The following is a 72,089-nucleotide window of genomic DNA, read 5'->3' as shown; positions in this document are numbered from 1 at the left end:
AAATTAAAAATCAGACACCTTATCCAAGGGGTGATTATACAATATCCAAGGCTCTGAAAGTAAACCCTTTATAGAATGACAGTGGTTTTAAGAGCTCTACGGTGGTCTTTGCTTTGCGAGTGCTCTTTCTTCGCAGGCTAAAACTAACTGCAATTATCAAAAAGTATGCTTCCTGGAGTCAGGTATGCTGCTTACGGGTTGTTTGGCACGTGCTTGTGTGCAGTGCTTGTATAAGGAAAAGGACTGCCCCACAACATAATGTTGCCCAGTGCACTGATAGTAAGTGAAACAAGTCTTAAACGTGATAGTTAATGATATAAAATGCCGAACGTTTATAACAAACAAAGGTTACACAAAAGACAGTGTGAATAATATATTAGTATCACAATAAACAATTTTCTGACATTTGTGACCCAAAAAGGTAAGAATCAACTTTAAAAGATAGCAGTTGTTATTTTCAAAAATATCTCCGGGAACAATTTCAATGACAGAAATAGAAATATCTTTCTAATGAGTCAAATATATAGGTATAGACGTGGCACATGTAAAATAAAGTGCATATCTTGATATATAATTGGAATATTTTACTTTTTAGATTTGTATTACTTATGAAAGTAAAATGTCCAACATATCCGAAAAAAAAAATGTACATAGTTGGAAAAATTCATCTCAGAGTCTATTAATATTGTCTCTATTGATATAATTATATATATTTCTATTAGGCAACAATGCCATTTTTATAGACGTAAAGAGTAGCGGATCAAACGCAAGCGTTCGTAGTCCAGACGATTAAAAGACCAAAGTCATGACACTGTACCTATAGAGACAATACAATGCCAGAGCCCGTTTTTGACCATAATGCTACAAAGTCTTTTGAACTTGTAAATTCACGTAAAATAATTAATAAAATATCATTTTCAAGATAAAATGAGAAACAGACTTAAGTAAAAATAAAGCAGTATTGTTGGATTTATTTACTTTCAGTATAGCTGACATTTGAATGGAAAGGCTTTATATTCATCAAATCAATTGATTGAGTAACACACCAAGTGTGTCATGATGTCTTTAATTAGCCCTCCCTTCAGACTGGCGTAGGTGTAACTTTCATGCATGTTTTATGAAATGGCTTTTTAACATCTTGCATTGGAACACGCAACGTCTGAATGAACAGTGTCTTCCATTTGTGTTTTATTATCATTTAGAGGATAAAATGTTTCCGTTATTTGAACTTGTTGCTGCCAGACTGCCCACGCAACGATGTTCATGTCTGTAATGTTGACTATCATCTTGTCATGAATCGCATTTCAGACATTCTAGTACTTTAGTTATTTCTTCGGAATATGGAAAAGAAATCAGTCTACCATACTAAATTTTCATTCAAGGGATAATATTACGTAATCAGCATTTTATTCGGTTGAATACACATTCTTGTGCAAAGACTTTATTATCTCAAAATGGCCGAGCTGTCTATATGTAACGTACTGTCGGTTCTATTAGCAGAAGCTATAGCTAACTACAAACTAATTAATTGGTGTTAGTTAAAACTTGATTTATTGTGTGCTTATTTAACTAAAACTAGCAAAAGAAAAGAATAAAACTCCTAAACAAATTGAACGAAGCCAACTTTTACAAACCAAAGCCAGACAATAGTATTGAACCCTGGATGTCATTATCTTGAAATTCATAATAATACACATATTACTAGAACAATCTAACCAAAACGCGTGTGTCATATTATGAAAAACAAACATCATTTAATGCAACATGAAAAGGCTTTGGAAAAGCAACATTTAATTAAATCATGTTAATACTATTGAATTAAGGGTAAGGCGAGGTAAGCATATCCGAAACCGGTTTGAACCCCAACCACCCGATAATCATCCATTTCATTCCTGCTCTAACTAATTCAATCCGATTCTAGCACCTACCATATTAACCATTGTATATGTTGCATGCATCTTGTGCTTATTATGTTTGCAATTATTCAACATTCTTAACATAGGTGATACAGGATGAAAATAACATGTGCAAATGAAAATGGTGACGACGTCTTGCTGGTTTATCCTAATTTATTTTTCGGTCGATTGTGGAGCAAGTTTTACAACTTAAATTAATCACTCTCGAATCCTCAGGTGGAACCCATGGCCATGGGAGTACAAGAGGAGAGAATCCAGTTTTCCTTTCATTGCTAGGCGCCTCACTAGGGAGCTGCTGGTATCATTCTTTACTTACTTCGTTTATTGTAAAGTTGAAGCAATAAAATGTACACTTTAAATAAATATGATGTATTACATGTAATAATGGCATGGTCCTTGCAACACCTGCTTGCTAACAGATTGCCCAATCTAAAAATTACTTTTCTACGTTAACGGTTCATATTAAATTTTTACTAAATTTACAAGTAATAATCGATTATTTAATTAAGTAAGCGCAAACAACTGTGTTGCAACATTTTTGTATTTATTTCAACAGAAATACAACACTTGTTTCGATCTATCCAGATCCAGTGGGTACGAAAACTCTTGACGTACAAAAATGCAATATTTACAACTTAATCTGTATGATATCAAATATATTAAGATAAACCTGCATAAGTTATCGAATGGAACGTACACTAATCAGAAATTAATTACAAGACAAAATTGATATGCAGACGAGGTGGCCGAGTGGTTAAGGCGATGGACTGCTAATCCATTGGGCTCTGCCCGCGTGGGTTCGAATCCCATCCTCGTCGAGATACTGTTATTTTCTTTATTTAACATATTAAATGGAATTCCATTTGAACACATTGAAAATAAATATATTGTTTCTCGTGCAAATGCATCGACATGCCCATCTCGTGATAAGTTATAACACAAGTCCCGTTACTTGTATATTAATGGGCAAGTAAATGTCATATATGTATTTGTTTAATTTAATTGCCTAAAATGTATATGGTAAAATAGTTCAGCGGAGAATATACGCTGATACTCACTGAGTGCTATCACGTGACATGGTTTACGGCGAGAAAAAGTAAAAATGGCGGACGATGATATTGAAGAAAGGTAGTGTACAGAAAGTCGACAGCCAAAAGTGTACTGTTAGAAGACAAAAATTCAAAGATTTTGCTACGAAATTGTGTACGGAAAGAAGAAAAAAATCCTGACACGATCACTTATTGTCTATATTTCGACATTAGTGCTGCCAATTTTCAATGTTTTTCAAAACAACAGTATTTTAAAGATTATTGAAAAATTATGTTTCTGTATTTAGCGTATTTGACTCAGAATCGTTTTGGATGATAAATATATTTGCATATAATCTGATAGATCTATTCTTTCATACGTTTTCTTTAGACGACCTTAATTTGTTGAGAAGGAAAGTACAGTGGGATTCTAACCTTGCATTGTTTTGTTTTACCTGAACATTTGAGCTCACTTATGTCATAATTATGTGAATCCTTCGTGCAAATACAAAGTATTTTTTAATATTTTACACGATTTTTAAGTATGGCATGCTGCTCTTTCAGGAGAAACTTTGGACTCGCCATTTGAAAAATTATTTATGATCGACATTTGAAATGTATTTTGACGTATCGGCTTAGACAAGATCAAGTATTGATTTTCAATAAGATCATTTACTTAAATATGCTTTAAAATACAGTTATACTGATGATAGTATGCTGAAGTTCAAATTTAGGCCTTTCCATAGGTATATTCAACACTTTGTAGGTACTATCATTAATGTTTAAGGATGTAGGAATGCATTGTTTCTAACGTTAAGAATTTTTCATACTCCGCGAGCTTTACGAGTATTATTTCTAAGACAAACAAGAGAAGAAAAAACACAGGTCACCGAACTCGTTTTATTTTAATAGGGCATTTTCTTCACCCACATTTAAGCATTTCTAAATTTTTTGTAAAACTGAAAAAAATGGTGGTACTTTATAAAACATGTAATATCCCATTTAATGCTATAGGGATTTCATGTCCTACATGTTGATATGAATAAAATGTGATGTCAGTATTATATAAGCATAAATGTCACTAACAAATCTCTTTCATGTTTACATGTTGACATAATTACCCACCCACTTTATTTTCAATGGAAAAATGTATTTAGATCTACAAAAAAAAAAAAAAAAATCTGACGGTAAGATTTTCAAAATATTTTGCAGCTTTAATGCTTCAAAACGGAAAGAAAAAAGGTTGGGGTCACGGTGCATCTAAGAGATTTGTAAAGAAAAAACTTAAAAACTGGTGAATTTTTATATTTTTGTTCTTTTTCTTTCAATCTATACTTTCTAGATAAAACAAGCAAATTCGATGAATTGATATCCCCCGCCGAAAGGTTCTGTGGTGAGGAACGGCAAAAAGATATATCTGGCAAAAAGTTAAGAATGTTACAAAGAAGCAAGTAAGTTCATTAGTCAAGATCAAATTAACAGAAAATGAATGCTTATTTTGGTGGGGGTGGGGTGAGGGTACAAAACTTTACATGTTGATTATAAATATTGATGGAAAATTAAAAATGAAAAAAAATCTGGGAGGGGGGGGGGGGTGGGGTGGGAGATGCATGATCGGGGTGGTGAGCATGACTGGGTGGAGGAGTGAGGTGAGAGAATGGTATAACTTTGTTGATAAATATTCATGGAAGGTGTGAAAAAAAAAGAAATAGAAAAGGAATGAAAAAAAATTTGGGGTGGGGGTGGGGGGAGTTGGGAGGGTGGGGGTTGGGAGGGGGAGCGGGTGTGACCAAGGCAAGGTGGCGACCAGGTGTGGGTACACAACTTCACATGTTTATAATAAATGTTCATGGAAAAGAATGAAAGAAGTTTAATGAAATTCTTTCAATTGGTTGGTTTGTTATGTACAAATCTGTGGATTTTTAAACAATTAAAGGGCAATAACTCTATTGAAAATTGACCAATAAAAAAAGAATGTAGTTACAGAGAAGTGGCTGCGGACGGACGGACGGACGGACTGACGGACGGACAACGCCATTTCAATACCCCACTCCCGATTTCATCGGCGAGGGATAATAAAGTATAAAGTGCTATCTTGAAAACTTTTATTTTAATTATAGATTATTTTTTATATGTATCCGAAAGGAAAATATCAAAACCAAACCTGATCTACTTTTGTAGATATTTGAATTTATCTACCTCTAACCCATTGTAAATCTTATGTCAATTTTAGGCAAATGCCAGCCAAAAATAAGGGTGATTTTTTCACAAAAAGTAGAATCTATTTTGTTAAATGGTATATTATTAGTCATTTTTTGATTATTTAGTGTTAATTTTAGGCAAAACTTTTGTTAGAATACAGTTTCGAAGAAACATTTTTCAAAATGGCGAATATCCTGAAAGAAAAACCCTCGTACATCCTTAAGAAAATCAACATAGACATGATAGAGATCAAAAATGGCATTTTTTTCGCCTTTTGATGCAAAATGAAACTCAGTATTTCGTAATTGAGAAAAAACACTTACAACAATAAAAATGATAAAAGTATTGATTTAGCAGGCATGTCACTAAAGAGCTCCAAACTCTTTTGGAAATCAAGTTTGGCTACTTAATATAAAAGTTGTAACGGAAAATATGAGTATATACCAGCGTTATGTATTTTTTATCTTCTTTTTCGAGGTTGTGTTTCATAAGTCATTTAATTTTCGACTAAAATGTTGCAAATCATGTTTTTTTTGGGGTTTAACGTCGCACCGACACAATTTTAGCTAATATGGAGACTTTCCAGCTTTGATGGTGGAGGAAGACCCCAGGTGCCCCTACGTGCATTATTTCATCACGTGCGGCCACCTGGATAGAACCACCGACCTTCCGTAAGCCAGCTGTATGGCTTCCTCAAATGAAGAATTCAACGCCCCGAGTGAGGCTTGAACTAACATCGATGAGGAGCAAGTGATTTGAAGTCAGCGACCTTAACCACTCGGCCACGGAGACCCCTAAAATCATGCTTTAATTACTATACTAATTATATACATGTGTTATTAATGAGAGTTTCAAAGTCGGCATATGAACTTAAGTGAGCATCAGTATGTTGAATACCTGCCGTGTTGAAACGTGGCATATTTTTGTAGTGTCCGAAGCCCATATTTAAAACTACAGCAGAAACACCCATCTTACATGGCATAATCACATGTTTACAGTCGACTGTTTTATCGACAGAGATTATGACATATCAATTTTTTGTACTTTATAAATTGTGGATCAATATTTGCTATCTGTAGCCCTTCAGTGTCCGTAGCACATTGAAATAATCCGTTTTAAACAGATTTTCTTCTGAATCAACAGATGTTTATAAATTGCATTCATTTCATTAGTTATTATGCTATATATGAATAATAGAACCACTGGATTAATTCATGTTTTGAACAAAATCGAGTAAAATATGTATATGACAGTGGACTAATGAGAATGCTTTGCTCATTCTTTCCCTACATATCTTTTATGCGGTCTATAATGTTATTAGGTGTAATGACTGCAAAAACAGAACCCTTATTCATGCAATACCTTTAACACTTTTGTGTTACGGTTTATGTTATCTGTGCCTTTAGCTGTGTCAGCAATTTTAGATCAATTAGTGATGTTTTCTGTGAATATTTTGACCAGTATTTATCCTAAATTCGGCCTTTTTTTTAAATTATGACAATGTTTCTGGAAGAAATATTCGCAAAATTGGCCAAAATATTCCCAGTCCGTGATTCGAACCATAACACAGCTTGTGTTAGGCTGATTTATTATGACTGGACTTACTTACTAAAAAATGACAGAATCACAATCAAAATGATAACAAATTGCTATATGCAGGCATCCGTTTTTGACATACAGTGATAAATCGAAAGAAAATTGTAGCTTGTATATTCATTTGTTCAGGTTAGCCCACATGATCAGGTAAAACACAATACTGTTATCTCTTCATACTTTGCTTCCCAACAAATTAAGGTCGTCAAAAGTGCACGAAAGAATATATCTATCACATTATATTTTTCAATAATCTTTTAAATTCTGCACGGTTAAGAGAGACTGGAGAATTCTTTGGGAACACATTGTAAATTGGCAGCACAAATGTCGAAATATAGACCATCTTATCCTTCTAAGTTCTAGGTTAAGGCAATTGGTGATGGTGTCAGGATATTGTCTTCTTTCCTTACATCTTACTTTCGTAGCAAAATCTTGAATTTTTGTCTGCTTATCGTACACTTTTGGCCGACGTCTTTCTGTACACCGACAGAATAACCCTGGCCTTCTGTCTGTACACTTTACAAATTTTAAAACGGATATTGTTTTAGGAAATATGCGGTTTTCAGTGAACTGGCTGATACACACGTTCTGTCTATGTACATAGTCATAATCGTGGAAGAAAGTGATGAAAATTTTGGAAAAACGAGTACGAGTCTCTCATCGCGTAGATTTATTTTCCGTTGTTTTTGTTGCATTCAGGAGCAAAGGCTAGAAATTCGCGCCGTTGTCGGAGGTAATGGTATACAACCAACCGATAAAAAACAAATGTCAGTGCCGTGTCATACGACAAAACATTCTCCCCTAAAGGAAATATTAAGAGAGAAATCAATGAACGAACAAGGAGCCTACCTTTCCCAAATATCCACGTCCGCCATCTTGCATTTTTCTTGCAGTACACCACGTCACGTGACAGCATACAGTGATACTATCGCTCGTAGAAATTGACTGAATAGTTCTAGCCATCTTCAGTTAAAATATTATTTGATTTTAATACGTTTCCTCGTGTGGTCATGTTTCCTCATTTTTTTTCATTATCTTTATACATTTTGAATTATAATATACTTTCTATTTATACGTTTATGCATTTATTTCATAATATTACCATATTTCGGTTATGTACTAATTTTCTACCGCTTGTCTTACAGTTTTCTGGAATTTCTCCATCGTTATGTCTAAGTGAAAATAATTTCTTTTTTTTTTGATAATCAATGTTTGGTTAGGTCCTTTGATTTTTCGCCAGCTTCACATGCTGATGATGGATTCAAATGTTGTACCTTTGAAACGTAGACCCGTACCATAGTAACAAGCATGACCTTACGATCTCTTGAAATGTAAAAACGAATTAGTTGAATTTCAAAAAGAAGACTAACAAAATCGACATAAAAATGCAAAGAGAGCCAGCAGCGATTTTTGTTTATACATATACTATCATTAGAAGAATAATACGACGAGAAAAGGATTCGAGCCCATGCGGACAGAGCCCAATTGGTAAGCAATCCGTCGGCACCTCGTCTTATTCTTGCTTTAGAAGTAAATACTCGACAATTTTGCAGTTTTGAAAATTGACTTTAATGTTTAGTACACCAGCGTACGTAATCTTGTTGTCAAGAGAATATATCTTATTTGTCTTGAAACGTTTGTAACGCAATGTTTTTTTCACGTTTCACAAGTGTTTTCAAACATTTCAATTATCACTCAGGCGAGTTACTTCAACAGGTTTTGGTAAAAATGTGATCTTGGAAAAATCTATAACTTCTTCTGACTTGTGATAAGACATGCTTTTTATGTCGAAGTGTACTGCAAAAATTTATTTACTGCCAGAATAAGCAGAAGTAATGCTAGATTTTATTATCTCTGACCTAATCTTTAAGATAAAATTTTATTGATGTAACAATATTAAAAGTTATACAGTCATGCAGCTGCTGCCAAAAGTGTGCTTAACAAGCATTAACTACATTTACTTGACTGTAAGGATTACATTTAAAACATTAAACTATGTATAATATCATGTATTTCATAGATCTTAAATTGAACGGGAATTAAATTGATTTAAAATACCATCATATAGAAACAAATACTAAATTTTAGTGATAGCATATTCCTTAACTGCTTTGAAAGCACCTCATATTTTCGTTTAAGGTTCTACAGCTATTGGAATACAACAATTCCCGTGATAAAGGACTTCCTTATTATATTAAGGGACTGATATAATGGGGACGAAAGAAGCTAAATCAGTTATTATGACAAGTTTAAGAAATAGTTTAAAACACAAATGGTAGGGAAAATGCATCTCGGCATCAAACCTGTCATTTCCCCATGTTTTATATGGTAATTTCAGAATGATTTTAGTAAGATACGATTTATTTTTCATCCATGCATTCATTACTTGCATTTGAACGGGCTTACCACCATAAAAATCAATAACAAGTACGATAGTTACAAACAGAAATGTTTCTACAACGTAGAATTTGATGAAACTTCTCACAGATGTAAATAAACATATGGCCTATGATGTAGTGAAATAAAATGTATAGGTGCGTGTTTTATTTTAGATATTTGATAATGATTTGCTAGTTTCCATGGATTCGGATAAATTTGTTCAGATAGTGATCGATTAAATAAGATTTTAACGGGCAACATACTGACTTTGACGTCTGCTTTGTCTTCGTCGGAGCTAGTATAATTATCATTATTGTCATTTAAAAGTGGCGGAATATAGTCAATATTGCTCGAGTTTTCTTTTACTAGCATTCTTACAAATTTCCAGTATTGCCGAAGATTAGAAGAACTGATTTCATTCATCGAGAATTCTAAATTGTTAAAGAATATTTCCTTTGAGTACTTTATCATATTATTAACTTTATTTCGTATTGTTTTGAAATTTAACCAGTCAGAATTTTTACCAGATCTTAATGCGGTTCTTTTAGACGGTCGCGTTGTCTCGAGGTACGGCGAATGTCAGAGTTGTACCATCGTTTATCATTCGGCCGTATTGTTGCAAATAAAATGATAAGATAACGCGAACGGTGTTGAACCTTTGATTTGCAGTCAATCGCAGTAAGCACTCGACCACGTCGTCCAGTTAAATAAAAAAACAATTTGCAGTTTTTGACAAAAGAAGATTATCTTTCTAAAAAAAATCTGGAATGCAGCAGATAATGCATTCTAACATACAAGAAAACGTATTTGAACTGTAAATATACGTATTTTTAGTGGAAATGTAAAAGTTAATGTGCCTAAATTCCATGAAGAGGGCTGATTTTAAATGATCTATCAGACACTATTCATCGCCTTGGCATGCAGACACCATTACAGCATAACATTTGTATAAATAAAAGTAAATTCAATTTGGCATGCTCATCGACATGCGTCGATGTGTTCTTTGAATTCGGCTATCTTGTTAGACATTTGCCTTTGCCTTTGGACATGAATTATTGTCGTGCTAAAAAAGAATCAACCAATAAATCTACAAATATAATGTTTAAATAACAAACAAATCAATCATTTAAAGTATCAAGAATCAGTCGTCAATCAGTCCTCGATAAAACGTTTGGTATATACTCCCATAGTTGAACAGAAACCTTAAAATATTCTGTATACAGTCATGACTCACCTCTTGAATTGTAAGGTTGAAAAGTGTACAGTCATGGGCTACACACTCCTTAGATCCAAAGGCTGTGGTATCTTTAACTGATCAGCAAGAGGTTAGCACTAACTGTGATACATGAAAAGAGAAGGTGGAACTGGTAAGCCGAATGTGTAAGCCAGGTTATACTGCAACTGACACTCGCCAAATAACAAGAGCTCATGTTTTGTTCTCATGTGAGATAACTATTCTTTTAAACATTAGAACATTTCCTTCTGGTATAAAAAACAAAGACAAATATCAAACAGGGAATGCCACGTACCAAAATCGCAGCCTCCCCAAAACGAAACCTACAGCACGCAGACGTGCACACCACAAACACACATACACGTGCACACACACAAAGCCAACACACGAGGACAAAACGAACAAACAAAGGAACACACACACATACACAAAGCCTACACAAGAGGACAAAACGAACAAACAAAAGAACATAGTGGGGCACCGTCTTGGAACGGTCAGTGGCAAAAACACCACTAGGGAGCTTAAACCGGTTTATGGTGCGCACCCAACGTCACTCTTACCCCCACCATGTTCCAAAGACACGGGACAGTGTAAATAAAAGTAATCCCCTCCAGGTGAATAGTTGGAATACTTTGGCTGTATTTACAAAGATGTTGGTATTGTTCCCAAACTAATATAATTTATGACTGAATGCAAAAAAATATCAGATGAAAATATCTTAAACGTTACGGGATGGGAAATCTTTTGCAATTAACCGATTTTTAAAAACAAATCTCAGATTTTCAATATGGGAATAGCTGTCAACCAAAATCTGACAATGACGAGAGAAGCTGGACGTATGGTCAAAGTGTTGTGGTATGCTCACCATAAAAACATTAGGTGGTCTATTTATTGAAATAAAAACAGACTTTTGACTGATTTCAGCAATTTCAGTTGCCTGTCTTGAACAAAATAATAAATCTGTTTCAAAAAAGCTAAATTCACTTTAGACAGAAGTCATTCTGGTAGCAGACAATGTTTGTTTTTCAATTATCATCCATTTGAAAAGTTTTCAAAAATAATGTAGTTTATATAAGGCTCAAGTCAAGTGAACCTTATCCTTTCTGGCAGGTCTAGGTTTTGATTATAATGATTTTGACGTTCATCGCTATAATCTTTGCTGGTTGCTTACTACATGGCCTTATCTACGCAATGCTTGCTAATGTTGTGGCAACGTCAGTAAGTTTTTCTTTTTTACCTAAAAATACATTTACATGAAAAGATAAATTAAAGTTCAAGATCAACTTAGACTACTTTTGTGTAAATGACAGAATAAGTTTTAGCTAGTTGAAGAAAAAAACATGTCGGGAATCGAAACCGGCCAGCCACGGCAATGAAACAATCGACGCTTTCTTGACCAATGCACCACGGAGGTATACATACTTAACAATGGCTAAATTAAAACTTATTAATTAAGGAAGTTTACCTCCGGCACCCCGTTTCAAACGCTTTTCAATTTTGAATGGGAAAAATAGGAAAAACATCTAATTATCATGTGTTTCCTTTTTGCTTTATTATTAGAAAAAATACACGAAGGCGCAGCCATAAGAATTAAAAGTGCGTTATATCACATATGGAAAACTGGGATCCCAGGTTAAGTACAGATTTTTGAAACTACTACTTCACTTTCAAGAAAGCAAGGCTCCGATTTGTTACCGGGAAAGATCGTTTGAATGTGACCCTCTATCGATGTAATGTGAAGCTTCCATAGGAGATGATTTATCAGATGGAGCACCGGCTTAAGCGTAAGTAAAATTGCATGCTCTTCAGATTTAAAACTTCATAGCCAGTTGATATCTTCCCCAGCCATTATTATCAGAAGGATATTTTTACATGATGTGACATGTTTATACTTTAAATTCCTTCCCACGCCTTAACACTGTGTGACACGTAGTTACATTTACTGGTTTAATTGTTCTGGTTAATGGTACAATACTAGCAGGCATTAGAAAACCTAGATAGATTTATTCAACTGACCTGAAAAAAGATGCAAATTCTACATTTCCATATTATAACAGTATAACAGTTTTGGTACGTCTATACGCATATTCAAAAATAGAACAGAAAAACAATTACTCAACAAAGAAATATCGACGAGGATGGGATTCGAACCCACGCGGGCAGAGCCCAATGGATTAGCAGTCCATCGCCTTAACCACTCGGCCACCTCGTCTACTGTGCTCCGAGCTTTCCCAATATCACTCGAACTGTATGTCACAGTTTCTGTCACTGGATACTAGTGGGTTAAGGGGACGCATATTGCTACTTTCAGACTTCATTCAAAGATGAGGAAGGATGGAAATTGATGGGCAAAAATGAGGAAGGGGTGGAAATTGATGGTGGAGAGATAAAATCTGTTCCTAAATTGATAAAATACTCAAGGACACCTGTAATACTCAGTACTTCAGTGGAAAAGGATGTTGTACTATGAATGTAACAAGAAAACAGTGGTCTATCTATAGCTGTTGTATAAAGAATAAAAGGTTTTGTACAATACCAGTTTAATAAAAATGTTGTACTTTTGAGTTTTTCTTTCTAAAGCATATGGTTTGCTTAAACAAGTTAAAATTATTAAACGCCCTGTCATCTCAACTTGGAATTGACGCCATCTTTCTCTATGAAAAAAAAATGTAAACTAAAAACAATCAGGCATAGCATGACATGCTACGAAATTAATGCTTTTATGACCTCTAAATCCATATCTACATATCTGTCAGGTATAAGTTACATCCACAAACTTGCTGGTATGAATGACCCTTCTGGTCACTTTCTGGTCACAAGCCTCGTTAAAGGGGCACAACGTCTAGCTCCTTCTTATGACCTACGGTTACCAATCACTGTTACCGTATTAAACAAACTAACGGACGCGCTGCAACATACATGCGAAACCTATTATCACCAAAAGCTATTCATAGCCATGTTCTTGTTTGCATTCAACGCTTTTGCCCGATGTAGCGAGATTACTCTATCAAAACCAGGCACGAAGTCTTTTATCTTAAATTTAGCTGATGTAGAGTTAACATATAAAGAAAAGAAGCCGACAACAGTCACAGTTACGTTTAGATATTTCAAGCACAATTACGGTAAACCTCATGTACTTTCATTCTCACATAAGCATACGAATATTTCACCACCTGTTGCAATGCATGATTACCTTTCTCTACGAGGTAGACATGACGGTCCTTTGTTTGCTTTGACATCAGGCCTACCAGTCCCACGCAAAATGTTTGAAAAGAAACTTGCGTCCACATTAAATTTCTGTGGACTTGACGGAAAAAAATACAAATCACACAGCTTAAGGATAGGAAAAGCTACCGACTGTGCCCAAAGAGGCTATTCTGATGCAAAAATTAGGTCCTTGGGTCGGTGGAACAGCAATGCCTTCTAAAAATATATACGAAACTCTGAATAGGGCTCATGAAAATAGCATGCGGCATGCTGGTGCTTGCGGTATGTCTTTTTTTTCACAATAAATAATGTTCTTGAGCATAGACCCATTTTCATATATGCGCCAAGGTTATATGCTGGGGCTTATAGCCTATTATTACATGCATAAGGTACTCTACACCCAGAGTTATCAGGTACTATTACCAATTGCTTGCATTATGTATAGTTGTTTCATATTTCAGTTGTATGTAATTGTTTATAACACACTATATTGTCAGTTTAACATGTATGGTTATGTGCTTGGGCTCATAGCCGTTTTTAACACTTGGTTCTATTTTTTACTTACTTTGTATATAATTTTGTGACTTTTAACGATTACACTATTTCTTCATTCAAGTTGAAAACATGAAGGTTTAAAGGTTATGTGCTGGGGCTTATAACCTTTAAAACACATTTTTAAATTTCAGTCTGATCAGTTAGAGTCTGTAGTTTTAGCATGATGCAGTCGGTTCTGTACGAAATATGTTATTGTCGCTATTTGGTTGAAAACGATACACACTTCGTATGATTAGATGTACCGATGTAAGAATTTGTAATAGATATATATTTCTTTATTTTTCTGGAGAAATCATGCTGGGGCCTGATACCTTCAGATGTTTATTAACTTTATTCTTACAGTTTCATCAGTAGTTGTATCTTGTACATAGCATACATGTATTACATTGATATCAAATATATTTGTGTTTAAGCCTTGTTAAAGACATATTTCATAATCGCGTATTACATTCTGCTTATGCAGGATGATATCAGTAACAAAGGGAAAAGTAGTTCAAGACAACATATGATACTGATAACTTGATTATATATCAGTTCACAGATACATGAGTGATGAATGTTTCACTGTTTTTAACATTTCGAATTCGAATACGAAATCCATAAACATAGGTTATGTATAGATATAGATGTACATATTAATTTTCCCTTTCGGTACCAGTATTAAGGGTTTCAACCCTAAAGTTAGACTTTCATGTTTAAGGTCAGTTAACGCAATATGTACTAGTATTGGTCCCCTTTTTCTGCATTGATGTGCAAAATAGGTGTAATGTCTATTTTCGCTTGTGTATTTCATTGTAAAGTTTGAACTAAAAACATCATGAATGTCTATTTGATAATTATATTTTTGTTGTAAATGTTTATTTCCGAATGCTCATAATGCCAGTATAATCTGTTCTAGTCAGTCATATATATTGTTACTACATGAATATTTTACATCATGTCTTTAACTGGGTGCCTCCTTGCCATACAGCACCCCCCTGGACGAAATGTGGGGCAGATAGAAATTTAGCAAATATCTATCTTTTTGGCCATTTCGAACGAACCCTTCACATTTCGTTACCATTCGTTAATCTTATACATCTGTTTTCACTGACTGTTTTATAGAAAAATGATTTCCAATGCAACGCTTATACATTTGTATTACAATTCAATGATTATCTCTTATATGTTGTACAAATAAATAAGGTCATCCCATGACCATTTAACAACAGATATGTGTTAAGTTTTCTCTCCCAGTAAGGGTCATAAAGGGAAGCTACACTTCACGGTGTAGCGTATTTTATGACATGAACTGGGAGGGAGTAACTGTCAGGAATATGACGGCAAATGGTCAGGAATTTAGTTCTATCAAAACTGGTCAGAACCGGATTAATCAGTCTACTTTAGCGTGGGTTAGATAAACACAAAGAAAAATACGCGTTTTGGCCTACCGCCATCCCCTGCACCACTGTAGTTATTGAAAATACAAGGAGGTACTCATGTCAAAAACTTTTTAATGTTATTGTTTTGTCTGCTATTACAAACAAACCCCCTACATTTTGTGTCCATTCAAGAATTTTATACATTGGTTTACAGTTTTGCCATTTCGAACGAACCCTTCACATTTCGTTACCATTCGTTAATCTTATACATCTGTTTTCACTGACTGTTTTATAGAAAAATGATTTCCAATGCAACGCTTATACATTTGTATTACAATTCAATGATTATCTCTTATATGTTGTACAAATAAATAAGGTCATCCCATGACCATTAAACAACAGATATGTGTTAAGTTTTCTCTCCCAGTAAGGGTCATAAAGTCATTTATAAACTGAATGCTACTCAGATCAGAGTAAATGTAGTTGTTAATACAAATTCCACTTTTTTACATTGTGAGATAAAATTTTCATCAATTAATTACATTTCGATGGTATTGCATTTGTAACTTGTCTGACCCCAACGTGAATGACAGCAGTATCGTGCAACAAGTGGAAACTGACTTTGGAATAGTGCTATTGTTTTCACACAACAAGTATTAGTTGTTGACTATGGATGCTCACAATGAGTCATATGTAATTCAACAATAACTTTCTTATATATATTTTGCGTATTTTTTAAATTTATTTTTGTGAGCATTCCTTTATTTACATAATGCACTAATAACAACTGAGACAGTATCCATGTCATGTACCGAAACGTTATACATTTTTTGTAGATAAATTTGATCATACCCCACCCATTCTCTTCAAAGTCAGCTTCCTCTTAATAAAGTTGTTTTTATTTGAAATAAATAGTGATATCAAATACAGATAAACTGAATGAATTATTGAACATGTATTAATATTAACAAAATTCATATTTCAGTTTAACAGGATTAAAGCAATACATGAAACTGCTGACAATTGACTAGTTATAGTTTTATAAGAGATCATCATCACCTTCTTCAAAAAATGTGGAAGAGTATTCAAAGAAGACAGAATAAGAATCGATTGTATATTGTATATGAGTTCCGTGCAATGGGACCTAGTGGGTAAGCTAACTGCATCCAGTACAGGTGGTCGAACAGTCAAGTACTATTCCAGTGTGACTGGTTGGTAAGTCGTTAACATTTCCGATATATACTAAAATTGTTTTCTTTTTTTATTGCAGTAAGGTATAGTAGTCGCAACTTGACCGCGATGGTTGACCTTAGGCTGATTATTCATATCGATTATTTCATTAGTATGAATAAGGGGTGCTAAGGGTATCCATGTATATTTACAGTAAGTTTGTATACAGTGCACTCCTTTTCAATAATAGGTTGTGCCTCATTATGTATTATAATACAAAGGTCAACCATCGGGGTCAAGTTGCGTCCACTATAACATCAGTTATAAAATATTGTATGCCATTCGAAAATACATTTTATATTTTTTAACCTAAGTTAAATTTGCAACCCTTTACATTTGTCTAACCATGGTCACAAACTGATGATAAAGTTGTGCTGACATGTAGGCGGCGCAAAAAACAACAACATGTAGTGACGTCATAACAATGTGATGTCGTACACAATGACAGACCAAAACACCAAGAAAATAATTAACTGCTGCAAATGTTTGTTTTCTCATGTAACCTTTTAGTTGTTTTATTTAATCATCAGATATCAATCTTTCCCATTTAAGGCTCGGCTGATGTCGATAACTCCTCATTTTGACCTCAATAAATAACAATCGCTGGATAATACCAATTAGTCATTTAAAGATATGTAAAAAGGGGTTTTATTTTATGATGTTCTAAATTCGATTTATGGACATCAATTATTTGTTGGCAATAATATATTTGTTAAATCTTACTCATTTGATCATAAATCAGATTTAAAGATATCCAAAAATTGTCCTTGCTTAAAAAATCAATAGTTTATTTTAGATATCTTGGAAATCAAATTGAAGATATCTAAAATCGATTTAATGATATAAAAATGACTTTTTATAAAATATTTTATTCCATATAAAGTAGTTTCGCACGTTCTGGTAATGAAATATTCTACATTGTAGAATTTTATTGTAACTTCAGAACATATGAACAAAATCGCAAAATAAAACTAAAAGGGTCCTGTGCTGATTTGAAAAACAAAATACTGAAAATTGAAGTGTTCATAATGGGAGTTAATGGGGAAAAATGACAATTTTGATGATATTTTCGCGAATACAAATTTTGAATGTCTCACAGTTAACAGATTATATAGTAAAACAAAATATATATGTTCTTATTCTTGAGATATTTATGCAGACTTTTTAGAGAAATTTGGAATTATTTCACATATGAACATTGCATTTCACCTGTAGAATGACATTGATATTGAATGCCAAGTTTTTTAAAAATTCATTCCCAATTATTTGATTCTGCATATTCAGTTTAATTTCTTTAATTACATCCTAGATTCGTTTTGTGATATAAAAATATCTTATTTATGGATAACATAAGACAGAATTAAAGATATCACATATTTGAATCTGAAATATCTTAAAATAACACTTATTGTAAGATATGAAAAGATCGAATCATTTGGTGAAATAATCATATGTATCTGTGGTATGAAAATCAATTAGTGATATCATGAAACGATTTTACGATATCACAACGTTACACCATATATCTAAAAGAAATTATTACACTTTGAACTGAATAATATTAAGAATTGTCATCTCCTCCAACAAACATTCCGTGAAATAATAAATAGCAAGGTTTGTCATGCACTGATAAAACCCATTTAATTCATTTGCAAAGAAATGTACATCGAACGTTTTTGCTCTGTCTATTTATTTTGTCTATTTACTTAACCGCATAATATAATTTAAACTTCAACGGAAAGATAGAGCATTAGGTAAGAAAGAAATACACTGCAAACTAAACAAGGTATATTCATGATTATTTTCCAGCAGTAGTTAATACCTCCTGCTGGACCTTTTATTTTGTTTCTTTCCCTTATTCTTCTTTTTTCCTTTCCTATTTTTTCCTCCCTTCTTCTTTTTATCAACAATCTTCTTTTCTTTTTTATTCTTCTTTTTGTTTCTTCTACTTTTCCCTTTCTTATTGTTTTTCCTCTTTCCTCTTCCATTACCTATTGACTTTTTACTACAAAGTGTAAATTCTGACAAACAATCTCCGTTGAAACAAACCTAAAAGTAAGATAAATAAAACATATTTAAAAACAAATATTTCCCGGTTTTCACCCTTAACTGAATACATGCTTGTCGCTTTTTCTTTGGATACACTTCTATCAGAATGTAATTTTTAGAGCAACATGATAGCTAATCTGAGACCGAGTTCTCTAAAACTTGAACCAGCTGATAAGATGATTTTTTTGATAACTGAATCTATTATCTGGGCCATATATATCGATATAAATGTAAGATTAAATATTCAAAAGTATCTTATTCATAACCTTCATACATTTAACCAAGACTCTGTCATACTAATTTTCTTCCGAAGTACATTCGTTCTATAACATTTACTTTCATTTTAATACAGGGTGTCCAAAAAGAAAGGTAACACTTTACAATTTTTATAACTTTGCTTAATACAGGGCTATTTTATCAAATTTATATCAATTTAAAGGTCTTAAATGGAAGTTTTTACTGCTAGTTAAACTGACGCGCCAAAATTAATGACGTTTCGTCGCCATGACGTCATCCAAAATATACATTATTTTCAAGATGGAGCGATTGACGTCAAATCAACGCATTTTTATCGTAAAGCATTATTATGAAACAAAACGTGTAATGGACGTTCAGCAAAGGTTAAAATATCATTTTAAGAATACAAATGTAAGCAGGAAACATGTCTACAAGATCGTACATAAATTTGAGCGACGTGGGTCAGTAGCGGCTACTCCAAAAGTAGGTCTGCCGAGGTCCAGTAGGAGCGACGAAAACGTGAGTTTGCTTCAGGAAATGTTCTTGAATAGTCCAGAAAAATCGTTGAGACGTTCTTCCTCAGAGACCGGATTTCCTAAAACTTGTGTTCATGACATAATAAGAAAGGACCTTAAACTTTTTCCTTATAAAATTCAGAGTTTAAATATAACAGATCAGGTTCAAAGACTTGATTTTTGTCGCTGGGCAGTTGACGTCGTCGACAATTACGCTGACGCATTCCATGATGTCTGGTTTACAGACGAGTCGCATTTTCTGCTGTCTGGCCAATCAAGTATACAAACAAAACATGAGAACAGCCTCATTGTTTTACAGAGATACCATTGCATTATGAGAAATTAACGGTTTGGTGTGCTATGTTGTCGCACGGAGTGATCAGTCCATATGTGTTTAAGGACACTGTGAATTCACAACGGCACCTGTCGCTTTTAAAAATCAGGTTTGTTCCAGAGCTTTGAAAGCGAATGGAAAATATGCAAAATGTCTGGTTCATGCAGGATAGTGCGACGGCACATACATCTACATTAATATTGTATTATCTTTATGAAACCTTCGGCGATAAGGCGATTTCCCGACGATACCCTGAAGTAAAGGATTGTGGATAATCTTGGCCCGCACACAGTCCTGATTTGAACCCGTGGGACTAGTTTCTCTTGGGCTACCTGAAGTCGGCTGTATATAGACCAAAGCCAGTGGACACGGAAATGCTGTTGTTAAAAAAACATCAAATGGGAACTGAAGAAGATCAGTGAAGAAATGTGTGGAAATGTTATTAACACTTTCATAGTGCAAGTTAAACAGGGAAAGCTGATGAAGGGTCGTCATCTTGAGAACGTCATTAATCATTGAAATGATGCATTTGACACAAAAGGTACTTTGTACTTAAAAATGTTAAAATGATATTGTTTGACATATTTACTCCACTGTTTTACCGAAAGACCTTACATCTTTGTTTTATATGTATGCGTATTTTGATGCAAAGTCTACGACATCAATTCAAAGTTCTGAAAGTATGAAAGTGTTACCTTTCTTTTCGGACACCCTTTATATAGATTACAGCTAAGGAAAACAGATCAAATTTCTTTAACAGCAAACCACACAGATGAATATTTTCAGAATTAAGTACATCATGTATAAATCTATAACTATATGGCAATCACGGGAACCCTAAAAAATACATTTCACCCAAGGTAGTTAAACACGATGGCAGATGCTTGTATTGGCGTGTAACAAATACAACACCGATTTTATCATTTATGAAAATTCGTTTCGTATAAAGATGTTACAAAGATACCAAACCTGGTCTCATTGAGTGCCATCCTCATTCAAACATTTTGAACCATCAAAAAGATGGTCTATCATGTTTGTAGTGTTTTCACACGTGTTATTTTTGGCGCACTTGAAAAGTGGAGGGAAATTAAAAACGGCATCAAGTACTGGTTGACATTTGTCGTTCGCTACAAAGCCTTTCTCTAAATCTCTATTTCCCTAAAGAATAAATTAAGAGTGACTGAAACTTCACAGGTTTCTTTGCAGTTGAATGGGTCTTTCAAACCACATTAATGTGACCTACAAATTTCAAACGCTCGACTTTAACACTAGCAGAATTTCATCTAACATTATCAAATGAGGACATTATTCAGCACATACGTATATATAAATTACTGTTGTGTTTATTGTGTAATCATCTATCCAAAATGACAATTGTGCCACAGAAGTGTTTATACTTGTACAACCATGAAACTTTCATTAACATCATGCATTCGCACTGTTATAGTAGCAACATTTAATTTAATAGCAGTCAGGTTTCAATAAATTGCAAAACTGCCTTTGAATATAATGATGACCATCATACACTAAACTTGGTTATGGAATTTAAATCGAAATCGAAAGTGTAAATACAGAATGACGAAAAACAATATTCTTTTTATGTTTACCTCGGTACACACGTAGCTATCGTTACCAAAAAACAGCTTGCAATGAGCGTTGAAGTCATAGTGCCTGCCCGCCAGTCCCTTGCAGTAGTTGTCTAGGAAATCGTCAGCGGTTGGTTTTTCAGTGTATAAACATGTTGCTATTCTTTCACTGGTGAAACTGAGATTACAAATATTCAATTTGTTTATGATAATCCATTTCTGCATGCACAGATTTTTCACTATATGTTAGATCGCATACAGAAACAAGAATGTTCATGTGATCGTGTTCACCTATGTGAATAAATTTCTTCCGAGTGTAGCACCTAGTACTGAATGTAAATTAATATTGTGTAAATGGGCATAACTGCAATTTTGCTATAGAGAATCGTTAGTAGTTCTTTATGTGAGAAAAACTAATGATATTAGTACGTAAAAAAGTCATTTGCATTCTGTTTCATAAAGAGTGTATAAACAATTCTATTGAAAGAGAAAATTAAATCTAAACGCTTATAGATACTTCAATCTGTTACTATGTCATTAAAAGGAAGCAAAGACATTAACTTTAATATCCTTAAAGTAAATAATTATTATTTTTGGTTAGTATTATATAGCGACTGATAAATCGTCTGCACCCACCGCAACAACTGTCATTCCGAACATACAAATCATTACAATTCAACTTTACAATATTACACACTGTATTAGATCAATTGCAAACATCATATGAAACAGACAGAGCTAATACAAAACTTAACTGAGCCAATATGAGAAAAACAGGGCCAATACGAGAGAAACAGGGCCAAAACGGAATTCAAGCATTTGATTTGTTCAAAAGAGAGGGCCAGTACGGAGAAGTCACCTCCGTTGGATTTTTAAATGACGCCATTTTGTTTTACATCAGAGTTAAAGATTGCATTTTTTTCACATTTTGACAAAAATCATCTAACATGTTCATGTACTAACCAAATACGACTGAGTGGGATGTACGTCTTCATAGATTACAACGATACTTGCACTTTAGAGGTCCCTATAATGATAATAGTTTAATAATGTCTTAAATATTTAATGTAAAAAGGGGTCACTTTATTTTGAGATGAAGATGTTTGAGGGCTGTCGCCCCCACAAACCCGCTCTACCCCACATTCCCAATTTGCTGCGCATGCGCATTGTTAACTTCCGGGGACCGCTAAAGTGCATTTTACCCCAATTTCGAATAAGAATTAAACGAGGCATGGGAGTGTATAACATGTGCTTGGTTGGTCGTATTATCTTGATCAACACATGTGTATAATGTTGTGTCTCGTTGCCTGCAGCCTGAATGGAAATGACTTTTAAAGCAGTTTTATCACAGTTCAAATGATGAGAAAACTCACTAAAGAAAATAAATAGGAATTCAAAAAATAAAGTAAGTTATAGTTACTCTTGATTATGTCACATCAAAAATATCTCTCAAAATTATTCTCAAGTGCCTACATACAACTCGTTCTGTTTTACTCGCTAAAATGATTATGATTTCTAAAATAAGTCTGAACAACACGTCAAGATTTTTCACCTGAACGCGCATAGCTGCCATAAGGTAACCCACAGAGTTCTTATATTGTTACCGTCAACAGTCGAAAGTTGAATGATATTATTATCATTAATCAAGCGATTTCAAATTGGCCTAGTTATTTGTCCTCGGGCCAATACGATAACCCTTGGACAAACAACAAGGCCAATATGAAATTGCTTGATTAATAAAACTATATTATATTAAAACAATTCACAAAACAGTCATATAAGTTAAAATGATCAACTTATTACCTCGAAAAATGGTTTGCAATCTCTTCTGCAGAACAAATAGAGAAATTATAATACTCTGCAGACATGTTCTTCACTTTTGGCAATGCAAAGGGTGTCATTAGTGTAAGATCACTTCTTGCACAGCGTTCATTTCCGTCATGTCCAGCCCCAAGGCTGAAATCAAAATTCATTACATGTACCTTAGAATGCTGACTTGGATATTCAGAACGAAAACGTTTCATATATTTTAAAGAAAATATATTTTCATGAGTAAAGACATACTTGAACAAAAAATAAAAAAATAAACAAGATTTTTTTCTTCTTTTTAAATACACAGGGAGCTGTTTTCAGTATCGCGGTCATTGTGATCTTGACAGTTTCCCTACTGTCCCTAAACATTAATGGTCATTAGAGATTGGTGACTCTCAACCTAAGCGTACTTAGGAAAGTAATTTCAGTCTAGAATTGTCTGTGACTCATCTACTGACCAAAAAGACCGACAGTTCTTTTTTGTCCTGAACAGCTTTTAATCAACTCATGTAGTCTGAAGGCAGTAGGCCCGTATGTTTTATAGTTAGTAGGTAACTGGTTACAATCTGAAAGTATGTTTACTGTTTACAATCTCGCGGTCACCTTGTACTTGACAGTTGACCTACTATCCCCGAAAACTTAGTGTGGTCTTTGATGATGGTTATGCAGGGCGTTCTCCAGTTTTCGATTGGATCCTAAATGGTATACCTCTCGTGGACTAAGCAAAGTAATATATTTCCACTTCCTCAAAGTGTTGCATTACAATCTGACAATTCTTGATTCCAACGAATTTCAAAACTACTCGTGGGTTAATGTTGGAAATGAAATATCATTATGGTTTATCAAAAAAAAGGAGAATATTTGTTCAGAATATTTGTTCAACTTAATCCTTCTCGTAAAGATCATGCAATTATATCATATTATTCAACTGTGATACCTTGGTTTACTAGATACGTTGCGTTTACTTATTAAATAAATTTTAGCCTTTCACTGCCTCAGACAATTCTCGTCTCTATCTTTCTTCAACAAATGCATTAGACAGTATTTTTGCAAGTTAACTATTAAGATCATCATTTGTTCAAATTACCTGTGACCAAGCTCATGCGCAATAACACGGTCGAAATACGGTACTAAAAATTCGACAAATCCAAACCGACCGTCAAATGGAAAAGGTTGAAAATCACTACAGAACGCCCCTGCGTAAGCAACTCCTGAAATTAAGTGAAATAATCAATCTATATTATGGAGTTGTCACTCTTGACCTTACTTCCTGCTCTGTAAATATGTATGAAGTAGTACGCTCGCGTCGCGTAATTGAGAGCTTACCTCTGTTCGAAGTAGTCCGCGTCCCTAACAGTCGAACGCAAGAAAGTTATTGCTACTTACGTTAAAACTTGGGAAGAGACTATTATAAGTTCTATCATGGCAGATTATTGAAAGATAAAGACGTCTGAGGTTCATAGACAGAAGAAGAGTTGTAGTATCGTTACTGTACTGGAGCTGAGAAAAAAAGACTAGTGCACACTCGTTATACCTTTATGGTTATCCAATGCTAAAGAAGATAATTATAGGCTGAACATTAGAAAGATACACAAAAGTTTTCTTTAGCTCTATGAACTACCGAGGCAGTCAGAAGGTTCCAGCTTACAGGTGAGGTTCAGCGCTATTGGCGAAATAAATCTTTGGTTATGCATTAATTGCACTGTGGTAATAGCTTGATTTGAATTGAGTGCTATATGTAATAGCATATACATTCTTTGTGCTTTTATCATGTATATTGGGTTAAAGCTTTAAGGCTGAAAATCAAAATAATAGGACGCGTAAGTCATTGGTTCGAAGAGATGGATTTCATCTAAAAGACATGTAAAAGGCCAGTCTATCATGTCTATAGAAGGTTGAGCTTAACGTTACTAGCTGTATGCTGATAGTTTTAAAACAAACATGCCTGACTCCTGATATAGGCCTTAAAATTTCTAGTCATTTAAAATATTGGTACACGAATCATTTAGACTATAGGAAGGCTTAATATATGAGATATATTTGTTATACAGCATTACGTATAAAGAAAGATTTTTCAACAAAGTTAGAGATAAGAACATTCCATTGCTAAATATATAGAAGGTAGAGGCAGACCTCTCTCTGTAATTTCTGCACTGTTATTAGTAGAAGGAAGTATTGAAAGAATCGTCTGCTATCAATTATCCATAGCGAATATTATCTCGCCAAAAGTTCAAACTTGCGGCTTCTGTACATAAAACCTCATGCACTACCTCCTTAGCAAAGATTTCTACAGGTACCGGCTCTCTTTAACTCAGTGACAACGAAAAGGGTTTACAGTGTACATACCAGTGACTCCTGGGTCTGTAAGTAGAAGACTAGGTCCAGTGTCTAGTAATACGTATTGATCTTTGACCAGATCATCCCTATAATTGATGAAGTATCTAGCATTAAAATCCAACATTTTGTCTTGTCTATGTTAACTATTTCAAGGACGCGCAAATATTTCTGCTGTTATGAAGCTGATATAAAATATCAACTTTCGAGTAAAAACTTGCTAACCATTTCGGGGGCTGTCAATAGTTTTTAGAGTTAACTAAATTCAAACACATCTAAAAGCTTCTTTTTACTTTTACATTTTACGAATATCCTTTTTTTCTAGCCTTTTTTAAGCAGAAGAGACAAACTAACTTTCATCAAATGTATTTAGGTGCTTCCCTCCTGCTTGAAAGTCTGTCAAGTTATGGACAGCATTTTTTAATAAAAACTTTCTCTTTTGACATATTTAGGTTGTCGTTACCAGCTGACATTGACAACATTTTCTTTCAGTTAATCGTGCTATAAATTAATAAATCTTTTCAACTACATGTATCACGTTATCAAGAATTCCAGATTTTAATCGCAATTTGTATCATAGCTCGGTGTTTTTTCTTAACAAATTTGGTGCAGGTAATTAAAACCCGCACGCTAGTTACCTCACTGTTGGATAGGAAAGTATGCCAGCATGTCTGTAACAGTAGACAGCGATGTGTATTTTATTGATTTTCTGCTCTAGCATTGGTTTATTTTACCTGTGCTTTACACATTTGTAAAGCAAGGATTTTAAGTACTCACTGAACTGCTGTATATGGCAATGTGGAACGCCTACAACTACCATATATGGATGGCTATGATACAAAACAGAAAGAACATTAAAATTCTCGGGTAAACGATTTATACTCGGGGGCTATGCCCCCTCGTACAAATCGTTTATCCTCGAGTTTCAATGCACTTTCTATTACTTGTTTCAATCTAAATATGCAGTTGTGGAATATTTGCAAAAGTACCCTATTATGACACAGTGGTAGATAAACGTGCCTTATAATACATGTATGATGAAATGAAAACATACCCTGTGATGATTTGCAAGATATCAAAACTGATCGGGTCTTCAAAAAGTCCACGCATATACACAGAAAAGTCTGCGAATAGCCCAGTAGAACCTATCAGCGTTCCGTTCGGGTAGGAAAGATAGTTTATAACCAAACTGGTGTTATCTCCTTCCCCTCGTCTGTTTAATGCTATCGGTGGCACGTCATAAAAGCTTTTAGTCGTTTCCTAAATATCAAAGCAAACAATTTTGATTTCAAATGAAATATGCTTGTACGTTCCTGTTACACATAACATTCTTGAGTTACAGAACGGTTATTTAGATTATAAGAAATGTGACGCAACCAAAGTATTTACGTTTATAAATCCAATTTGTTAAAGGCCTAGATTTTGGCAGTGGGCCAAGGGATTTCTGTCTTCACCAGCACAGTTGGGGGCTAATGACCATCACAGTATGGTTCCAATAAACAAGGGTCATTATTTATTGGAGAGTCAGTCTACCTTTCAAGTGAGAAGGGGAAACAAAGTAATTTATTTTAAACTAATGAATAATTAATAACATTTAATGTTATACTAGGTTTTTTTGGGGCATTTCTATGTAAAGAAAAATATTGTTGATCAAACACAGTAATAAAATAATCAGAAACTTATTTTCACAATTATAAAATAATGAGAAACTTTCTTAAAGAAATATGCAAGTTTTTATTTTTTTAAAATTCTGTCTGGAGAATTGTGATTTTTCAGAAAAATGTGACTTTCACTCATCTAAAGCTGGCAGAATACTGTAGATATCATTTGTCTAAAATTGAAAACAGTATGTGCATTTCAAAGTTACAAAGCAAAGCATGAAAAAAGTCACTTTTGGCAACAAACTGAAAATGAAAATTGAGTATAGATGGAACACAATAATTTTATATTAATTTTTTTGTCAGCACAAAGAACTCATGAAGTTTTCACTATACTTGTGTTTTATTATCATTATTATTTTCAATATTATTACTGTAATGAAATAATAATAATAATAATAATAATAATAATAATAATTATTATTATTATTATTATCATTATTATTATTATGATTGTTATAACATTAAAGTAATAGTTATTATAATCTCTATGATATCAAAATAATAATAATTATTATTATCATTCCACATTCACTGAAGAAAAATTAATGTCTTTCAACTCCACTGCACACATCTTCATGGTCTAGTTGGGGTCCCTGCTGTGCTAATTGCCCTCTAATCAGTTACTGTTACATAATCGCTGATAAGCAGCAGATAAGATGGAAGTTGTATATTGGATTTGGGGGGGGGGGGGGGGGGGGACACTTATATAGTAGTGAATCTAGGCCTTTAACGGAAGCACACATCTTTAAGTGAAAAATGCAAAATGTGCCAGTTTTCATAGAGTCATTTCGCAACTGTAGCAAACTTTTAAGAATTAATGATCCAGTTAATGATCCATTTTTCAGTCGTAGAACTTATCAGAAATTTCTGAGAAACAGAAATCACAACTACGTTTGGTTGAAGCAAAACGAAGAATTTTAGATAAACTATACGTTTTTATTATAGACCTATATAAATCATGTCAGAAATACAGCTTGCATTTCACAATATAAACAGGCAGAAAAAAAATCCGTATTGTATCTTTTGTATTGTATGTTTCCGGACTACTTTCATTTACACAGTTCTTTAAATAGATACAATAGCGCAAACAAAAACTTCGATCATTTCTATTTTATCATCGACGAACATTTGTGAATTCGTTGGATAGCAAAACAACAAACAAAAATGTGGAAGTACATGTATGTAATAAAAAGGTCATTACAACAGTAGCTACATCTGGGATTTTGTATTCTGTTCTCGTGGATTTTGCAGGGACGAATAATACTCAGAGCCTGCGTGCCTCGTGAGATCCGAACTGGCAAAACCCACTCTAGTCAAATACACCATCCCAGATCGAACTACTATTACAATAACCATATTACACTTCCAGTCAGGTTAAGAAAATATTTAAAGGTACGTTTAAAAACGGACAGATGACATCAACTAAAGGACATTAAAAAGCATAGAAGACAAATGAAGGGCGTCATCTGTAAAGCAGAAATTTATACATCATAGGCCTAAATAAGAGTCATATGAGATACATACATTATAAGGTGGGAATGTAATATTCTCAATGGCAACAGTCAAATCCAGCGGAAACGTCACATTATTTGTTGTGTTGAAAGTAACTGCAAGTCTCTTTAGTGAAGAATAGTACAAGGCTACCTGAAAACAAAATTCATATTAAGCTTAAGGAGAAGTCTTGAAGAAGACTAGAAAATGCCAAAAACCGCAAACCGAGAACATTTACTGTACTGATGATACTTACAGATCCATTACCTTAATTTGTTTTATATGCAATTATCCTACTCTTTGTCAGCAAGAAAAGAGATATACTGGTATGAAGGTAAGAAAATCTTGATTACGTAAGAGGGATAAAAATACATACAAATGTTCGGTCTGAAATACAGTCTTTATTTCACTTATGAATACAAAACCCTGTAGTCAACTCCCATTTGATACGGAAAATTATTCTATGGCCGAACTACTCGTTTTAGCTGCTAACTTCTACGCTTCAAAAAGTTCAACGTTTCATACGAGTTTTCAGCTTAATTTGTCTGAAGTTATAGTCAATAATGGTTGATATTACAATACAAATATGTGTATGTGTATATGATAAAAGGATCATAAAAACGGTACCTTGATCTGCAATAATAAATTGAGCTGTGCCATGAGAAAACCAACATAATGGGTTTGCGACCAGCATGGATCCAGACCAGCCTGCGCATCCGCGCATTCTGGTCAGGATCCATGCTTTCGCTAACAGTTTCTCCAATTCCAGTAGGCTTTAAAAGCGAACGGCATGGATCCTGACCAGACTGCGCGGATGCGCAGGCTGGTCTGGATCCATGTTGGTCGCAAACCCACTATGTTGGTTTTCTCATGGCACGGCTTAATTCAGCTCTCGTGGATTTTGCGAGACCGGATCACACTTGGCGCAAGCGCCGTATAGAATCTGGGTCTGGCAAAATCCACCGGAACCAAATTCAACATTGCATATAAATGTACGTTATAATAATCCTATATTATATATGTATAAAACAGTATTTGGAGGAATGAATGAGAAAGAAGTTTGAGTCCTTCTTTATTTCTATGAACTTAGACCTCTTTTTCCATTCACACCACAATTTTAATCTATTACTAACAAATGTTTAGTGATGCCTAACAACAAATACATGCCAAAACTTTACAAACGTGTATTTTGTAGAAGTGTTTTAGATATAAATTCTGTGTTGTTTTTTTTTTTCAATTCATAAGGAACCCCTTTTATACCTTAGTTTGATGTCACTAAATGAATGCATGATTTCAGGGTTGTTATATTTCTGGTCCTTTGGGATCATAGAGTCAATTCAACATATGTATAATAGAGTTCCATTTAAACCGGGGCTAGGGGGCGTGAGAGGTGTTGCACATTTCATTCCTCTAATGAACAGACTCAATTGAACCGGGTGTGCTATTATTCTTCTTGGTCACATTATTTGCTTCCAAATGATGTTTTTGCAGATTTTATTATCATATTATGTCGGCGTTGTAAAAGTAAACACATGTTGTTGTTTTTTTACTGTAATAAGACCTATCTTTACGGCAATTTCATCTGGTTGGATAAGTTTATCCTATGTCTTGCTTAAAAAGGGTATTCAGGAAGTTGTTTAGTTTATTTGGAGATCCTCGCATTTTAAAGAAATACAGAACTTGCATTAACGTATAGGTTAAGGACGTATGCTAGAATTTGGTGCGGAAATTTTCCTAATAACAGAATTTCTTCAAACTTTGGATATTGAAGGACAATCATCTAAGAAACAAAAAAATGCAAAAAAAAAAAAAAAATCATAGGTCACCGGATTCGAAAAAGAGTTATCTGCCCTTGAAAACGGCATTTCCCCCAAAAATGACGTTTTCAAGGGCAGATTACTCTTTTTCGATACCGGTGACCTATGATTTTAATTGCATATTTTTGTTTCTTAGATGATTGTCCTTCAATATCCAAAGTTTAAAGAAATTCTGTTATTGGGAAAATTTTCGCCCATCTCATATACAGGGAATTCTAGCATACGCCTTTAATATGTGTCTGCCCTATCTTATACAAACTAAGTTTTTTATCGCTATATATTTATCAACTGCATTTTCCAATAATAGTTTGTATGTTTTCGTAGTGAAATCTAAAATAATAAAAAGCTTATACGTATCCATGCCCGAACCAGTATATAATATTATTAAATCAATTTAGGCTAGGTTTTCGACGAATTTAGGTCCTAAATCTAAACATGCATTTTGCTATTAAAGTAGGTTTAACAACTGAATACGATTTAAGTCTAAGCAAATCACTGGCCGAGAAACCTTCAAAATGACGTCTTTCTAAACAAAAAAAGACGTTATAGTGCTGTTCATCTGCTGTAAATAAAAATATATAAGTTTTACACATTTTTAAAACTAATTTAACCAGATTTAAATGTCCTTACTCGATTCATTGCGAGTGCGAAGAAAAATTCTACTTCGTCTTTCGCAGCCTGCACGTCAGCATCAGAAAAGTTTACAAATCTATAAAAATATACAATAAAATACAGTCCAAATGCCAATGTCAAAGGTCTAGTTTATGTATAATTCAAAATCATCATTCTAACGAGAAAGGCATATTAAATATTGGACATAAAAAGTGCCTCTTGCTTCTAGAGATATATTTCTTTCATTGTGCAGAGCTAGGGATTTTCCAGAATGACAACTACATGTAGCTTTGACAATGTCCATAATTTTGCATAATTGATCAACCACTGTCTGACATGTAGTTTGGTTATTGGACCAGCTCCTAGAATATGTTATATATCTTTTTCTTAATTGTTATTTTTAAAGTTATAAATATATTAACCAGTCTATATGAGTTCCAGTATCATATAAGACAATATTACAATCAGTTCTGTAGAATAAACTAGTGTTTGTCACTCTTTCATAAAGTTTAAATAGAAACAAATATCACAAATAACATTCTGAAACATATTTTCATTATCAGTCTAATAGCTAGTCTAAAGCATTGAAGTGTATTTCTCAGTACTAATGTTTTGTTGGCGTTTAAACGTTTCATTTCTTTGTAGTGATACAAGCTGTATGCCGAAAAAAATGTTTTAACCCACAAAAAATCTAATGACTATTGTTTGGAAACCAAACTATAGACCGCTCACAGAGTTCACATTTACCATTGTTTGTTGATGTTTCAACAAGCCATACTGTTGCAAAATGTACTATAAATGCATGTGGCGGTGATATGGTGTTTTCCAACGTCAGTGAACCGCAATACACTTATGCATATTGAGAGCTTGTGTAAAAGTATAATCTATTTGTACATGAACTCTTATATATAAAGTGCCGGTCAAAAGCGTATGCTATATGACCGGTCTATATACAACAAATGTCAATGTCAAGACCTGAAAAAAGTCACTACAAAAACGCATGTCTAGTATCATGTAATAAAACATTATGTACATATAGTATAATTGTATCCTTCGGACCTATAAAATAGTATATAATTTTTGAAAAACTTACCGGCTAATAGTAAGAACTATTGTCCGACTATCGACTATTGACCAACAGGCTATTTAGTTATTGTTTTATTACATCAAAATTCTGACAGGAATTAGTGCTTTTTTCTAATTAGCTCAGAATACACGTGCCAAATTAGACCGGTAATATAGCACAAGCTACATAGCGGCGATTTATAAAGGAGTTTTGTAAAAAATTTGACTATTGATCGTCCAGTCATGTAGATAATACCAAACATATACTACTTACATTTTCATAAAGCTAGAATCTACCATGAACCTGAGTTTTATAACTCCAGTACTATTCTGTATATCGACAATGTTGGGAACCAGTATCGTCCGTTTGCGAGGTTTTCTGCCTCTGCCTTTTTTAGTCCCTTTTTTCATTCGTTGGAGAGCTTAAAATATTCATTCTCATGATAATTTAAAGTACACGAACGACAATAGCATTTAAGTCAATTATTGTCAATACTTGATTTTGTACTATTTTTCTCTGTTTATTTACTTTCTTACTTTATAGTTACATATATATGTAGATATTAACGCCGACGTTTTGCCCATGCTAGTTTTGGAATACCGATTAGGTGTGGTAATATACATTTTTTTCTGACTAGAAGAAAAAAAAATCCTTGTTTTACGCTTTTTTCATCTATTTTTGCACGGGTTTGTTTGACTCAGTAATGTCTGAAAGTACACAAAACATACATAGTATATGTTTGTCCATAAACATCATTTTATCCTCATCATTTTCTACTGTGATGGCCTTATTATGTTTTATATAACTGTATCCGTTTTCCATTTGCTCCAAACAACGCTGAAAATTAAAAAAAAGATTGAAATCTACAAAATAAAACACAGAGTCCGATTAGCTTATATTACAATACATCGTTGAACGCTATAGAGAACGCTCGACGAATTTTTGCCTAATTTTCTTTTTAGTGGCTAATTTTTGAAATATGTACAAGGAATTTAAAGCACAAAATTTAATATGATCAAGCTCTTTTTTTCTAGAAGCTCGTCCAAGAAACATTTCTGCTAGTTGAATTGTTAGCGTTATAGAGGACGCTCGAATTGTTTCCCAATTTTCTATTTCATGGCAAAGTTTTAAAATGTGTACAAAGACTTAAAGCAAAAATGATCATGGTGGCCTTTATCGCTCATTTCATTTCCAGAGCTCTTTTTCCTACCAGTTTGTCCCAGAAATATTTTGCTAGTTAACACTCCATGCTTCCTTTGATAAACATTTCAGGCTGTGGCTTGCATCTTAGCAGACTCACCAGCCTTACTCAAACCCAAAAGGCAGAAGCATCTTCATAAAATTATGTTTGGTTTCTGCTTTCCTTGACCACGGAAACCCATGTTTCATTAGATCATATATTTCAAGTTGTATAGGTTTTAAGCAGTAATTGGTCAAAAAAGTGCTTCCTGGTTTTAGAAAAAAGTCCTAATAATAGATCCCAATTTTCCCTTTTTCGGATTTTGGGGTTTAAATCAGGGGGCCAAAAAGGGGTTTTTTATGTGGAAGTTTTTTTTACATAAAATGGACATTTTTTTGCTAATACGCTGTTTTTGATTTTTTTTTCTTGAAAAAAGAAAGTAGGGTTTTTATTTTTGCGGACCGCTTTTGAAAATGCAGAAATGGGGTTCCCGATTAGTTTACCGATTTCACGTACTTTCAAACCCCTTTTTTTTCGTTTTCTTTAAAACAAAGTATGGATACTTGTGGGGAAAAAGGGGCTACCCCGAAGTGAAATGTAAACTTTACAAAATTAGTTTGGTTCTGCTCCTTGACCACGGAAAACCCCAAGTACATTTGATCATTTATTTCAAGTTGTATAGCTTTTGTTTGGAATTACATTGGTTCCTGTCCCTGCTTAAAGTTTATTAAATGAAAATATTTACACTTGTGAACTTTTCATTGCATTATGAGTTAAAAATACTTACACTTGTGCAATCCTGGTTTGTCAGTTCATTAATGCATTCTTCTAAGCAACCCACAGTTTCATCAGATGAGGAGAAGTATCCCACATCCTGGTAAGATAATTATGATACAACTTTTTGATAATTTTAAAGGGGCATTATCCAAATGTTATCATATTACTACAAAATGCCATGTCTTTAGCCTATAAAATGAAAAAGAAAATGAAAAGGAAAGAAGATTGGAATACAGACGATTCAGTTTAAATACTGGCAGATGACGGTATAACAAAGTCGGCGGAAAAATAATTTATGACCCACAATGGCGTTATTTACATTATTTCTTTATATCTGGAAGTTGTTTCGATAAATAGTTCCACAACTATCAACGGCCATTTTTTATATCCTAATACTAACTTTTTTCATGTTGTGTAATTTTTTTATAGTCTTCATAAAGAAAGACTCAAAATTCTTTTTGCCTAAAGCATTTCTCTAATTTCTATACAATGAGAGATCTCTTTATATTTCAAATTTAACACTATATATTACCAAAACTAACAAAAACAAATGTTTGTTACTGTCTCATAAGAGACATCGATAAAAGGATTCTAACCTATTATAAAAAAAGGGTGAGGCCCAAGTAAGGAGCCCTAGGGTACGCTTTCATTAAGGTATCCGATCCATATATAGATAACATCTCGATGCCTGGTGACCCCATGCATAAGAGTTGTGTATGAACAAGAAGTAATAGATAAGATGACGATTGTGATATGCACAAATAACTACTGTTATGCTTTTTGACTGCGAAATCTGACACTGAAATAACTGAATTTCTGTTTAAGTATCATTGAATGCTATAAAGTAAATAAATAAAAATTCTGTAAGATCTTTTTGTCATGTAGTATATATTTTCTTTTCTTAGTAGACAATACAGTTTCAAATGATATTAAAATTATATGAGTATACAAGGCATCAATATTTGAAATATTTTAATAGTGCAAATATATACTTGCGTATTTGTGGACTGGATACCTTAATTATTTTCTTATCAAAAATATCAAACCCGTCTTAGACATTTTACTTCCTACAGTCGAGATATAGCTAGAAATTCATTTCATGTTATTACAAGTAATTCATATTATTTCTCATCTTATTGTATGAAGCAATTTGCTTTGTATTGATACGGACTTCGCGTAAAGGATAAAATGTACCCAAACAAAACCATAGAGCCATGCATCGCAAAAAAAAAACACAACAAAAAGAAGCTGTAACGGAAAAAAAATGTAGACGGGTTGCTTCAAAAATCCAACACTAGGTACATTATAAATATATGCAAAATACAGAAAACTTGGGGTGGGGTAGTAAGAGGTAAATAAAAGGGTCGGATGTAGGGGGAAGGTGGAGCAAGGATGACTATTCAACAGGGAAAGCCACGTTCCTTAAACGCAGTATTCCTACAAGAATTCCGTTTGTAAAGAAATCAAGTAAACTATTTTAAATATGTCTGAAAACGATTTTTACCCAAGTTACTCGAAATTTCAGCACTCGTACATTAATTAATTGTTGCAATTATATCAAAAAGAAATTTGCACATCTCTTTGAAAATGGTGAGATTTCAAAGGCGCTACATTGTCCAGAAGGGTGATCCCTAAATTCAAGAATCAAACAGTAAATTGACAATTTTTTTTTAGAATATTGTACTTATTTTTAATGCTGTGCAATTTTCATATAAAACAACTCTTTCTTTCTGTGATTTTGTGATGTTCAAATTTCAAAACGTCAAATATCCATCAAACCCTTAAAGTTCATGCTGTGCCATTTCGAATTTTATCTCTTAAGTTTTATCTTACAACTGACCCAGGCTATCGATACATATTCAGTAAAAATATATATTTGTTTCAAACTTCATACTTTAAAATATTCGTTTTACCTAGAACTATGTTCAATTTGGTGGATAAATTTGTATTTGATATAATATTATGATGTTGCCATCAGTGCTGAAATGAATGAAAATTATACTTTTGCGTAATTTTATTCTATTGAAATTTTGATATGTTAATATTGATAGATCAAGCTAACTTTCCCTTTAATTTAGGAAATGTACTTTCAGTAATGCTCAAACCATTTGCGAAATAGCAAATGGTGGGTTAGCTTTTAGATTTGGTATAGTTGTATATAGTTAAATGAGTTTCCGTTAACATTCGATGACTTCCTGGTAACAAGGTTCGAAAAAAAGTACGTTTGTTTTTCATCAACTGTTACATTAAATCATTTAGTAAACTAGTGATTTTTTACTTTTTAATTACTTGTTCAGACTGTTAATGTAGCCTCTGAATCGTCAAAAAAAAAAAAAACGACTTATTCATTGACAAGCGAATCGTTTTGTTTTCGAGAGCAAGAGCATTTGCATTTTGAAGAGCATTTGTTGACTAGTATTTTTGTAAGGATAATACACGATTTATTGTGTATAATTAACATCTGCAGAAGCCAGCGGGATTGTTTGTGACCGAGACCACATAGAAATCATAACACGAGGATTAAATGTATTGTTTTCATATGTGATGCCTTTTCAATTCCGGTACATTCTTTAATTACCATTCTGTTGTTCATTGAAACAGTAACGTGTTTTAAATATCCATAACCATGGCCAAGAAATCAACAACATTACCAAAAGCACATACTGAAGATTTTTAAACGATTTTTAGGCTGGCGATTTATTCGCCAGACTATTATAACCATAAATCGAGATTCCACTAAGACCAACATGTGCTGAGACTGACAACAGAAAATATAACTTCATGCGCAATTCAAATAGTTTGCCACTTTTATCAATTTTACTATAGTGTAGTATCAAGATTTTTAGACTTACCTGTTTCAATAAATCTATTTGCTCAAACATGTTATAATAATGTTTTAGTTTTCTAACGGTAAAACTTGAAAGATAACATTAGAATATATTACATAATGATGGTAGATTAATTCGCCCCCTATGAATGAAATGTCAGTATGAATGGAACTTTATTTATAACTCAACACTGCTTTGTTACAGATTATGACCCCGGTCTATAAACAGCTTATCAAACAAACGCTGGATTCCGAGAAACGAATGTCGATGTGAGTTATAATGCGCATAAATCGACGACCTGGCATAACATGGAAAATAATAGATATAAAATATCAATTAAAATGAACTTATAAAGTGATTTGAGTTATGTCAGGTCTTATATTTAGGACTTAAGTTTTAAGAATCAATTCTTCCAAATCAGTTGCTATAGGTTCTATGGGACGAAATCGCTGCGTGGAATAGCCACAGTAACGTGAGAAGAAACAAATAACTACGACTTGTATACCGAAACAGCGTACATATGATATTTTGCTACAGAAATAATGTTTACATTTACAATAGAAAGTATCATATTATTTGATTTAACGGTAGTTTGTTTGTTTGATTGTTTGGGCTATTTTTATACTAAGTTCGTTTTAGAAACATTCTGACGAATGCTGAAAGATATATTGTTAAAAGTGTATTATTTCAAATTTGTTTAAGGGTTGGGGCGTAGATGTAAGCGATTTTTGTTTAAACACACGTTTTCAACTGTATCTCAGATTATATTAAGATAATTGACCGTAATGGTAATGTTTAACAGTTTAACAATTGCATCAACTTGATACAGTCTTGAAGTTAACATTGTTTCGCTCTGTGTTGCATTTTTAAACAACTTTTACCGTGTCGTTTTGTTTTTTCGTTGTTTTTTTTTTAACTTTGTATGTTTTTTTTTCCAGCTCAAACAGAGACAAATTCCAAAGTGATAACCATTGCACAAAACGATGGAAGAGAATTCATTTTACCAACTATTTTGCTGAAAGAAACCACAAAGTATTGCGTTACAATTATAAAACACAAAACAAAACTGTTGATAACAATTTTTCTGGGGAGCCTCAAGTGAAAGGATGTAATCGGACAGAAATTAAGCTCCACCACTTAATCAAAGCCTTAAAATGTCTGATGGTTGCGGGTTTTTGGTAGATTTATTTTTTCTGTTTAAATGCCAGTCTATGAATATACATGAATGAGAAACAAATACAAATTTAATGTGCCTCATATCTAAGATGAACTCTGCCTGACCTAACTTGTGATTTAACCATGGGCTGGAATACCTTATCATTGATATATCTTATAATTATAATCTTAATGGTCAGTGTGAGTGGATACAGGTTGAATAAGAACTGCTTGTTCATTGATAATTCATCCGCATTGTTCATGAATGGGACTATTTGTGAAGCACATGAACATCCTTTGGATGTGATTCGGAATAAAAAAAGATGCTATATAATTGTCAGATATACACTTGTAACTTTGGTAGCGGGATAAATCCGCAACCAAAAACTATGAATTTGCTCTCTGCATTTAGAAAGAACCATACGGAAAAAGTAAAACCTACCTATATTTCTTCCAAACTTTGTAAACTAAAGAATAAATGCAAGATGACGAACTTTTACAAAATGTAACTAAGTATATTCAAAAATGTCTTAACCTTCAGAGGTTCAATTCATTTTAAACAGCAAGAGATGGCTAATCAAATGAAAACTTTCCGCTTTTGTCAACAAATCAATGATAATAAGTCTTGACAAAAACAGTTTATCTTACGAGATAGAAGAAACATAATGAAAAAAGTTCGGTCCTGGTGGGGCTTGAGTCGACGACCTCCTGAAAAATTAGTTAAAGTAGTCTTATGATAGGAACTGGATTCTCTTCAAAAAAGGAGGTACACTATTACGGGTCCGTCAGTTTTCCTAACTATTGTATTTGGGAAGGAACAGGACTAGACCATAATCAGTAAGAGCCCGATTTGTAGCGGGGTTCGGGCCAAACATTTCCCTCATACCGACAAGAAAATCTCGAAAATCGCCCCATCTGATCAGTGTTCATACATGATGGAGAGAGGTAGGGGGTGGGATTTGCATATCAGCATTTCACGGTCGAAAAACTAGGATTAACAATAGATAAACTTGGTTTTTCAAATGTAAAACCAGGTTTTGTCGAATACTTACCTATATTTTCAAGCGAAAACATAAGATAACGGGCGTTAACCATAGTTTACGCTCATTTACCCAGGTTTACGCTCGATAAACTAGGTTTTTCCATTGAACATATTCTAAGTTAACCAGGGTTCACAAGCGTAAACAATATATTACGAACGTCAAGATATTTTAACGATCGTGAATATAGGTTTACGACCGTAAACATAGGTTCACGCTCTTAAACATAGGATAACGACCGAAAATCATAGTTTAGTTCGAGAAACCATGTTTATCGGACGTAAACCTACATTCACGTTTATATACTATGGTTTACGCTCGTAAACCCAAGTTCACGGTCGTAAACATAGGTTTACGTCTGTAAACAATGGTTCTCGGCAATCCAATTATCCAGTTATTACGTTCTTGGTCGAAAAACTAGGATTATCGAATACTAACATATAGTTTCGAGCGTAAACATAGAATAACTGCGGTAAACCATAGTTTACGCTCTTGAACCCATGTTTACGTTCGATAAACTATAGAACTTTAACTTGGGTTTACGAATGTGAACCTACGTTTACGAGCGTGAACTATGATTTACGAATGTGAACCTACGTTTACGAGCGTGAACTATGATTTACGACGTTATCCTATGTTTTCGCTCGAAAGAATATGTTAACATGTCTTTACGTTCGAAAAACCTAGTTTATCCATCGTTAATCCTAGTATTTCGACCGCGAACTTGGGTTCACGTAATTACTGGACAATTTCCATACATGTTACGTCCGTAAACTATGGTTCACGATCATAAACTAAGGGTCACGGTCGAAAACAGGGGTTCGCGTTCGTAAACTATGGTTCATGTTCGTAAATATAGGTTCACGGCCGTAAACACATGTTCACGCCCGAAATTCATAGTTGATTTTTTAATCCTAATATATCGACCGTAAACCATGGTTAACGATTGATAAACTACGTTTCTTAAATGTACTACGATTTTCGGTCGTTATCCTATGTTTGCGGTCGTTATCTTATGTTTACGCTCGTGAACACCGGTTCACACTTGTAAACCATAGTTTACGAACGTGAACCTATGTTTACGACCGTGAACTTGTGTTTACAAGCATGAACCTATGTTTACGAGTGTGAACTAGGGTTTACGGCATTATCCTATGTTTTCGCTCAAAAAGATAGGTTAGTATTCAAAAACCTGGTTTTACGTTCGAAAAACTTGGTTTATCGATCGTTAATCCTGTTTTTCGACCGTGAACCTGGGTTCACGTAATTACTGGACAATTGGTGTGCCATAAACGTTGACTGTCAAAATATGGAAAATCGTTATCAAAAGTTCAAAGTGTAAAATGAGAATTATGTGCCGTTTGTCTCACTAATAATGTTATCCCCAATGAAGCAAACACAATGTATTTTTTGTCCATCTAGAGTTTGTAATATCCTTATGTTATCCTAGAAATCCATAATATCTAAAATTTTGCAAACATCTTTCCCGCACAGTTTTCATCCAGTGTTTTGTGGTAGCCAGCCTTTCTGTACTTTCAGTAATTTGATTTATATCTCGTTATTACAAACATGAAATTACCAATGTTTGTTCATGTAACTTCAAAATTTGATAAACAGGAGCACAAATTCAAGAATAATAACTTTACATTCGAGTTATTGTAAGTACGGATACATCTGGAATACGAATGAGTACGAACGTAGTGTTAAGCTTTCACTCTGTTTATATAAATTCTTCCAGAAATTAGATAAGTTACACGCGATTCTTAAACATTCACGGTTAACTACAAAAACTGAAACGTAAAAGCGGAGTAAACAAGGGAAAAAGCGAGTACGAAAATTGTTTGGGGCAGTGCATTTGGCGTTGGTAACTGATACATCAAAACATTCTATGGTTTAGATTGCATGTTTTATGTTACAAAAAGAGGTTATTTTGAAAGAAACAAGACGCAGATACCAGATGTCAATCTGCGGAGAAATACATGTACGTCCCTGGGAAAGCGTTTTAAAAATTAAAATCATGTATAAACAGCACGTGAACTGCCTTGTTTACACACGATTTTTCTCCCGTTAATACATGGGCGGATCCAGTAAAAAAAGCAGTTTTTCTGCAAGAATATCAGTTTTTGATATTCACGTGGGTTCGGCAAATCACTAAAAATTTGCAAGCTTTTCGTATTTCTGAGTACATGGAGTAGTACCAAGGCCGCCTCTTTCTCTTGGCCGAATAGTTACAACAAGGGTTAATAAATATGGTTTTGCAAAATCTAAAGGGGTATCCGTGAATGTCTTGGTGACTCATTAATAACTGTTAAATGTCAGTTTTAAGAAATTGTCACTGATTAATTCAAAGATGTCTTTTATAAATCCATATTTGTCGTTTAAAAGGGGCTGTAAGGCTGATAACTAAGTTTAATTAAATATATGGAAGTATGTTGAAATGATCACTTATTGTCTAACCGCTATATTATATATCTGAATTTAATTACTGCAAACAAGATGAAAATTCAATAGGATACAATAACGTCCGCGAATGAGGAAATATTCTTGTAGCTTCAGTTATTGCAGTTCTCGTTTTTTTCAACAATAGAATATTTTAAGTATTCGATGTGTCATTTAACTGGTCTACGACAATGTCTCGTAGCAAGATTAAATTATTAGATATTTCTATCATCTTATCGAAACAAATTAATACTGATGCGATCCCATATCTCAACGGATTAATGTTGAGGTCGATACAGATCAATTTAAGTCTTTTTTTTTATTTTATCCTTTTCAATTATCAGTGAGCTATAATCAGCGAGCGACATAGTTGTGCGTAAAACAGGATAAAATTTGTATTTGCGCTTTGTTCTTTATAATACATATTTATATAAATAACGTTACTTGACTAGAATTTCATAATATTATGCTGCAAATCATGAAAAGAATGGAACCTAATAATATGTCATGTATGCCTTTATTTAAGATTAAAATTTGTTTTCTTATAGAAGCATAAAATAGAAAAATATTTGTTTTTAGTAAATATGAAATATATCTCATCTGAAAACAAGGTAATTGTCGCATTTCTAGTCGTGTTACGCGTTCGATAATTTATAAGAATTTACGTCACTTTTCGTTTGCATATATTTCTTATTCGCTCAAAGCAAATAAATGTACCTTTTGTTTAAAGCTAAATCGATTCTGGTATTTATTTCAATCTGATACTCATTCGGAGTGAATCGTTGACGTTACATAGATCATAAGACATCCCGTATGTTAGAACAGGACGATAAGGATGTTGATGATGACGACTCTGACAACGATGATGATAAACATGATGTTGATGATGATGGTGATAATGATGATTATAGAAATTACGATAATGTTGATTTTCCTTGCTAATTACGATATGTTGAGTATAATCTACGTAGTCAATAAGCTTTTGGTTAAATGTTCGCCGATTAGCACAAAGTAAAATTTACAAGTCCTCTGCTACCAGGAAGCTTTAAGCGGAAGAAGTGTTTGTTCTTTTTAGCTTAATATGGGTTAAAGTTAGGCTGGATAACTTTCCCTTTTGAAACCTTATATGGTTTTATATCTTATGTTTCTTCTATTTCTGTTTTTATGCTTTCTGCCGCACAATACCAAACTGACAAACGATTTTCCAGTTTAAGAGTCTATAAATATTTCCACTTTAAAATGACTTTAAAAAATATGTTGAACTACTCATCAGAGCAATCTTTATCCAGTAATTAAACATATTACCAATGGGTTGTGTGACGGCCTTTACCTGACTCTAAAAGAGCCTATAAATATTGATCAATAAAACTTTGTAAACAGTAATTGTAGAACAAATCAACTGGGCAAATCTTTTGCCAGTAATAACATATATTACCAGTTTTTTGCGTGATAGCCTTTTATTAATTCTCCGTAAATGGCGTTTCTTTAGTTTGAGCCACCGTTTCTTGTTTCCAATTTGAAGATCGACCATTCTTTCATTTCTCGAACGACGTGACAATTTAGCATGCCCAGGTCGCTCTGAAAGAAAAACAGATGATTATTACATTAAGAAAACTTCAGCCTGGGTTTCGCAGCAGTCATGAGCCTGAGACATATTCGCTAAAATCCAACACCGCACTTAATGTGAGATGATATTGACAAAGTGCTATTTAATGACATTGTGAATTGTCTCGTTCAAGGACGACAAAAACAATATGGTCTCAATTTGCAGTTGAGTTCACAAATGACTTTATTGTAGTTCTTAACATTTATTAAAGCAAACAGCCATTTGAATGTTATTTTTACAGACAACCTGGGATAAAAGATGAATCTAGGCATACCAAAACTAGAACATCTCGTATTTATGCAGATAATCAATTTTTCTATCTTTAAATCAATAAGAATTGATTTATTAGCTACACATTTAAAAAAGAATTGATTTATAAACAAAATTGTCGGAATGTTAATGCCATGGAATAGGATCTCTTTTTATGACAAACTTAGCACAATATCATATTCATATAATTATCTTATCATTTCGTAGACAACAGGTAATTTAACAGCCGTAAGACATTCCATTAAAATCTAATTAAAACAGTATCACAGATCACAGCTGAATGTTAAATCAAATGCACCAACAATAGAAAATATTCAGTATATTCCTTTGATATTTCTGCCCTCCATATTCAATAAGAGTTACATTTCCTTGATCACTAAATTTTCTTTTAATACGAAAATATTCAATGCTCATAACTCTACGCTTCTAATAAAATATTGTCAATAGATCGGTTGTTTTTAGAAATATATGGACATTTGCCTTCATTTCAAGGCATTTTAACTTCATACCTATGATTGATTTTTTTTTATATATAGGTACTTTCTCTACCGTTATGGCGTCAAACATGACATCAGTTATTCACATGTCTCACAAGTTAATTATTTCTCGAACAAATTAAGTCCAGCATTAGTTTTATGAACATTTTAGAATGAATAAATCGTGGTTTATCTTCTGTTTAACACTGTTCATCGTAATTCTACTGATCTACATCTGAACTTTGAACTGTTGTTACTTTGAAGATATAAAATACGCAAAAATACGCAAAGGCATTGACTGTTTCATAAGTCTAACCTGTACAATGATAAACGAACGATAGCAATGTAACAATATCATGATGAAGATTATATTTTTTTGAAGTTTCATCTCTCTTCAAGGCAAGCTGAATTGAGGAACTAAAATGATCAAAAGTGATTACACACAAATGTAACATGGATACCATTTATTGAAATAGAGCATATCGCATGAGTACCTTTTTTTCAATGAGTTTAATAAAATACCTATATGTAATATTCTTTTTATCGCAAGTTATTTTATTTCTGCTTTAAAGACCAAGTCCATCTTCAATACTTCAATCAACGTCAAGGATATAATATAATTGCACAGTCAAGTGTAATACCAAAGTGATAAAGTTGCTATTGTGTTTACGGCATAAAAGTAGATAAACCCAGCCGATCTTTCAAAACAACATTCTGTTTAAATGTCATTTCCCATTTTACATGGGATTTGTTCTCAATTCTCTTAACACATATGACATCGCAAATACATGCACTAAACTAAGATTAATAGTTTATTTTTAATTTTACGACAGAAATATAGTGGTTATTTACTGCCTACCGTCGGAGCGGTATTGTTAAAAAGTACTTTATTTCTCAAACGATTAACTCATTACCATTCTGTAAAAGCGATATTTTTTCATATTTGACAGCGCGATTTTCATCCTAAAAAGTTTCCTTTAAGAATGCATGTTGCAATAACACCAACAGCAGTTATAACATAATGATAAATTATGTGCTGTTAAAGTAATGTCTATTGCTTTCGCTAAATACGCAATTAATCCAACTTTATCATTATGTTTTTACAAACAAAATTTCAAGCTGATTATTATATAATTAAAAACAAGCTGTAGTAAACAAAATCAAATTTATTTAGTAAATGCATTAAATACATTGTGTTTTATGCGGTTCATGAAAACCTGGAATTAACATTGACATTCGTTTATATTGTAAACATGAACTACTAAAAGATTGTTATTACATGATTCCTTATCTTATATAAATCGTGAGGTACTGGACCCGTTTATAAAGAGTATTCAATTCCTACCATAAACCTAATTTGAATGCAATTTTCAGTTTGGGCGTAGGTTTAAGCCCCACTGGGACCAAACATTTTTTCAATATTTTCCTTTTTTTCTAGTAAGTGTTTACTTCTTTCAAAACTTATTATTGATTTATTGTACAAAAGTGAATTTAACTCTGAATCAGGAGGGGTAGAGTTAGACATCTTTAAAATACTGAGTTACATGCGGTAAAAGTTCTCTATTTTGCCTTCATTCTTTAGATTACATATTGTGAAAGAAATGCAAGTAGGTTTTACTTCTGCCCCAAGGTTACTTTTGAATGAAGTGAGCAAAATTTAAAACAGATCCACATGTGTTTTATAATTGTTTAACAATAGTTTGATGTTTCTTTTATCAAACTTAATGCTGTAATGAATTCTCTGCAAATGTTTTAGATAGTAGCCATCACATTGAAATTTGTCTCTACTTAAGCTAGAGGAAATTCCGTAAATTATACAAAATTTACAAAAGAAAGGCACGGTGAAAATTGTTTAAAAATTGCATTACAGTGTGAAACATGGTCAACTTTAAGAATATACCAAGCAAATGCCATTTTTAAACATTACTATTAGTGGTCCAATACCTTAAATATCATTGTGGATAGATCTCAAAACATTTCTATCCGGTTATTATGCAAAATATGGCACGTGCTTAATGATTTGCAAAAAAAAAATGTGAAGAAGATATTAAGGATAAATGCCACAGTTGCTTTTATGTATGTAGTGCAAAAATTTTCCTACGAGCAGAATTTCTTTAAACTTTGTGTGTTGTCTGAGAATCAAGTTTGAAACGGAAATATATATGAAAATTCATAGGTACCCACGCTTGATCTTGAATTATCTGTCCTTGAAAATAGATTTTTTTTGAGTATTTTCCGACTTTCAAGGGCAGATAATTCATGACCAAGGCTGGGTTCCCATGGTTTGATTAATTTCATGTTTCTGTTTTTGATTTGATTTTCTGTCAATAAAAAAAAGTTTAAAGAAGAAATTCTTTCTGAAAGAAACTTTTTGCCCCATGACAATATAGAGACTGTTGCAAATGTCCTTAACTATGAACATGATAAAATGATTCCAGTCCTGGTCTTTCCCAAGGACCAAATTTCTATAAACTATGTATACTGACTGCAAATTAAATCTGAAACAGAAATAAAAATTAAAGTGCACAGTTCTCTTGCCCTGATCTTGAATTATCTGCTCTTGAAAATTGAATTTTTAGCATTTTCTGATTTTTAAGGCAGATTATTCAAGATAAAGCCTGGGTACCTCAGATATGTAATACATATTTCTGTTTTAAACTCAATTCTCAGTCGGTTTCACAAAGTTTAAAGAAATTCTGCCCGTAGTAAAATTTTTGCCCTATATACATATAGGCAACTGTTAACTTTAATTAAATGAACAGTCACAAAATGGCATATCTATAGAAACAATAAAATATGTGGAGATTGCTCAACAAATGCAGTTGTATATTTTTTGAAATAACAGAAATGATAACCTTATTCGCTTCTATAGATCGCTATATTAAATCTGTTTAAGTCACATTTCATTATTTTTCTCATTTCCCGCATATTCTGTGGAAAGGAAAAAAGCCGAAAATTATACATTATTTGAAAGAATTTTTGTGCTATTGTCCTCTTTAAGACAAAGACAGTTCATTGAAATGTGTCTCTGTATTAAACTAAAAACGGGTCAGATAGAGCTAATAAAAATTAAATTGCATATAAAGGCACTACTGGAAGCACATACCATTAAACATAGTTTTAAACCCTGTAAAATATCCATTAAAATAGGAAAACTGTTAATCAACCCCATTAATTCTTGCATCACTTTATTTAACAGGTTTCACAATATTAATGGGTTACATGATAAAATACCAATAAAACATCAATTTTTGACCATGAATCATGCCGTAAAAAATTAGATCGTAGCTAAAAAAGTTAATGGCTTTGAAAATATAGTGAAATTCTGCATATTTTGAATTTAACAGGATTATTCATGGCCCTTTGGCCCTTTGATTTAATGCCCATTAAATGTTCAGGTTATGACGATTTCATTTAAGAGTAAATTTAATGGTTGTCCCTTAACAGCAATGTGATGCCCATTAAATCCTACATTCTGCAAAATGTAAGTCGTATATTTTCAGATGTACAAAAATATTATTTTTTGTTTTTGGTTTGCACTCGTCCCATTGAATGCTTATAATTCCATTCCCATATTGTTCTAAAACGGACTTTAATCACAATAAATACATACTACGCACACATCGTCTGTAATATATCATGATGTTATATTTAGTTGCATTAAAGTTATTTCCCCTGGATGTAGTTACGCCAATTTTTTCAAATGTTTGCCAAATTGTGTTCCTACAAAAAATCGGATTTATTTCTGAATCAGTGAAAGTCGGATAATAACATATTAATTTATTTGATAACATCAACCTACATTATTTTGGAAAAGGGTAAATATGTATTGATGCAAGTCACTTTCTCTGTTTTTTGTTTTTCCTGTCAGAATAATCAGCATTTGTATAAGAAAGCGGGTGGGTAAGGAATTTACATTATAGAATGTGTTCAGACCAGTTTAGATTTTCAATTTTTTCCAATCCATGAGTAGCAACTAAAGTTTATGGAAAAGTGAGCAGTACACATAATTTCGAAGATTTACAGTCTGACTTAAAATTCATTTGAGGCATGGGCAGATCGATGACTTCTTCGTTTCAATGAATCAAAGAGTGTCGTACGCTTGATTGGGGGAGCTACTTTTGATGTGCATGCACCTGAGCACAAGGTACTGAAGGAGAGCTAAACTGTGATCGCCCATTGTGCGCTGACATTGTCATCAACAGTTGCATTTTGAACACACCTGACGCCTAATGTCTGTACCAATAAAAACTTTGTCAGAATGTTTGTCAATATAGAAATGTTGAATAGTTAAAACTACCCACATGGTCACTTGATCTGTTACACCGGTACCTGTAAACCCATCTCAGTTCAACACAATACAATACAATACAATATCCATTTATTTTCTCATTTCATATGAACATATGACAGAATGAGGATACAATATGACAGTTGTTTGTACGAGGCTGTTACATGTGCTTTCATTAATAAATAATGAGAGAAAAAAGAAGAATAAAATATTCTTCTAGCATTTTACAAAACAGTAAATATGTAAAGACACAATAACGTGTGTAGTAATACGTAGTTTAAATCAATACGGCAAATATCAACATGAAGTTGATTATCTTAAGATGTCTAATTCTGATGGCAAATTTTCATGGCCCTTAATTTAATTTTCCATTAAAAGATTACGAAGTGATTAAAATTGAATCTGAAATATTTAATGAGACCATTAATCAATTTTTAATAATTAAAGGCCATTAACAGAGCATTAAAATTTTAATGGCCGCATTAGTATTTAGTAATTAATGTGGATTTAAAGGGTGCTATTTAAATGGCACATTAATTTCATGCCAACTAAACTTTTTCATGGAGTTTTAAGGAGCCAATTAACTTATTCTAATGGTTAATTTTAAGCAGTTTTTCATGGCCATTAAAGTCATTTTAACAAGGTATATTTTACCAGGGTTTTAATATACTTATTTCATGACTTTTTATATATGGCATTAAAACTATGGTCATGCAAATCCTGTTAAATGGTAAGAAGTAATGGGTAAATTTTAATGGTGACCTGCTGAAACTCTATTAATACGTTGGAAAAAATTAAGGCCAATTTCATGACTCTTTTAATGGCATTTGTATCAAGTAGTGAGGTTTAGTGCAAATAAGATTTTTTTTAACATTTATGATGATAAGAGCTCATTTTAGAAAGGTTTTTCTTTAAGAAATCGTTTTCATACAGTTTGATAAAGTTTGTGTTGCACGTATCTCAAAAAGTGTTTACCAAGGATTATGAAACATTACAAAAATATTATTCAGCACATGGAGTTGTGCAACTGGGGCTTTGTATTCAGCCAGACCATATTTGTGGCCCTGACTTAGTCAAAATATCTCATAAAAATGCATAAGAGTTTGTTTCGCACATACTTTTAAAAACATATTTGACCTAGGGTCATGAAAATAACAGGAATATTATTCAGCGTGTAAAATTGTGCACCTTGGGTTTTGTTGTGGATTTATGTCGGTCAGACCAGAGTTATAGCCATCGATAAAGTCATAAATATGCATATGGGGAAATTTCTGTCACATTTATCTTTATCTCTCTGATTAATTAATATTTTTGACACAGACTCAAGCTATTGTGCAATATCTTCATTTAGAGTCATAACACATTAGAAGATTATCATATAGAATTTGGAGTTGTGCACTAGGTGTTCCGTTTGGGATTTCACTCAGCTAGGCCAGAGTTATGGTCCATGACTTAGTGAAAAATATATGTAAAAGTTTTTGTTGCATATATCTTAAAACAGTTCACTTATACCGTGTTCAGACTACGTTTTTAATCCTATATTAACTTGGGTTTATTTTTTAAATTCGTTTGCGTCCACACTATATGTGTTGTAAAACGTGAATTATGTAACGGTCAAGTGGGTTTGTAATAAAGCATTAAAACTACCTCGGGAGGTGGTTTTAATACTATATTAAAAAGTAATACTATATTATTTTACAAGTGGGAACGCAAAGGTGAGTTATAACTGGTTTTACAATCCCAAATCCATAGATCTTAACCTTTGGCGGAAGAATACCATGTGTTTCTCTTTTATATCAAACAATTGTTGCTATGGCTGGCAAAAGTAATTGGAGTATTGATGAAACAAAAACATTAAATTGCGATATGGAGTCATGCTGATGCTCAAAATGGACTATAAATGGAATGAACAGAAATGTTTAGATGAACACAGAAGTTTAAACATTGATGCCTCCTTCCTGTTTCTGTTAGCCACCTTCTTTGTAACCTTTCTTGCTTATTGCAAAATATTTATTAATTTCCAACATTGCATGTTTATATTTAAACCACATTTCTTTGCCTAGTGTGGACGCAGACTTGATTATATTTTGATGGGTTTCAAATGTCAAATACCAATTATAGCCAATTAGTGTCTGATAAAAAAATAAAACCGATCTGCTAGTGTGAACACGGTATAAGAGTCATGAAACTGTGTACGGTTACAATCCATCTAGTGTCAGTTTGAAAAAAATGAGCTTCTTATCACGTAATCTCGAGATTTTTTATCTGTTTTACAAGAAAATCACCCGAATCAAGTAATTATGAGATCTTTTCTCGTTATGAAAACTTCCTTCCTCGTTTTAGCAAGAAATGATATCGCTATTAAAATAAATGATAGCGTTATTACAAGAAAGTCGTATCGTTATGATGCGGTCTATAAGGTAATTTTTCTCGTATGTCCGTGCGTTGAGGTACGGTGCGGATGGGACTTGTCTGTGGGGGGGCGGACACGGATAAGTACGGAGAGCAGTACGTCTTAGTATGGGAAAAATGGTGAGAAACGGCAAAAATAAAAAACAGGACGCAAATAAGTACGTTTAACTGCGCCTGGCAACTTGCCCAGCGCGTGGACGAGTCAGCGTTGAACTACGCTGAACTACGCTTAAGTACGGTCAACCTCAGATAACTACGTTCAGCTACGGATCAATACGGCAAGGTACGTTTCAGTGCGGATAACTACGTTTTAGTACGTTTAACTACGGATGAATAAGTTTCAACCGAGTTGGACTAAAGTCACGCTAAAATGACTACGGATCGCTCAAACTTTTGTGCATGTTCAAAAGTTGGAGAAACTTGCAAGTTTGGGATAAGTCTTGAATACGTTTTGACCAAGTGTTGGTACGGATTGATACGGATTACTACTTTGAGGTACGGCTCAGGTACGGATCGATACGGATTACTACGTTTTTATCCGTGGCTCGATGTAGCTTTTCGCGCCGTTTGTGTGACTTGGGTATTAGGGAATTTGTTATCGTTCTTTTTATGTACTTTGTAGTAGAAAGTTGAAATTTCACATTTGATAAGATTTCAATAAATGCCTGTTATGGCAAAATCTTTGACCAGTTTTACACGCAAACTGCATGAGAAAGACAGGTCTGCAGCATTTGAAAAATAAAGGAAAATTATATTTTTTGGGCATTAAGTGCTTGCATATTTTCAGCTGTTTTCGGCCGAAAATGCCATATCAGGTGTACTTCTGCGGTACTTTTCTAGGGCAATTTAGGGATATACAAAGAGTATTTGACATTTTTCTAACAACTGAAGGTTTAAACTTATTTTCTGTAACTAATTTTGGCCTAGTCTTTGATTGTAATTTTTCTGATAAATTTGGGGCCGATTTTGGCTAGTCATGCGTTCACCTTTAGACGTTTTGTCTATAAAACGTTGCACGTTATATTTCGAGTTTCTTTATTTCAAATGTTCATGCACTCTCAACGCACATGGTTGTTACTAAACATATCCAATGTATTTTTATAATTTTCTATAAAAATGAAATTACCCTCTTCAATATCAAAGAAGTTCAAAATCTTAGTTACAAAGTACTGTATATTAAATTAATACAATATCTAGTTTTATATTTATATTCAAGAGTTATCAGGATATTACAATATTCTCTTTTAAAACTAGATGTTACAGTAATTTTACCTTCCAATTCTTATGAATTTTAGTTTAATATATAATTGTCAATGCAAATCTAATAACATATATAGTTCTGAGATTCCAATCATTTTCGTATGCAAAACATGCAAGATCACGAATCGCAGAATTTTCGCAATTTCGCACTTCGCCCTCGTACATTCGCACTTCGTATATCGCATTCGCATATTTAACAGTTATATCAAAGACAATTAATAGATCTAATTTTACTTAATAATTTCAATTCCAGTATTGTTTTGCATCTTATTCTAAAGGCATATACACACCTAGAAAGATATATTTAGTTGACTTGAATATCCTTTCAAATCAGTCCATGATGTAATTGTTAAGATATGAAAATTTAGAAAGATGTTTTAATGGCAATTAAATTTCCTTTCATGTCAATTTATGATATGCATGCTGTTTAAAAGACACAAAAATCTAAAAGGACAACATTAGATTACAAATGAGTTTGTTTTCTTGCCTGTTGTTACATAACACATATATCCCCATGCGATCTGCTTTATAATACACTTTGACCAATTAAAAATGTTCCCATTAAATGTGTAGCCACACTCTGGTTGATAAGACATGGCAATCGAAAATGCTAAAATAGCTTACCTTTTTTCTTCCGCCGACCTTCTGCACAATCTAGCATTGACAATATTACAAGCAGACAAAATAATTTAAAAAGGAGTGTACGTGCCATATTTCCGTCGAACTCAAAATGAACTGTTACTGAGAAAATTATGTTGATTATAACAGCGAGTGCTGACGTACGTAAACTTAATTGATAGTACAAAGTTTGTTATGCATTACATCAATCATCGAGGTCTTTGTCCTTATTAGGTATAACTGGGCTATATTTAAGTTCTTTTTTTGTAAGTAATTATTTAGATTTCATAATTTATTATTTAATTATTTGTTTGCGTTCTGAACGAAATTCATCATGATAGAACATTCGTTTATTTAAAAAGTGATTTTACATGCTCGATAAACATGACATCTACTAGTAGACCTTTAGTTATACGTAGTTTTTGAGCTCTTTCCTTGTACATTGGGATAATTTTATTGTAATTACTTATCATAAGATTTGGATGACTTCTGTAAAATTATTGCGCTTCGACCGCACTCCTTGAACTTATGTAACCAATAGGGCACTCGGTACTGATGCAAACACTAGGAAGCTATTTTTAGAATTGTTACAGTTGAATGCATTCAATGGCACCAATTAATTACTTCACTGACTGGGTATTATTTCGTTAACCAAACCATGTCTTATCTGACGTAATATTTTAATGGTTATCTAGAATAAGCTTTTCATTACGATATATATCGTAAAAACGATAATGTGGTTAGTGTCTGCTTTGCAACTGCCAAGACACATTAACGCAGTTATATATTAATTAGCCATCTAGGCAAGATTGGCATTACTAGTTATTTAGTAATACATGGATTTGTTGAGTAAGGACCAAAGTATTTGAGATATATGGTAACGCAAATATCTAGTTACTTAAATAACTTAGGGGTGTCACAAATCTTACATAGAAAGCTGGTATGCAATAACCTCCAGTGTAACACGTGGATCAACTGGATGCATATTATACACCACTACGGGACCGTACGGCTCCAGTTCAAAATGTTCTAGCAGATAACTAATTAGGTCTTAGTTATTTTATTTAAGACTTTAAGTTTTCCTAATTACTACTTAGTGTTTTATTTAAGACTTGCAAATATCATAATTTGGACTAAATATATTATTTAAGACTTCAAAATATCTCCAAATTAGGACTACTAATCAGGAGATTTGAAGTCTTAAGTAAATTGCTTCATATCTATCGGGACGGGTTTATTTTTATGCGACATTTGTCAAACCTCCTTACATAACTGTGAAGTCCTTATTTATTAAATGACGCCGATAACCTAATGTATCAAATATATTCAATGGAATTTTATTATAACGACGAACACGAATAACAGAAACAAGAAAACTAAGGATGTATGATACTTGACTGAAAATATGGGCATATCCTATTGCATCCAATACGCTTGTGCATGTATGGGCAACTTATCTTACATAGGCATAATTTCGATAATTGCCATTCTATAAAACGGGAAGTTAGCAAAATTGTCGACAACTGATTTATGTAAAATAACTCAATGCGGCAGAATGATTTTGAAAACTTCGAAATTTCTTATATTTATGATAGTAACTTGCCGAATATGCCGCAGTACACTAGAATGTAGTCCATACCGTTATTTCTGTTCAGAAATAAAATGATACAAATTATGAATTTAGAGATGAGATGCAATACATTACACTTCACAATAATTACATAAAAGTAATTAACAACATTTATTAATAGTTATTGCTTCATATCTATCATCGTTAAAGCATTTTAGGGAAAACTTCATTTTGTAAATGGTGACAGAGTACTAGTATTCATTAACCCTTATCATGCTGACTATGATTTATTCTGCCTTTGCGACCAGTGTAGATCATAATCAGCCTGCACATCCGTGCAGTCTGATCATTATATGCACTGTTCGCCATTCAGTCAGTATATTTTTGGTATGCAGCCTTTTTAACAGTTAATGGTAACAAGTACAAGTTTATTATAGAAATTCTGGGTAAGGGTTAAGAAAAATAGTTAAATAGTTCATAAAGAAGCTGAATGTGGATAGTTGTTTAAGCTGAAAGAGCGTATTGTTGTTTTTTTTCTTGAACAAATGTGCACCTTGAACGCAGTTAAACAACCAGCTGTCAATATATTTTATGGAACGCCGAAAACGAGGTGTTTTCGTTAGACTAGTATCTTCTCAAGATCCTGTTATGTCTTGTTAACTACTGTGTTATCATGTTGACTTTCAATGCTGTCACATCTAACGTACGTCAAAAAGGACGTCACTCTGACAAGATAGCATATACACTGGACATGTTTGAATGTTACTTTGAGAAATTAGGATGTTCGATAAATAAAACAAAATAGTACGTCACTCTGACAAGATAATATGTTCGATGGAAATGATAGCATGTTTATTTGAGAAAATTTGATGGTTGTTTAACAAAAACGTAAGTCACTCTAACAAGATAGTGTTTACACTGTACGTTATAACATTTTACTTTCAGAAACCAGGATGGTTGTTTGACAGAGTAGTACGTCACTCTGACAAGATAGTATGTTACTTTTAGAAAATAGGAAGGTCGTTTAACAAAATAGTACGTCATTCTGTTAAGATAATATGTTACTCTAAGAAAATAGAATGATCGTTTAGCGGAATAGTACGTCACTCTGAAAATATAGTTTATTACATACTAAATTAAACATTCCGTTAAGTTACAGTGGAAACTGAACAATCAATATGTTTCCATATTGACGTTTAAATTTCATATCAGGTGCGTTACGGCATTTGTGACGTCAGTTTCATGCATGTCGTCACGTTTAAAAGTTCTTTAACGGCTATATTTTCAGTTTTACTCGAGGTAAAGAACAAAATTTAATTTATATTATTTATATAAGAATAATAAGTAAAATATCTCTATGTAACACAAAGGTTATTAGATTTGCATCGAGAAATATGCACTTGTTCTTTCGCGGAATAATATTGCGCTCCTAAAGTCACGCATATATCCGCTGCGTAACTCATGCATATTTCGCGATACAAATCTAATATCCTATAATTATACACTGAACATTAAAGCCTGTTTCTTTGAGAAACCGCGATGGTCGAGTTGGAAAAATGTACGTCATTTTGACGAGATTGTATGTCAGATTGAGAAAATAGGATCGTCATTTAACAAATGAGGACATCACCCTGTCAAGACAATATGTACACTGGATATGGTAGAATGTTCCTTTGAGAAAATAGGATGGTCGTTTGACAAAGAAGTACGTCACTCTAACACGATAGTATGTTCCCTGGACATGAAAGCCATTCCACATAACGAGATTTTTAGATCTCCTAAACTTATATTAAACGGAATTTGAACTCGAACTACAGGCTTTTAAAACAATGGTGGTACAATATGATAAAAACAGAAAAATAGTGCATCTGTAGATGGATACCCTATGCCCCTTATGTAATTGAAATGAGCGCCACAATGTATCATGACGTAACAAAGTATCTTTAGATATATCAGGTAAAACAAAGAATGTACTGATAAAAATATACTATTTGGATGTGGACTTTGTCTGGAACACTGATTGCTAATACAGTTATAATCATATGTAAGAAGAAACTAGAATCAAACACCGTTTATATTTCAATAGTTTAGATATTCAAAAATATGGAAGTATAGTTCTTGTAAGAATTTAGAACTAGATTAACCAACCCAAAGACAATAATTTGAAAGGTCGTTTCATTTAAGGCAACAAAAATAAATATATTTTACTGACCACGGTGCCCTTTAAGCTTTAGCGATGATAAACTGCTCCGTTTTGAATCACCATTTGCAGAAATAATTCTTTTAGATAATTTTCTTTGCCTCGTCTTGATGTACGTTGTCTCTGAAAGTGGTCGAGGTGTGAAACTTATGTCAAATATTTCGAAATATATAGAGAATATTACATGAGCGTCTTTTCAAATTGAATTTACTAAACGGATTGAATTAAATGATAAAATGCAGGGCTTTACCGAGCATCTAATCAATTTTATTCAATTAGTTCAATACAGTCAATGTGAAAAGACACAAATGTAATATTCTTTTTATCACATGTAAGCTTTTCCTGCTGAAACATCAAAACATCTTCTTTCTTTCCCCATGACCAAATAAATTCGACCAACGTATCCTTTAGATAAACGATGTCAACAGCTGTATAATGATAATATATTTACCATGTTTACCACGTCTATGTTTTTACTATTTACATAATTTATCCATTTTAATCATATTAGCATAATTAGACAAGCAAATCAAGTTTACTTCTCTTGTTTTTATCATGATGAGATTAAGGGGACGCATATTGCTACATTCACAGTTCATACAGAAATGAGGAAGGGGTGCATATTCAAGAAATCGATGGTGGGAAGATAAAACACATATTCCTAAACTGATATAATACTGATGGACACCTGTAGTATTCAGTACTTTGTGGATAAGGATGTGGTACTATGTATGTAATAGGAAATCAGAGGTCTTTGTGAAAGTACATTCAACACAAAATATTAAGCTTTTGTATAAGGGAAAAACAGGTTTTTACAATAACAGTGTTACAAACAATGTTGAAGGGATGAAATTTTCTTTCTAACACACCAGGTTTGCCCAAACATGTAAAAATTTAACGCCACGTCATTTCATCTCGGGATGGACGCCATATTTCTCATTGATAAAAAATGTAAACAAAACAATCAGAGTGGGATTAGCATTGCAAGGGCATAACATGACATTCTACACAATGAATACCTTAGAACAGATATCTAAGATGCTACACAGGTCAGGCGGGTTAAATGCATAATGTCGATCACTTGAAATTTATCTTGAAAAGGTGGTTAATTTTAGTTTATTTACATGGTTTTTAATTTTCCCACGACTTATCGGCGATTCACTGCAAAAAGTATTACTGCGCCGGACGAAAGGTAACTCTAATAAACAACGGGAGACAACTTATGTGTCAGCGCGTGTATGAGTTTCAAAAAAACATGTCAATGATTATAATTTCTTATCAAATAATGAATCCTACTCAGATATTCGTCTTTAATATTAGAAAATTATTAATTTCTGTGGACATTTATCAAAACATATTACTTACAATGGTCTACTTTGCGCATCAAACTGGTTTCCGCTTCAGTTGTGAGGCACTTCCGTTATACTTTTTGACAAGAATAACAAAACACAAAATGAATATAAACCGACTGCTACTTACATCAGTGTAAGTATAGTTGTTGTTACAACATTATACTTGTTCATTACGTTATGAGATAAAGTTTATCTTGAACTGCATAATCCATTAATTACGTTTAGATGAAATTGCATTTACAACTTATCTGACCCCGTCTTTTTACGTGAATGACGGCATTCTCGTGCAACTCGTGCAAACATAGTTATGAAAAGTATGGTGGAAAATTCAAGGACAAATTATAAATGAGATTAAAGTGAGGATAACTGTATATTCGTCCAGTTTTGATCATTGACATTCCTGCTGTGTATTAGTAAGTTTTGTGAACAAGATTAGAATGTTACTTTTGCACATATACACATTGATTGGACCTCTCAACCAAATTTCATACCTTATGTTAGGGATTTTTAAGACAATACATTTTCAAAAGTTTGTTGAATGTGTTTTGATATTTAAGTGCATTGTAGTTCATGAATACCAAGTTGAAAATTAATAATGGCAACATTTCTAGGCCCTTATTGTAAGCCACTCGACTTCTGTAAAGATAGATGTTTAATGTATTAAGGGGAATATACTCTTTTAGTTTTGGAATGTGGCATTCCTTGACCACCGTGTCTTTTCTTATGCACTACTTTGTAAACAAACTAAATAATGTGTTTTAGCTTACATATGCAAAATGAAAAGCAAGACATTGAACTTATTTCACTTTTTTTCTTTAACTTAGAATCTGTAGGAGATTGATTAATGTTTGGACAAGGTGAAGCACTATTATTTTCGCACAAAAAAGTATTATTTGTTGACTTTGAATGTAAACAATAAGTCTTATGTAATTCAAAAATAACTTTCTTGTTTCAGTTTTTCTCATTTTTATTTTAGTGAGCAATCCTTTGTGTACTTATAACAGTTGAAACAGTATCCATTTCATGTACCAAAACCTTGTACTTTTTTGCAGGTAAATTTTATCTTACCCCACCCACTTTTTTCTAATTTCAAAGTATGCGTCCCCTTAAGCATAATAATATACCAAATCATTCTTTTAATAAATAGATAAATACATTAAATAAAACGTTCTTGAAAATTTAAATTAAACATGATAAACAAATTTTACACACTTTACGAAATCGTGCGAATACTTAACAAAACTGAACAAATTTATCATAAAACATAATAAACAAAATTCATTGAACGATTGTTTAGACGAAAAGTCACATGTTTATGGAACAGTTGGAAATATAACATCACTCAACAAACATAACTGAACACCATCCTGGAGGCCGCAGGTATAATTGGAAAGCAACAAGTAGTGTAGCACATGGTACATGGGTGTTATCACGTGATTTTTTACCAACATGCAATTGGCTTATTGCATTTATGGAAACGCCGTTATGCAATATAGCTGGCATAGATAATTTAAAGGCAACAATTTATTAATAATATTAAAAAGTCAGGTTTGGATACTTTTTAAGATATTGTTTATGAACAGCAATAAACTATATTGATTTTTTTTTTTTTTTGAAAATTAAGTTCATTTTCGTAAGTGTCCGTTATTTTCCGGAAACAATTCATACATTAAAGCGTAATGGTATAATAAAAATATCAAGCACATTATTCTCTCATAAGCTACGTTATAGGCTGAGTGGTCACACATATATCCATAATATTTTTTGGTCTGTAAAACTTATGGCCGCAGGAAATCTTTCGACTTGTAGAATAAAATGAAAACATAACGGATTCTAACAGAATAGAAAAGAACTTATTCCGGAAAAATAGCGTATCAGTTGGACGCTTGCAACACCTTCTCTCCCCTAACACCTACTCTAATATTGTTCTCTTGAAACGTCATTCTCTGCATTCCGGGTATCCATTTATATTTACCCTTATTTGGTTTTGTACAATCAAAGTGTTGACATTTATTCAACAGTTTATCAGAGAGGCATACAGGCTGTATCCACGGATTCTAGGTGTTGATATGATACAGATCTTACTGTTCAGACCCAGGGTTCAAATCTTCCACTGTCGAGTTTTTCTTTAACAACAATGTATGTAGTGCTCAATAGTTAATTTGTTTTTGTTCAATTGTCTGGCAAATGCAATTTATATACATTTATCTTATGACGGTTTTCTAGTCATCAGTGAGAACACATTAGTCGAAAGAACTATTTATAGTCTAATTACACACCTAAAACTCATCTAGACTCGACCTTAAATTATGCTAGGCAAATTACAGGTAGGAGTCACCGGGTCTATTCCAATCCGCCCCTATTCGTCGTTGACTTAATGCCGAAGTTCTACGATGAAATTGCGATAACGATGTTTGCAAGCGCGATATAAAACAATGATGGCATTACACAAAGATGCGATGATGGAACGTGAAGATGACATGTGAAGATACGTTTGCGTTGAAATAGTGCAAGGGCCAAGTGCGAAAGTGTGATGGCGTTGGACAAGTTTGCAACAGCGATGCGCGATTATGTAGCCATCATACCTTGAATGATCACCGTGATGAGACAAAATACCATGCGAAAATACACGCCATAAGCTGAAATATCAAGGTCAAATTGGGAACAGAAAAATGTAGACAATATAACCTGTTTGATCTTTAGCGTCCTTTTTGATTCAGATTGTAGAAATACCGTACTGTTCATCAAGGTATTGCACGCACCATGCCATTGGCTGAACATTCATCTCAAAGTACCAAGACAATACTGCATGTTAGATCTTTTTTGACTTGATACAAATGAGCATCTTGTGGAGACGAGAAGCAACAAACAAGACTCAGATCCGCATATGAGTGATTGATGCCGCACAGATTATAAAATATAATATTTTGTGCCGTATATTGATAAACACAACAGGGGTAATAGTGCTCTACATTAATTGAGAGAGTTGTTGTGTTTGCAAGGTGATTTATTGAAAGCGTCACTCCCTTTGGTAGTCTATCAACAATTCCTCTAGCTGTTACATGCATGTAGTGTTTAGATTTTGTTTTGTTCAATTAAATGAGATCGCAGAATCTGTTTAACATTTATGGAGATTTAAATATCGTATGTACCATTCTTCCATTTCTCGAACGACGTGACAATATAGTATGCCCAGGTCGCACTGAAATACAAAAGAATGATTGGTACATTTAAAACTTGAGCCAGGGTTTCCCAGCAGTCATGAGCCTGAGACATATTCGCTAAAATCCAACACCTCACTTAAATAAATGTATTGTGAAGTAATATTGACAAAGTGCCATTTAAATGTCATTATAAATTTCCTTTATCAAGGACGCAAAAGAAATATTTATTGTCTATCTGCAGTTGAGTTCACAAAGTACTTTATGGTAGTTCCTAACATTAGTAAAAGCAAATAAAAAAAAAATTAAATGTCATTTATACCGATAACCTAGAATACTGTGAATCTAGCCATACCAAAACTAGAACATTTCGTTTTTATGCAGATAAGCAATTTTACTATCTTTAAAAAGATAATAATTGTTTTAGTAGCAAAACATTTCATAAGAATTGATTTATATTTGTCGAAATGTTAATGCCACAAAATAGGCTAAAGAGTTATGGCTCTCTTTTTTATGACAAACATAGCTCGATGTCGTATTCATATTATTTTATCATTTCGTAGACAATAGATAATTGGAATGAATGAATGTATGACAGTCGATCTTAGTCATTATACTGATTGATAGTGAATGCTAATGACTTTGTGTGTTGCAGAAAAGTATTTTGTTTGTAACTGTAATTTCCTATCAATTGAAATCCTCTCAAAGCTTGTAAAATGATTGCTTAAATTTGGACAAAGCTTACTGTCTTTGCCGCTCGCCAGCTGCGTTATAGCCGTAATATAAATTGCTTGAATTAGCTATTTCTGGATACTTTCTGAACGACCTTATTGTATCCCAGTATGTGCTTCTAAGTTGACTCTGCTTATGGAACCATTTTAGTGGACATATTTTCAAATCAATATATAATACATATTAATATTGTATCCCGATTCTCATTTTGTTGAATAACGTTTCTATTTCTTGAACAACTTGAATCGATGGGCTAGGAACACAATTTGCATCTGGAATATCATAATTATATGTTTCATTGTGTGACGTTACCAAAAAAAAAAGGCATGCACATTTATTTTTTTCAGCGTTAGAAATATGTTTAAGTGTAGCATAAGCATTGGAAGTAAGACATTTTTGTTTGGATCAGTTATCGCACTATTCTTAAACATAAAAGTACAGTGCAAATATAAATAAATGATACTGGTTTGTAGGACAATTCAAATAATCTCGGCAAACTATGGTTAGATAATTTTATAAGTTTACCTTTCAGATAATGTAGAAGGCAAGAAGGTATGCACCACGGTAGTTACAGACGACTATTCATTTTTAATGGTAAATCATTCAAAGATCAGAATGACTTTACAAGAAAGTGCATAGTCAACTGGATTAGGCAACACAATTTCATAAATGTATTCTCTTTGAGATACCGGTAAAGTCATATGGGACCTTGAAAAGATTGATTGAAATGTTAGGCAGCCGAGGAACACATAATATACGATAGATTTTAGAAATCATATATTAATTGACTAAGGCTACCGTAAAGTAATAAAATGTATGACATTTGCGCCTACACCTGTCCCAGCAAGACACAAAAAAATAGATATAGTTAAAGGTATGTTTCAATAATGACTGGGTGTATCAATACGACCGACAATGGATCAGTGTGGACATTTTAATGTGTCAATGTGGCACCATATATCTGTTTGCACCTTACTACACTGCCAGATGCAAACTGAGATAGTATATTTTAGTTGATGGTTCGGATATCACTTGGCTTAGGAATAGTAGAAAAGAGTTTGGTATATACTTTTGTTAATGCCATGTAAAACGAAAGGTTTTACATCTTTAACACCGATTAGAAAGGTAACAATGTATAATACAAGCATATCAAAACAGTGAAATAAATGAAATAAAAAAGAAAAGAAAAGAAACAAAAGAAAGAAAGAAAGAAAGAAAGAAAAACGAATTTCAAAGAAATAACGTTAGATAAATCAAGAAAAGAATTTTAATAAATACATGTTGTGCTATTATACAGTGTTTTATGTGACCTAAATACGCGCAACATTTGTAGTAGTATATTTGTACCTATCAACATGTGATCAGACTTTACTTTTCACAGATGAAAATATGTACTTCCACCCACAGAAGACATACTTTCCCAAATTTAAAACATCTTTAAGATGGATAGCACGGGATTAAATAACCTTAACACACTTTCTGACAGAGCGATATTTCTAGACTTATAAAAGAATTTTTTTCCATTACAACATTATTTTTATCAAACATCCTTCTGAAATATATCGTTTAAACAGAATGATCAATTTTCCCGAGATAGAATTCAAAGAGTCATTTACGGAACAAACATACCATTGCTAGGTATAACATTGATCTGGGTCAATATAGTTCCTGCAATAATAATAATAATAGTAATAATAATAACTATAATAGTAATAATAATACGAAAATTAATAAAAATGATGAAAATGATAACTTTAATAATGATAGTGATATAATAGTTTTATTTTAAGAAGGTAATACATTGAAAATGAATCTTATTTACAATATGGCCCTTAAGATTGATATGGGAATATAGATACACATATATATAAATGCATGATTCTTCACGTTTTCAACAAAATACTTAGCAAATAAAATTAAAACAATAATATTGAAAATTCAATTGCAAATACGCACATTGTCGATCCAGACAATGTCAAAGAAAAGTCAAACCTTTACAGAATGACAGATTTTGAGAGCGCTACGATTGTCTTTGCTTTGCAAGTGCTTTTCTTCACAGGATAAAAGTAACTGTAATTAAATATATCAAAAAGTATGCTCCCTAAAGTCAGGTATGCTGCTTTACTGGTGGTTTGCCACGTGTTTGTGTCCTGTGCTTGTCGAGGGCTGCCACACAACATAATAAGGCCAAGTGCACTGATAGTAAATGAAAGAAGTCGTAAACGTGATAATTAACGATATAAAATGCCCAACGTTTTGGAACAAAGTATGTAATAAACAGTACACAATAAACAATTTTCTGATATTTGTGACTCAAAAAGGTTCCTGTCGACATAAGTGGATAGCAATAATTATTTTCAAAAAGAGCTCTGAGAACCAATGCAATGACAGAAATAGAAATATCTTTTAAATGAGTCAAATGACTCGTATAAACGTATAGCACGTCTTCAAGAAGCTTGATATATAATCGGAATATTTTTCTTTTTCGATTTGTATTACTTATGAGACTAAAATGTCCGACATATCCAAAAAACATATCTATATATTTGTCTTTATTAATATATATATATATATATATATTTCTAATCGACAACAATGACAATTTTATAGACGTAGAGTGGCGGATCAAACGCAAGCTGACGTAGCCCAAATGATTAACAGACCAAAGTCATAACACTGTACCTATAGGCTAGAAAGAAAATACCATGCTAGAGCCCGTGTGTGACTATAATCAATTTAGCTAATGGAATTATTTACTTTCAGTACTACTCAAATTTGAATGGAAAGACTATATATTCATCGAATAACACACCAAGTGCATGTGCCATGATGTCTTTAATTAGTCCTCCCTATAGACTGGCGTAGGTGTAACTTTCATGCATGTTTTATGAAAATGCTTTTTTACATCTTACATTAGAACACGCGATGTCTGAATGAACAGCGTTTTCGATTTGTGTTTTATTATCATTCAGAGAAAAGTAGCTTCCGTTATTGGTACTTGTGGATGCCAGACTACCCACTCAAGGGTGCTCATGTCTGGAATATTGACTATCATCTTGTCAGTAATCGCATGTCTGAAATTCCAGTACTTTAACTTTTTATTCGGAATGTGTGAAAGAAATCAGTCTTCCATACTAAATTTTCACTCAATCAGCAGCATTTTTATACTGTTGAATACACATTCTCATGCAAAGACTTTATTATCTCAAAATGACCAAACTGTTTATATGTAACGTAGTGTTGCGTTCTGGTGTCGGTTCTGCCAGCAGTAGTTAAACACAACCTAATTAATTGGTACTATTTGAAACTTGATTTATTGTGTGCTTATTTAAGTAAAACTTTAACAAAAGAAAAGAGTATAACTACAAAACAAATTCATTGAACGAAGCCAGCTTTTACAACCCAAAGCCAGAAAATAGTACATAAAACTGATTACCATTACTTCCATTAAATAGAAGACACGTTACTAGAACAATCCCAAATTGCTTTGGGTAATTGGAGTTTAACGTTAACCTCACCATTATCTTTAATTCAATAGTATGAGCATGGTTCAAATAAAAAATATTTTCAAAGCCCTTGACTTATATATCAAATTACGTTATATGCTAATTTTCACACCTGTACGCTCAATAACAATACCTTGCATGCTTTTCAACAATGCAAAGTATAAGAATTTGTTCAAAAAAAAAAGATAACAGGATGATAGTCTACTGTAGAACAAAATAAAATGATTATTATTTGCTCTAGAACTAGTTAATATGCTTATAATCTGCTCTAGGGCCAGATAATAGGACAATAACCCGCTCTAGAACAAGACAAAAAGGTGACAATATGCTCTAGAAGAATAAAGAAAAGATGTTAATCTGCTCTAGGACAAGATAAAAGGTTGATAACATGCTCTTAGACTACAACAAGACAAAAAGATGATAATAATCTCTAGAACAATATGAAAGGATGATAATCTGCTCTAGTTACAAATGTAAGATAAAGTGATGACAGTCTGCTCTAGGACAAGACAAATGCTCAAAAAATAAAGAAAGGACAGTACTGCCTTTCTCCGGTCAATATAAGAAAAAAGTCAAAATCGTAAATCAAACGTTATGTCGTTTTGAGAAACATTTTTTTAATGGCTGGACCTTACACTGATACTTTGTTAGCATATTATTCTAGAAGTTTAACCTCTCTGGTTTTCTACAGGTTTTTTAAATGATGCAAGTTGCTGCAATATTTCCATAGTTTCTTTGATTTCATGCGGCTTAATTGCTATGTTACAGAAAATATTTGAAAAGATTAATAGCAAATATTTCAAGTTTATATCACTTTCTTACCATCTATTACACGTTTTTAAAAAAACTATTCAAGTTATTTTTATGACGGATTTGATTTTTGTACCAAATTACAATATAATACAGGATTTAGTTTCCGTTTTACATTTTAATTTTGATTATGACCTTTATGTTTCAACTCTAATTTTCTCTTATGCTAAAATCTAAATACATCTAGTTGCTGACATCCCGTTTGTGTTGCATTGTATTTAAAAAGAAAATTTAGTCATTGAAGTCAAATGTTCTAAAATATGTCAGCATTAATAAGATACATATTTTTGCAATTATTCAACATTTCTTCACATAGATATATGATAAAATGTTATAACTATGCACAAGTAACAAGTGGCTATTTGCTAGTTTATACTAATGTATTTTTCAGTCGATTGTGAAGCAAGTTCCACAACCTATATAAATCACTCTCGACTACTCAGATGGAATCAATCGCGGAAGAGAAGCTATTTTTCCATTTAATGCTAAGCACCAAGCAAGGGAGCTGCTGATACCATTTTTCACTTCTTTGGTATGACGCGGCCTATTTGCTCCTACATTGTTTATTAAAAGGTTGCAGCAATAAAATGTACACTAAAGTCTTTAAATAAATATGATGTGTTGATAATGTCAGGGTCCTTGCAATACTAGTACCTGCTTTTGGTATACTGTCCAATCTATAGGTGTTTTTATACGTAAATATTAGATGTATTATAATACTGAATGCCAAAGGACTTCGGACACTATCATATGCTTCTAGCCTACATTTTGAATGCAAATTCTCATTAAGTATTTAAATTATACCAGAATCGTTTCGAATCACATATAAACCAATGTGTTAGTTAACATATTACAGCAGAAACTGGTTTGTATCCGTTCTTATCAAGATGGGTTTTTTTTTAATTTAATCTAGGCCAGGGTATATGTTTTTGAAAAAATAAAATGTTTAATTTCCGTAAAAATATGATGTCATCACTTTACGGAAGTTTCAAATATATGAATTCCAACTGAAAATGTGGCAACATCTGTTTATTTAAGGAAAAATAACATTTTAAGGTTAAAATCCTATAAATAGATAAAAAAGAGAACACTATTTTTGCAAACAACCTTGATTTGCCTTACTTTACTTTCTTATCTTTACACTGTGAATAGGAATGCTACAGATATACATGTATAAGTGACCGGTCAGTTTTATTGCAGTAAGCACTTGGTTATTCAAGTACATGTACATGTCTGTATAGCTCTGTTATAAGTGATGGCACCTAGCTATGTGTGTGCTGTATAACTTTAATACTAAGAAAAGGCAGACGTCTTATCATGGCCGTAGGGTTCTCGCTAGGAATAAGAACCAGTGGCATAGACAATATTTGGCTAAAACATGTAAATAAAAATGTATCCGAAATGACAGTTCTTTGTGGGCTTACCTACGGAAGCTGTATCAGAAAAAGTTAACTCAGGATGAGTCTGACCGCAACCCTGCTAAAGATAATGTTGTGCAAGTCAGGGCTGAAGTTGTGGGCAAAACACATTCGGAATGAGTCATTTGTTGGGCTAAAGTAGAAGCAGGCTGCTGCATAAAAAATCCACCTGAAGCTCGGCTGGACCTTTTAGTTCGTTTTCGAGTCTAGCCGTATTTGTATATGCCATCTGCATGGAAAGCGACTTTACACATCACTTTCATGGCATCACACTGAATGTGAAACCGTCACTGATATAACCTGCCAAGAACCTATTGTTCTTGACCTATGCATCACAGGCTGTTGGCTAGACTATAGTCAGGATCAGATTAACTGCTGTGCACATATTGCCTCTTTGTTGTGGTGTTTAGGCTTAGTCCGCCACAAAGAACAATCTTCAGTTCAGTTTTCACAAAAGGAAGAACATGAAGTACAATTCAACCCAACGATTAATAATGATTTCACAGTATTTGCTTCTATCACTACAATACATGTATAACATACCTATATGCACGCTTTGCAAACATTTGTATGTTATTTGAGTTACAAACAGATGTAAAAATATGTGACTATCAAATTATTTAAAATGAATATAAAAAGTATTGGTTAGTTTACATTTGGAAACACCCTGTAGTTATATTTTTTGTTTAAAAGTACTGCCCCCGCCCCGACCCGCCCAACCCCCTCCCTTTGCATCAACACAATAGTTACAGTCACAGAAAATGTGTATAATTAATATCTACATATGCTGGCCAAATATGGTTTTGATGCACGGAGGGGAACAATGTTGTATAAAGAAAAATAGATTTTATATATGTATTTATTATCGGCGGGTATACACCTTTAAAGGTGTTTTTCATAGTTCAGCGATTTTCTTTTTGATTGGTGTGTACTGTGTAAACAGGTTTGGCGGGTATTTTGCACGGAATTATGATTTGACAATCATTCGAGTGTCGCACATTACAGCCGTCGAGTTGCTAAATTTCCGAAAATATAATAAAATTATATTTTCGTTTTTCCTAAACATCCGTAAATATTATTCCTTTTTATTTATATTGGTTTAAACGTGCTCATAGTTTCGAAGATTACATTCAGTGATTCAGTCACGTCCGTTACCATTTCATATTCTAGACATTATCCATTTTATGCATAAACGTCATGTACTTATGTATTATATTTTCAGAAAATTCCTTAGAAGAACATACAAGCGAATTCGGAATACTTATTATAAAATTACCAGGATTATGAACTTTCTATATCGAAGGCATGCTGGATTATTTATTCTTAATTTGTGCATTGTTTTACAGAGTATTTAATCTTATCGTTCTTTACATGCTAATTCTACTGTTTGCTTTCCAATTTTGAGAACGTATTGAACACTATTTTATAACTAAATTTGGATTCAAAATTAGGGAATCATCGGACAGGCGCACTTACTTGCTGCAGTTCCAAAGCACGGGAGTAAGGAATCCTCTTAAAGGATATGGCATTTTTCTGATGTCGCACGTCCCCCTCCGAAGACGGAGTAGGGTTGCGTGCCCCGCTTTCTGCAGTCCGACTTTGGTTTCTAAAACATATTTCGGTTCAGATAACAACGACAGTTTAAGGATGAAATCAAAAAATTGATAAATAATTAGATTCATTCAGAGTTTGGCTGCATTTAAGATTAAAAAGATTTGATTCAAGTGTTTTTTGGTATATAAATATTCATATTAACGCAATAATATTATTGTATGTTCAGAATCTGAGATTGTTACGGCTGGGTTAACAAATAAAGACGGCTCCCGGGCGGCCTCAGGCCTAAATATATACAGTTGTTTGTTGTTTATATATAAAAGGTGTATGCTTGGAGGTTATAAATAATTTATGCTCGTTTGAGCGAAGCGAATTAGAACATAAGTACATATATTAACAGGGTACGTAATTCAATTTAGAGCTAAAAATCACCGTTTTACGAAACAAATATTGAAAATTTGACTTTAAGAAATAATCTAAGTATGTATTTTGATGGTATTTGTAATTAAATATTTATTTCTGAGTGGTTTATTTTTCACTCTTGGAATAGGCACATTCATATAGAAAGTGTCCGAAGTCCTTTACATATTCAATAATAAAGTTGTAACATCAATACTGTGATTTTCTTCTACTTTCGTTTGAATTATAAGCCTTTTATTATCGGATGCCTTGCTTTTAATTTGATGAATCAAGGCTATACTGATGCTAAATTTACAAGTAATAATCGATTGTTTAATAAAATATTTAAGCGCTAACGACTGTGATACAACATTTTTGTTTTAATTCAACAGAAAATACGACACTTTTTTTAGACCTGTTTGGATCCGGTGGTTACGAAATGCACTTAACGTATAATATTTTTTTTATTATTATTATCATTATTATTATTGTTAGCTGAAACAATTCAACATTTTACTACTTAATCAGTATTATATCAGTTATATTAAGATAAACCTATGAATATAAATCAAATGTAAATTTTTTCGAACGGAACGTAAGCTAATCAAAAATCTATCACATGTCAAACTTTATAATATTATATAGACGAGGTGGCCGAGTGGTTAAGGCGATGGACTGCTAATCCATTGGGCTCTGCCCGCGTGGGTTCGAATCCCATCCTCGTCGAGATACTGTTTTGATATTTATTTTACACAACTGGCTGTTGAAAACATAGGAAATAAGTATATAGTAGAGACCGTACCATAGCTCTTCGCATTCTTCGATTTTTCAAAAACAGTGGTTTTTACAAGAGCACCGGTTACGATTAAAAATGTAAACAAGGGACTCTGTCTATAAATTATTTGAATGAATGAATGAATGGTCGTCGATCTTAGTCGTAATACTGATTGACAGTGAATGCTAATGACTCCATGTGCTGCAGAAAGGTACTTAGTTTGTTACTGTAATTTCCTATCAATTGAAATCCTCTCGAAACTCGTCAAGTAATTGCTTATATTTGGACAAAGCCCACTGTCTTTGCAATTCGCCAGCTGCTAAAAGGCAAATATATATGATTCAGTGTAAGTTATATTTCACTGGTACTACCAGTTAGTACGTTCATACTCTAAAACACACGTCAGATAAATTTGGGGAATTTTGACCAATTAAAACGTTTGCAGCATTAGATTTTATATTTTCTTTACACGAAAATTGCCGTTAGGTAACAAAGCGAATACAAAGCGAATACGCCGATAATCCGGAGTATGCCGATAATGTGTTATTGTCACAAAACTGTTCAAGTTCACGTAATGTAATCGGTGTACTTAAACTGCCTAGCTATAGCTACTGCTGTTATAGGGAAGTGTTAGAGTGTTCGCCTTAGGTGTTAGAGGTCCTGGGTTCGAGTCCCATTTAGAGCTTAACACTTTTTATTTTGCTACAGCATCTTTTTGCTGTTAAAGGACTGTTCCAGTTGGTCTATGTTTTAGCACACAGTACCGTGGATCATTATTTAGATATCCAGATCACAGTTGAATGTAAATTCAAATGCACCCAAGTAGAAAATATTCGCTATATTATGTCCATTTGATGTTCCTGCTATCCAGGTCCAAGAAGAGTTACATTTCCTTGATCACAAAAAAAGCTATTTAACTTCATACCTATGAAAAACTTAGGTACTATCTCTACATATAGATATTTTTCTTATATACCCCAGTCACACATACGGTGCGGATAGCTACGTCCAGCGTAGTAATCCGTATCAATCCGTACCAACTTTTGGTCAAAACGCATTCAAGACTTATCTCAAACTTGCAAGTTTCTCCAACTTTTGAACATGCACACAAGTTTGAGCAATCCGTAGCCGTTTAAGCGTGTCTTTAGTCCAACTTGGTTGAAATTTCTTCATCCGTAGTTAAACGTACTAAAACGTAGTTATCCGTACTAAAACGTACCTTGACGTATTGATCCGTAGCTGAACGTAGTTATCCGAGGCTGCCCGTACTTAAGCGTAGTTCAGCGTAGTTCACCGCAGACCCGTCCACGCACTGGGCAAGTTGACAGGTGCAGTAAAACGTAATTCAACGTAGTACTTATTCGTGTCCTCTATTTTTTGTTCCCCGTTTCTCACTATGACGTATTGCTCCGTACTTATCCATGTCCGCCCCTCCCCACAGACCAAACCCATCCGCACGGTACCTCAACGCAGGGACATATCCGTATGTGTGACTGTAGCTATAATGCTTGAATTGGCTGTACGGCCATCGCAAAGCGCAGTGACGATTATTTCTATGGAGAAATCCACCACGATGGCGTAAGGAAAGTAAGTAATGGAACTCATACGCATGTCCTCGCCTGAAATTATGCCTATCTCATGATAACTAATAATAAAAAAAAACCCACTGCTTGCAAATTAATTGGCAAATAAATGTAAGTATTTGTCTAATTCAACTGCCTAAAACGTATATGGTAAAAAAGTTCAGCTGGGAATATACTGTCGTAGAAATTGACAGAATATAGTTCTAGTCATCTTCAAATGTTTTCTGACTTTCTATCCGTTTTCCTTTTCTTTTTGCTCTTATTATTTTCATCAACATTTTTATATTAAAGTGTACTACATATACGTTTTTGCATTCGTTTCATAGTATTACCAAATTTGATTACATAGTTAACTTTTCTCATCTGTCTTACAGTCTTCGGGAATTTTTCCATCGTTATGTCATAGTGGAAATTCAGAATTAAAGGAAAGGCAGTTTTGCAGTTTTGAAAAATGACGA

At 33.2% G+C, this 72,089-nt stretch overlaps 1 protein-coding gene and 3 non-coding genes across 5 annotated transcripts; 2 read left to right on the top strand and 2 right to left on the bottom strand.

The window, feature by feature from the left end:
- Positions 1-2,652: 2,652 nt before the first annotated feature.
- Trnas-gcu (transfer RNA serine (anticodon GCU)) lies at positions 2,653-2,734 on the top strand. The gene has a single exon. It is a non-coding gene; the product is annotated as a tRNA-Ser (tRNA).
- A 9,748-nt stretch (positions 2,735-12,482) lies between these two features.
- On the bottom strand, positions 12,483-12,564 carry Trnas-gcu (transfer RNA serine (anticodon GCU)). Its single transcript has one exon. It is a non-coding gene; the product is annotated as a tRNA-Ser (tRNA).
- Positions 12,565-14,876: 2,312 nt separating this feature from the next.
- LOC123534911 (uncharacterized) lies at positions 14,877-52,717 on the bottom strand. Of its 2 annotated transcripts, XM_053550171.1 has the most exons (13): positions 52,578-52,717; positions 43,074-43,216; positions 34,187-34,273; positions 32,493-33,056; positions 31,172-31,250; positions 28,758-28,877; positions 26,627-26,832; positions 25,585-25,661; positions 24,326-24,449; positions 23,230-23,382; positions 21,448-21,604; positions 20,810-20,998; positions 18,629-18,754 (listed from the first exon to the last, which is right to left on the bottom strand). In XM_053550171.1, exons 4-12 carry the CDS (start codon positions 32,627-32,629, stop codon positions 20,816-20,818), a joined length of 1,236 nt encoding a protein of 411 aa, XP_053406146.1. In that variant the 5' UTR covers positions 32,630-33,056; positions 34,187-34,273; positions 43,074-43,216; positions 52,578-52,717; the 3' UTR covers positions 18,629-18,754; positions 20,810-20,815. The 2 variants fall into 2 exon arrangements, with proteins under 2 accessions (XP_053406145.1, XP_053406146.1); XM_053550170.1 differs by lacking the exon at positions 20,810-20,998 and having other exon boundaries at positions 14,877-18,754.
- A 17,200-nt stretch (positions 52,718-69,917) lies between these two features.
- Positions 69,918-69,999, top strand: Trnas-gcu (transfer RNA serine (anticodon GCU)). The gene has a single exon. It is a non-coding gene; the product is annotated as a tRNA-Ser (tRNA).
- Positions 70,000-72,089: the final 2,090 nt, after the last annotated feature.

Source organism: Mercenaria mercenaria, chromosome 1 (assembly GCF_021730395.1).
Source record: "Mercenaria mercenaria strain notata chromosome 1, MADL_Memer_1, whole genome shotgun sequence".
In the NCBI taxonomy this organism is placed as follows: domain Eukaryota; kingdom Metazoa; phylum Mollusca; class Bivalvia; order Venerida; family Veneridae; genus Mercenaria; species Mercenaria mercenaria.
The sequence above is the reverse complement of the archived record's forward strand: the minus strand, read 5'-3'. Positions and strand labels throughout refer to the sequence as shown.

What these genes read in the sequence shown, in the direction of transcription:
- LOC123534911 (XM_053550170.1), bottom strand. Translation starts at nt 32,629, where the DNA reads ATGAAAAAAGGGACTAAAAAAGGCAGAGGCAGAAAACCTCGCAAACGG. An exon ending in ATTGCAAACCATTTTTCGAG is followed by an intron (nt 21,605 to 23,229) that starts GTAATAAGTTGA and finishes TTGTAATCTCAG; the next exon opens with TTTCACCAGTGAAAGAATAG. An exon ending in ATAGCTACGTGTGTACCGAG is followed by an intron (nt 18,755 to 21,447) that starts GTAAACATAAAA and finishes TCTTACTTTTAG; the next exon opens with GTTTGTTTCAACGGAGATTG.